Here is a 72,089-nt window from a genome sequence, read left to right as displayed (position 1 = left end):
TTAAGGATTTTAGTGGACATGGGTGAATTTGAGTCATGGGGGAAAAGTCCATGCAAATCAGGTGAAGGAGATCAAATGTCTTCTTTTCCACTTAATAATAATAATAATCTCTAATGTCTTCTCCAGAATTAAAATCTATAGGTAAAACTCTGTGATCTATCAAATCTTTGTAATTCCAACATAATAATGTTGCTTTAATTTATTGACCTTGGGGTCTTTGGATAAAAATGGAATTGATTCTGTTTTCTCCCTATTAAGGATTTCCAGGAAAAATGATTCATATAATCATAGATTTAGACCTGGAAGGGACTTCTGAAATTATTTGTGTTCAAATTCTTTATTTTACAGATTGGAAAACTGAGGCACAAAGCTAGTATTTGAGGCAGGTGTTAAATGAATCCTTCCTAACTCCAATTTCAGCTCTCTATCCACTATGCCTTTCTGTCTCAGAACTCCTAGAAGGAAAATTAATATCTTTTGACAAGTCTGCATGATAGGACACTAGCCACCCCAAAAGTCATATTTTGTGTTCTTTCCTAGGGCTCTCAGTCTCTTGGTCTGTCATATGTTAATCTTCTGATCATAGAGTTCTGGTACCAAAATGTGCTGGATAGGATTGCCCATATGATTGTCTCGGGATTTTTGCCATTAAATCTGATTCAGCTGTGAAAAAGATCATCTCCTAAAAAAACTGGCATTTTCCTCTACCAATAATGTACCACAGCCCAGATAATGTACCACAACAAATTGAAGATGAGATGGAGCAGAGTGCAGTGGGATGAGTCTAGCATTTGGACTCAAAGGACCTTAGTTGGAATTCCAACCCTACCAATGATTATCTATATCTCCTTGGGCAAATCCTTCCATCTCTTTGTGTCTCCTATGAAGGAAATTAGACCAGTTAGGTGAAGCAATGAATAGAGTGCTGGGCCTGGGATCAAGAAGACTCTTCCTGGGTTCAAATTTGATCTCAGACACTTTTCTAGTTGTGTGAACCTGGACAAATTACTTAGCACTGTGTTCCTCAGTTTCTTCTTCTGTCAAATGAGTCAGAGAGAGAAATGACAAGCCACTCCAGTATCTCTGCCATGAAAATTCCAAAATAGGGTCAGGAAAAATCAGACATGACCAAATTGGCTGAATAAGAACAAAAGACTGAGAAATGTCTCAAGTTCCTTTCAGCATCAGATATGGTCCTCTGAAACTGAAATTCTGAAGATGGTTGCTGGCTTGTGTACCTTCACATCAACTATTAAAGATGCTTAAAAATGAATATTAGGGCTAGAAGGGACATGCAAATTTTGTTCACTCCCCAGCCCCATTATACAGATGAGGAATCTGAAACTTAGAGAGAGAAATAACTTGCTCAATGCCCCACAATTGGTGATGTTCTGAGGGTTAGAACCCTTCTGGATTTGGCATTAGAAGGAACTGAGTTCATATCCAGCTTCAGACCCTTACTAGATGAGTGGGGAAGTCACTTACCTTCATTTTGCCTAGGTTTTATCCTCTTCAAAATGAGACTCTATGTGATTTTGAAGTCCATTTCCAGAGCTCTGGATATAAATCTATGATCCTATGACCCCAGACTCCAGGGGGAAAGGCTATCATGTTAGAAGAGTGTTGAGATGTTTTTCTCTTGGTCTCAGGTGAAATAATTAGGAGTAATGTATGATGATTAAAAATGACCAAAAGACTAATTTAGACTCTCTCTCTCTCTCTCTCTCTCTCTCTCTCTCTCTCTCTCTCTCTCTCTCTCTCTCTGTGTGTGTGTGTGTGTGTGTGTGTGTGTGTGTGTGTGTGTGTATACAGGTACTATTTGGGACAATAATGGTTGCCCTAAAGTGGAATGAGGAGGAGGGCAGATAGGGAACAAGAACCTATTGTGTCCTAAGTGCTTAGAGATGCTATATCATTTGAACCCTCTCCATGATGTGAAGTCTACAAGCAGAAGTTAAATGATCATTAGTGAGAAGAAAAGGAAAGGATGTGACAAAATCCCCAAACTAGTGCTGACATAAATCCTTAAGGTTTATGGAAAACGGTACAAGTAATAACACATTTGAAACTCACAAAAATTCTGAGAGGTAAGTATCATTATGATTATGATTATTGTTGTTGTTATTATGGCCATTTTACAGATGAAGAAACTGAGACCAAGAAAAGATTATTTGACCTGAAACCAAAAAGCTAGTAGTAGGTGAGACAGAATTTCAATTTAGGTCTCTCCAACTTCAGGTCCAGGACTCTGTCCATTATCCTAAGTAGCTTCTTTAAAGAGGATCATTTCCCCAGTGTGGGCTGAACTACACTGCCTCTTGCAACCCTAAAATTCTATATAATGATGCCTATGACTCCTGCTCATCACCACGTTTCTCTAAACTGTGCTTCTCTTCTTAATGGAAAAGATATTTCTGATGAGGCTTCCAAATGACTGGTCAGTTTTTCATTCTCTTCCAATGAGCTCACCTGTGTATTGCTCCCTGGAGTTCATTTCTAAAGATGAATAGATCACTAGGTGGACCAATCTCTTTCCTGAAACAGTGTTCTTCAGAAGGATTAAATGGTACTTTAAGAAAGAAACCATCAAGCCGAAGCATTAGCCATTTCACTAATAAGATGACTTCCATAAAGTAAGCACCTGCCTCATGCATCTTGGACAAAGATATTCTGCTCCATCAATGGTGAACAGTTAACATTTCATGGAGAAGTTACCAGCTCCCAAAGGAGTTCTGTCATATTACTGACTATGGCATTCTCTTCTGGTCACCTGCAGGATAAATAGTTGTATTTGTACTGGATTTTCAGCTACTAACTATGTTGGATTGAATACAGAATGTAAATGACCAACAAATACAGAATACAGATGTAAATGACCCACAAATCAAACTGATCAACAAATCTTTAATTTCTAATTGAACTTCTTCCTATAAATCATTCTTCAATAATATGAAGGTTTGATGCAAGGAAAGTATGCATGTTTGAGAATCAAAGGGTTTAGATTTAACTCCCAGCTCTGCCATGGATTACGCGATTCTGTCATGTTACCTGCTAACCTTGCAGCTTCCCTTTAAGTCTATTTTTTTGGCAAGGTATTGTGGGGTTAATTGACTAGCCCAAGGTCACACAGCTAAATAAGTGTTTAGTTTCTGAGGTCATATTTGAACTCCAATCCTCCTAACTCCAGGGCCTGTGTTCTAACCACTGACCAATCTAGCTGCCCCAACTTCTGTTAAGCCTCAACTAGCATCTTGTTGTCAGCAAGGTGCTACTGTGGATAGGATGCAAAGTTTGGAGTCAGGAAGACCTGAGTTCAAATACAGCATCAGACGCTTCCTAGCTGTGTGACCCTGGGCAAGTCACTTAACCCTTTGCCCATGGAAAAGGAAATGGCAAACCATCCCAGTATCTTTGCCAAGAAAATTCGATAGACACAGGTCCATGGGATCATAAAAGATCAAATATGACTAAAATATTGAATAATAACAACAAAAATCCCAGCTCCTACAGAAAGCCTTCCCCAATCCCCCTTTCTTTTGGTGTCTTCCCTCTCGTTAATCAGTTATACTTAGTTTTTTAAACAGGCATTGTTCTAAGTACTTGTAAAAGATATTGTTCTAAGGGCTTTGTAAATGTTATTTTATTTGATCCTCATAACAACCTTTGGATATTGGTGTTATTATGACTTCCATTTAACACTTGAGCAAAGTGAGGCAATCAGAAGTTAAATGTTTTGCCCAGAGTCAACAGTTAGTAAGTTTTTGCCATTATATTTGAACTCAAGTCTACCTAATTCTGGATCCAGGACTACATCAGTTGCACCACCTAATTGCCACAGGAAAATAAACAGAAGAGAACTATCTAAAATTAGATATATTAAAAAACATGGAATGGATTGTCTCAGGAAATGGTGGGCTACCTTTCCTTGGAAGTTTCAGTGAGACGGAATGACCAATTTTCTGTTGTCTTATGGAGGGGATTCTTTATGATGTGGAAGAGGTCTTGGATGGCTACTGAGATCTTTACTCCTTCCCCAAACCCTTGAAGACAGGGCCATCCTTTCATGGACTTGGTGATGGTATCCTCAAGACCTCGTGTAAAGCTTCATGAAGAGTAGTTGCTTTATGCTTTTTGAGTCGGATTTGAACTGAAGGGAAATGACTGACCTTTCAAAAACCCAAGGAGTGAGGTCAGATTCAAGTAGAGCCTATTTCTCCTGCTCCTGGTGCTCTGAATATAAACCCTATATTCTGTCAAGTGGAGATCTCTAGGTAAACCTCGATTCAAAGCTATTAGAGAAATGAGCTGTTTTTGTCCAGCCATGCCAGCTTGCTAGGCAGATTGTCTAAAATCAGCACAGTTCATAAGAAGGGCCCTTTTTTTCTAGAAATACTGACATTTCCTAAAATAGCAGTCTTTATTCAATTGGCAGCAAATTTCAAGAGCTGTTAAAAAAGATTTATGGCTCAGTGTATGGATAGGGAAGAACAGGCCTATTTGGGAATGTGTTGGTGCTTGGCAGAATTGGACTAGATTTTGATCCATAAAATCTCCATTGCATAGAAGGAATCCCGGAAAGGGAGCAAAAAACTGATTGAAGCTATCTAAACAATTGAGGAAGGAGCTCTATGTGCTTGAAAGAACACTTTACTTGATAGACCCAGTCTTCCTTTTAATTTTACTATGGGACTTCCACAATTGTGCTAGTCAATGACTCAGTTTCCTTGGTTTTAGAGCCAGGAGATGAAACAGTCGATCAAAGATTCTTTTCAGTTCTAATGCACAAGGACTCAATGGATGATTGTGTCTTCTGGAGGCTTAAGGACCTGTAGGAGAAGCGTCTATCCTCCTTTATGTCTAACCTATATCTTTTAATTTCCTTTCCTTAGAAAAGAAATGATATTCTTTTATCCATTTGCCTTTCTGGCCTCAAGATGTTCGTCACAGATAAAAGAAGCATTGTAAAAAGAGGGGATTAAAAAATAGATGTTTCCTGTCCCCAGCAGAGGCAGAACAGAATAGAATGTTAAAATATTGGGATTCATATGTCATAGATAAAATGTTTCTGTGTTGGAACTGAAACTATATTGGGTGGGAGGCAGGGCTTGCAAAAACTAGAAACTATTTGGGTGGAGAGGTGTTGGGGAAATGAGAAGACATTAGGAAGGGTGCTATTTTCCATCTAAATTTAGTATTATAGTATCCTAGATTATTATAGTATTAAATTATCACAGACTTGGAGCAGGAAGGAACCCTTGGGATTATGTAGTTCAACACTGCAGTTTTAAATCTGAGGAAACTGAGGTTTAAAGAGGCTGTAAGGGCTCTTAGAGATTGCTTATTCCAACTTCCTCTTTTTATGTATAAGACTCAGAGAAGTGAAATCTAATTCAACAAATATTTATAAAATATTTACTATGAGCTAGGTAATGTACTAAGCACAGGGGTGCAAAAAGAGACAAAAGGTAGTGCCTGACCTTAAGGTGCTTACAACATAATGGGGGACAACATGAGAACAAATACATATACTTCTGATTGCCTCACTTACCTCAAGTGTTAAATGGAGGTCATAATAATACCAATTTCCAAAGGTTGTTAAGAGGATCAAATAAAATAACATTTGCAAAGCCCTTAGAACAATACCTATAACAAGGACTTAGAAAAATACCTTTAAAAAAAACAACAAACTAGCTTAATGCTCTCTTTTGTAACTTATTTTAGTTCAGGTTCTACCCTCTGCAGTCAAACAGAGCAAATCTAATCCCTCTTCCATATGACAGTCTTTCAGATATTTAAATATAGCATCATTCTGCCAGGAAAAATATATTATATAGCAACAAGTCAAAGTGCATGTTTTGGACATGCCAAGAGAGAAAATATATCATTGATTGGGACTCATTATTGACTATTCTTGAGGTCTGGTTATTCAACCAGTTTTGAATCTATCTATCAATTCCATTGTCTAGATCACATCTCCTCATTGGACTTTATTGACTGATTTCCCCATTCTATTTCTTTTAGCCAGGAAGAATGAACTTTGTGCTAGAAAGGACTACACACCCCGCCCCCTCCAAAAAGAAAACCTAGAGAGAGATGATGAGATGCTTCATCAAAATAGAACCAACCCGATCTACGCCATCTCCATGAGTCACTAATCTAACCCAACTGGAAAAAAGAATTTAGTTTAGTCTGGAATAAGCTGTTCTTGATGAAGTCACACTGAATCTTTGTAATCACAGCTTTCTTTTTTCAATGTTTCCTAAGCATCTTATTAGTAATATAATCCAAAGTGTTTCCAGGGAGTTAAGTCAAACTCACTGGACTGTCATTTGTAGACTTTACTCTCTTCTCCCCCTTCTTCTGTGTATGCCTTTCTCCAGTCCCACTGAACCTCTATCATTTTCTGTGATCATTCAAAGATCACTATTAGTGGCTTAATAATCACACCCACCAGTATTCTTGGTCCCCAAGGATGTTGTTCATTAGATTTCTAGAGTGGTTTAGTAATCCCATTATCTCCATACTTATTCTCAATTACAACTCTCTACTAGCCATTTTTTCCAGGGAGAGAGGGGAAGAAGTCCTTTTCAATTCCAAGTTCATTCTCCTTGACAAAGAAAATAGAAGCAAAAAAATTAGAAATTGAGTTTTTCCTTCTCTCTCTAATCTATAAACACAGACCCATTCACCTTGATCATCAATCAATTTACTTTCTCTGATTGACTTTTTCTCCTATTATAGCTTTGTTTACTTTTCTTCTTCACCAGATTCAGCCTATTTACTTACTATAAAATTATAAAGTTCCTACTGTGTACTAGGTCATTGTCTATGATTTTTGAAGAGGGCCAAAATGAAATCACTATATTAAAGTGAAGTTGCAGTATGTCCAACTATGGCTGATCAGATTAATACAAGCTCAGAGTGCTTTGCCCCCAGTCAGACACAAACAGGCCATATGAACATTTGAAGGGATTCTCTAAATTTGCACATATCACGTTTCTTTTGAGCTATTTTAATTCTGCTTTACTCACAGAGTGCATTCTCTGATGAGGGGACACCATGTTGGGCAGTCCTGTGCCAATGTCTCCCTGGCACCATGCAATCAATTCCAGAGTTCTTAGGAGAGACCTTGAGAGTGTTACTTTTATGGCTTTTTCTGACCACCATGTGAGTGCTCACCTTGTATGAGTTCTTTGTAAAACAGTCTTTTAGACAAACATATGTTTGGTCTTCCAACAACATGGCCAGTCCAGTATCAGAGTTGTGCTCTAAGTAGAATTTGGATGCTTAGCAATCTAATTTGAGAAAGGACTTGTGGTGGACACTGTACTTGAGCTAGAACTACAAAGACAAAAACTGAATGGTTGCAGCCCTCTAGGAGCTTGCATTCTTCTGAGTGATGGAAAGCAATATAAAGGTACAAAAAAGTAAGGAAAAGCAAACACAGTGCATTTTCCAGGGAGGAGAGAATACTTTTGGAGTTAGGTGGGGAGAGGGGGTGGTATTCTTAATTTATACTTATAATGCTATGTTTTGCATATCTATTTCTTTTCAACTTCCATAGAAACAGAATATTCCCAACATTCTGATGATTTCTAGAGCAGTCATTTCTTCTGTCTTAGGATGTAAAAAATCAATGTTAAATCTAAATATATTTGAACAAAGACCTGTAAGCGCTAGGAGACTGGGCTGTGTCTGAAGGGAGTCCTTAGAGCAATGCCTTTGTTCCAGGTTCTGTATAAATCTTTCAAAATCACAGTTCATCAGTGCATTTCCTGTGAAGCTACATGATTCTCATTAGATAAGTCCCTGTTTTACCTTCTCAGCCCAAGGGTTCCTCTTTTGTCTTCAGATTTGTATTGAGAATTGTTGAGAATTCCCCATTGCCCCTATAAGCTGACTTCAAACATGGGTCAACCTTCAGCAGAACAAGTCTAAAATATGATAATCCTTCTGAAATTATACAGATTCTGAACTTTTGAAGTCCATATGACCAAAATGTGTTGTGAATGTGAGACTAGACCTGGCTTTCTTCATTCATTCTCCTCACAACTCAAATGGAGTTGTCCCAAAATTCTTATGATTTCTAGAGGAGCCGTTTCCTTTAACTTAAGATAGGGAATGTCATTGTTGAGGCAAGTCAGAATACATTAGCTATGTAAAGACCTGCAACTCCTAGAGGACTAGATGGGGGTGGGGGAAGTTTTCTCAGGGCATTCTTAATATGCCCTCTCAGGGCTCTAGAAGAATCTCTAAATGGTTAATGGTTGTCTTTCCAACCTCCACTAGAGTATGGTTTGTGATGACAATTAGTTGATATCAATTGGTCAAATGATTTCCTTTTAGGAAGGTATATTTACAAAAGAGATGTAGTAACAACAGTTGGTAGAAAACATCACCCCCCCCCAAAAAATTTATGATGATCTTTTTGTCTCCAAAGAGCTCCAGCTCTAGTCTCAAGTATGGGGGAAACCTGAAGAAAGAGGATGAAAAGTTTCTAAGTCTCTGTTGCTACACCTGGGGAAAAAATCCCTAAATAAAATTATAGAGTATTCCAAAAAGGAAGTAACTGGCACCCTTCCAAAAACAGCTAGATGACTAAATTAAGTTAGGTGAAGGAAAACTAATTCTTCATAAGGATATATCAATAAATATTTTAAAATATGAAATAATAACTCATAACCATTATCTGATTCTTAAAATGAGGCTTTTGAGTTACTCAATGGTTAGTGTTGGACCTGATGGCAGAATCTTGCTTCAAACTCTGGATACATCCCTTGACTTCTTTGCCTGGGTTTACTGGAATAGCTATAGCACTTCTCACTTCAGGATAACAAATAAGATATATATACGCAAACTATAGAAATGCTAGTTGGTGCTGTTACCTAAAACAACTGAGACTGCTGAACAGGTATTTTACTTTTACTTCATATACACAATGCCTAAGCAATACATTTAAAGTCTGTAACTTATGCTAGATTTGGTCAAGGTTATGTTTATTCTTTTTCCTTTAAAGTATATTCCTGGCAGGGACCCTAGTCTCTGAGAAGTTGGCATAGAGATCACCTCCCATTGGACAACCAGATTCTGGACACAGAATCTCAACCCGCAGAATTGTGAGTGGTCAATGAAGGCTAGGAACACACATCTCAGGACTACTCTTTGGTCACCTTTGCTCAGAAAAAGGAACAAAGAAAAAGAGGCAACTAGAATACTGAGGCAAAGTCTCATGTTTTCAGCAAGCATGGGTTCTGATTGCTTTAATTAATTAGGCAGTTTCTGTAGCTTTCAAGGATGAAGAGAGAAGACCAAGATTCCTTTCCAAGGGGAATCTCAAATAGCCCTGAACCCAACAAGCACACACATACATACACACACACACACACACACACACACACACACACACACACACACACACATAAACACCAGTGAGAGACAGAGAAACAGAGAGAGGGAGAGAGAGACAGAGAGAGAGAGAGAGAGAAGAAATTTTTAATTTTCTCTTTGTTTAAAGTCAGCTGAGTGACTAGCTTTTCCTGATTAGTGGCCAGTCCAGTTGGAAACACATATTCCTTTCTCCAAACTTCAGTTAGGGGGTCAATTGGACTAATAAGGATATGATATTACTCTGAAGCTTAAATTCAGAGGAATCATAACAATCATAGAATTTTCACTCAGAAATGGTTGTGGGGGCAGCTAGGTGGCAAAGTGGATAGAGCATTAGCCCTGGAATCAAGAGGACCTTACTTCAAATCCAACCTCAGACGCTTAATAATTACCTATCTGTATGATCTTGGGAAAGTCATTTAACTCCATTGTTTTGCAAAAAACAAAACAAAAGTGGTTCTGAGCTCATGATCTGCTCCATGGGAAGTAACCAAGACAAAACACATGGACCACTCAGAAGTAGTTATGGTTTAGGCCTGGTTCCTTGGGAAACCAGTAATTATTTCTGTTTATAAGTACTTTTGTCAAAGGGGACTCTTTCAAGTTTCAATGTAATTAAAGTTTCCCATCACTATTCTCTCATGCTACTAGATTTAAGATATGATTGCACTTTGAAAGTGTTACTGATTTCATCTACCTATACAGGAAGCTCATAGTATAATCCTAAAAAATATCAGTTTCACCTCTTTCTCTCCTCATTTTCACTCCCAGTTTCTTCTCTAAAATTCTATAGTCCTGCATTTCCTCATGAAGTTATATATATATATATATATATATATATATATATACATATACATATATATGTGTATATATATATATATATACTTAGTATATAATACTACTCAATATCTTATTAATTCTGTTTCCTTTGAAGGATTAAGGAAGAAAGAGGACATATTCTATTTGACTCCTAGAGAAAAGCACCAGGAGCAGGGAGAACTCCAAAAAGGCAAGTATAGACAATGCTAGGGAAATCATCTCAATAATTAGAGCTATCAAAAAAGAACATAGGGTTTCACCGGGAAGTGATGGATTTCCCTTTGCTTAAAATGTTTCAGGAGCTGCTGGAGGATCATTTGTCAGATTTCTCTTTTCACATATAGGAAGAAATAGGTAGCTACTCAAGGAATATCCTTCTAATTGTCAAAGTCTGTGATCCTGGTCAAAGGAAAAAGGTAATTGAATGAGCAATCAAAAGATTTCTCTTGCATGATTTTCTACTTGGCCCCTGGATTCCTTTAATACAAGAACCCGTGGGTTCGAATATAGATTGATGCACTTGATCAAAATCAACCCAGTCATTGCATGAGAGTTTTGAGATCAATGATGTTAAAGAAACTTCTCTGCTTTGAATTCTATGAACAAGAAAGATAGTTCATCCTTGAAAAGAGAGTTTATTATGCCACTACCCACATAGCATTTTAGTTTAAAACACATGGCTTTTAAAAGGAATAAGATTGGGCTTTAAAGAATATATATAATCACTAGACACTTGCATTAATTAACCTCTTAGAATGAGGACCTCTGATTTATTTTTCTTTAGGAGTATAGGACATTACTCTACTGGAGTTCAGAAGCATTTGGAGAATTAGAAATAATTTATTCTATTTCCCCATTACAAAATGCCTTGAAATGGATACCAGAACATCTGGTGATACTGTGGTTCAAAATCTGTCTGCTGTGTAGGCAGTGATGTATACCATATCTCCCTTGATTTAAGAAGGAAGACACATAATAATGATACTGTATTCCTGGATCCATAACATGAGTCCTCTAACACAGGTTGCAATAGTCCTTCAGAATGTAGTGCCAAAGAAAACTGGGCACATGTCCAGGTATCTTCCCATGCACAGATGACTCAGTGCCTTTAAGTATCTTCCACCAACACCTTGGAGTATGGATCCCCAGCTTGCTGAAAACTCCCCCTTGTTTAACAAAGGATGACTGTTTGGAGAACAGTACCATTTATGGATGATTCTCCTCTCAACCATGCTACATGAGTGCCCCCACAATGTTCTGGAATCAGCAGGGAAGAAGAGAGAACTGCCTTGGCACACCTACACAGACAATGCTACCTGATGGCATCTCTCAAATGCTGTGTCATTCCAGCCCATTTCAGCCAGTCTGAGCTTCCAGAGATGCAGGCAGAGATGCAAGCTTACTCTGTGGGAGAGAACTACAATGATGGGCAGCCCCTTCTCTGCTTTAAATATCATTCATCCCACAGCCCAAGGAGGAGAAGAGGAAAGCAATGGGATGTGACTGGATTTTATTTGGAATTGCAAGGGAAAGGAATTTTCTAGCTCATGGGTTTGGAATCTTGGAGTCATCTTTGACTTTTCTGAAATTCTTTTTGGAGATAGATGGATGGATGGATGATACGTAGATAGATGATGGAATTTTGGATTGATGTCATAAAGTGATAGAAATGATAGATGAATGGCTAGACAGGCAGACAGATGGACAGAGAGGTGATAGATATATTGATGGATGGATGAAAAGATGAATAGATAATAGGTAGTAGATAGATAATAGAGAAATTTTTATGTATTTAGCTATATTTATTTCTAAAGTTCTCAGTTTCAAAGACAATAACTCCTGAAAAGTCAGTACTCCAGTTCAACACAAGCACAAATGAAGATTTGGAAGACTAAAGATAACTTTTAGATACTATCTCTCTATGAAGTCTTAAAAAAATCTTCCTATTGTCAATCAAAAAGAGTGTTGCAATCTTGTAATTTTCATGTCTTTTTGTTTTTATTCTATAAATTTTCCCATAAATATACTTACTTAATAAAATATGTGTGCATATGCTTGCTATCTTCCCCAATAGAATGTAAGCTTCTCCCACTTCTGTGCTTAGATTCATTTGGAGAATTAAAATAATTTATAGCATTAGCTCCATTACAAAATGCTTTATAATGGATGCTAGCCATCTGGTATCATTATGGTCCAAAATGTGCCTAATCTGGAGACAGTGAGGATTAGTGCATTTCTTTGGATTTAAGAGAGCAGACCTAGCTAGCTATTATTTTTATCTTTCTATCCTTTGCACTTGTCTAGTGCTTGGTCTAGTATTGGTTTAACCAAACTGATTGACAGGATAAGTTGGAGATTGTACAGAGGTTTCCAAGATAGTAGAAGACTCCAAATTCTTATCATGTGAGGACAGTTTGAAGGCAGTATACATGTTAAATCTAGAGAAAAAAAGACTTCAAGTCGTTTTGATAAGGGAACAAGTAACTGAAAGCTCACCATGTGAAGAAAGGCTTACATTTGTTCTCTTTGTCTCCAAGGGCAGAATAAGAAGTCATGATTAGAAGTCACCAAGAAATTGATTTCTAATTCCTGCCAGGAAAAAAAAAAAAACTTCCTCACGGTGAGAACTTACTGAGAAATGAAATGGTCATCCTCCAGAAGTGTGGGGCTTTCCTTCTTCAAGGACTTCAAGAAGAGTCTAGATAGCCTTCAGTAAGGTATAGTGAGACTTCCCTTCAGTTTGTGGTTGGACTAGATGGCCACTGCCATCCCTTGCAATTCTCAAAATCTACAGTGCAGTAATTCACTTGGTGATCTATGGATTCTTTCTTCTGTTTCAGGTACAATCAGTTGCCACAACATCACAATTATGCTTCTGTAATATGTCTTTCATTCATATGCTTTTCTCAACTCACATTGTTGATTTCCTTCGTGCATTTTATTTTTTAATTTTTGATAATTACATTTTTTAACATTTTTAAATTGTGAATTCAAAATTTTCCACCTCTGTCCCCTCCCCTTCTTGATAAGTCAAGCAAATTTAAATATTTATTTTATTTTATTTTCCTTAATTTACTCATTAAGCAAAAAAAAAAGAAATTAATACTGATTTCTAAAAATTATCTCAGAGACAGAGACAAAAATGGTGGAATAAAGCCAGGAACTCACCACACCTTTAAATAATGATTCCAAAGAAATTCTAGAGTAACCGAACCCACAAAAAAGACTAAGTGAAACAATTTTCTAGCCCCAGGCAACTTGGAAGATCAACAGGAAAGATCTGCTGTACGAAGCTAAGATCGGAGCACAGTCCAACACTGCTATAAGCAGCCAGGGCAGTCCTCTGCAGCAACTGAATCAGTAGCAGTAACTACTCCCAGAACTCTCAGACCATGGATGGTAAGGGTATCAGATGGAGAAAACAGAGGTCCCTTTCCTATCACTGAGGCAGGACTCTGCTATTTTGCCAATGCTCATATCTGGTTCACATTCTGGGGAGGAGTAGAAACTCAGCAAAGATTACCATCCCAGAAGAGCAACAACTCACTTCAAAGTTCCAGGACAGAAAGGAGGTGATGATGGTCACCCACAAATCAGAGCACAGACCTTGGAAGAACTGAAAATTTGCAGAATCCTAGAAGTATCTCAGAAAACAGATGCAAAACCCTCAAAAATTTGGGACAATATGTCCTCCATTTTGGAAGCAAAGCCCCACCTTATCAAGGAAATAAAATCAAGTCATTGGGAAAATAAGCAAACAGAAGAAAAACACCTGACCATAGACAGTTACTGTAGTCATATGGAAGAGCAAAATACACACTCAGAAGAAAATAACAAAATCAAAGTTTCTACATTGAGACTCCAAGGAAAAAAAACATAAATTTCTCTAAGGCCAAGAATTTAGATCATTAAAAAAATTATTCTAAATCACTAATAATAGGACAAATGTGTGTTGGAGCAATTCTGAGATACTACCTTATACCTATTGGATTGGCTAATACGACAGAAAAAAAATGACAAATGTTGGAAGAGATTTGGGGAAAATGAGACATTAATGCACTGTTGGAGAAATTGTGAAATGATTCAACAATTCTATAGAACAATTCGGAACTATTCCTTAAGGGCTATAAAACCGTGCCTAAAATTTGACCTAGCAGTGCCGTCACTAGTTCTATATTCCAGAAGAGATGCAAAACAGGAAGGAAATGAACTATATGTATAAAGATAAGCATAGCAGCTCTTTTTTGGTGGCAGGAAACTTGGAATTGAGAGGATGTCCATTGGGTAGGGAATGGATAAACAAATTGTGCTATGTGATTGAGATGAAATGCTGTCTTCATTTTGGGAAATGATGAACAAGATGCTCTCAGTAAAAAATTTATGAGTGGATGCAATGGGAAGTGTGCTATGTTATAATGTGTTATGTTATAGTGTGTTATAGAGTGATCTGCTGTAAATTTGTCTTAGCTTTTCTCAGCAATACTGTGACCCATGAAAACTCTGAAGGACTTATGATGAATACTATCCAACCCAAAGATAGAACTGATGATATCTGATTGAAGTATATTTTTTAACTGTATTTTTCCCGAGGTTTCTCTGTTTTTGAGTGAAAGGTAGGGGAAAGAGTTTTGCAGCATGACTATTATGGTAATGTTTTTCATTATTCCACATTTTTAACCTGTGTCAAATAACATGCTTTCACAATGAGAAGGAGTGCGATGGGAGTAAGGGAGAGAATTTGAAACTCAGAGTTTTAGAGTTTGATATTGAAACTTGTTTTACCATGTAATAAGGAAAAACAAAAGAAAAGAAATAAAAAATTGTCTCAAATTCTCTTTTCCTTACTCCTACCTCCCTCCAAGAAGCCAGCCAATTTAAAATGTTTTCTTTTGATTTTTAATTACATGCAAACAAAAAACTTTAACATTTATTTTTTTTAAATTTTGAATTCCAAATTTCTTCCTGTATTCTAAATTTTCATGAATCTGGATTAACATCTATTCCTTCAATACTTTTGCCCTAATTCATCCACATTCAGTATGATAAGCATGGCTACTATTTATATAGAGGTAGCTAGGCGGTGAAATGGATAGAATGCTGTTTCTGAAGTTAGGAAGACCAGAGTTCAAAAGTGAATTCAGATCCTTACAAGCAGTGTGACCCTGGCCAAGTCACTTAATCCTGTTTGCCTCAGTTTCCACAACTGTAAAAAGAGAAGGAAAGGGCAAACCATCCCCGAATCTTTGACAAGAAAACCTTAAATGTCTTCATCATGAAGTCAGACATGACTGAAAAATGACAGACTAAGAAGAATAAGCTTATATAGCACTTTGAAACATACATAGAACTTTATATATACCATCTAATTTGATCATTGTAGCATCCCTCCCAGATATTATTATTATCACCAAAAGAAGGGAAAGAGAATCTAAGAAATTTGATATAACTAGTAGGCCTCTTCCTACATAATTAGACAACTTTCATCTCAAATCCTTCTGATTCCAGTTCCAACACTCAATTAACTGGGCCCCCTAGCTGTGTTCACATGATATCTGACTATGCCTGGTTATCCCTTTCTAGACATTACTATTGAAAACTGTCTTTTATTTTATTTGAGTTACCTTCACCAAGTGATTATCCATAGTGAATATGATTTTCCCTGCCTCAAATTCTTTCATACTATTATATCTGAATCTCTTCCTTCTTCCTATCTCACATGACTATCAATATATCTATTTATTCCTTTATAATTACCTAATTTTTTAACAGCAACAATAGCATTTATATTACACCTTTAGTTTTACAATCTGTTTTATAAATCTTATCCCATTTATCCTCAGAATAACCTTGAGAATTTATTTCTTTTTTTTTTTATAAATAAGGAAACAGAGATAGACAGAAGTGGATTTATTTTTTCCAGTGACCTGGACATAGTAAGGATCTGAGAACAGATTTGAACTCAGATCTTCCTAATTCCAGGTACAGCAATATTTTTTCACCATTATCACCTAGATCCCGAGGGAATCTTTGTATACATCATGTTTAGCACAGGGTCTGGACTTGCCGAAATGTCTTAAAACATGTTGTTTAAATTGAACAAATTCACTGAATCAGGAGGTGAGGTTGGCATGCGACACAGGTCAATTCAGCCTAAGAAATTATCTAACCCAATTTCCTACTGGGCATAGAAGGCCCAGCTACAGAATCAATTTGTTTTGGTTTGTGGTTCTCTCCAGTTAATATATGCAAGAAATAAGCTTTTGCCATATGGAAGTTACTAAAATTAATACCAGACTGTAGTCACACAAGACAGCTTTAGAAAAGTGATTTCATGATTAAATGAAGAACATTCATTTTCCTCCTAAGGGGATGTGGGGGGATTCTGTGATAGGAGAGAGGAATCATGGCTGTTCACCAAGAAATACCTTTCTACCCCACAAAGTAATAAAGGTGACAGAATCAATTCAACTCAAGGTTTATCTACTAAACTATTCTCTATGCAAAGACCTCAGGGTTTTAAAATATGTAATGATCCCTGCCCTCAAAAAGCTTATGTTATACTAAGGTCAAAGAAAATGTGCCAACCATAGTAAGTAATAAGTCCTTATTCAATAGATACAAAGTAATTTTAGGGAAGAGAGCACTATTTTTGATTGAGGCCTAGTTTATGTTGGAAAATCTTTGGACTAGATGTTGAGCTACAACTTGAACAGGACCTTGAACAAGAGAACTAGGAAATCACACATGATAGAGATGAGGAGTGAGATAATTCCAGGCCTGGAAGATGGATGTCAAGAAAAACCAGGTAGTTAGTTTGACTGGAATGTATACATCCTGAGTACTATGAATTAAGTCTGGAATGGTAGACTGGAGTCATATTATAAAAAAAACCCGTAAATACTAAAATAAAGTTTTATCCAGAAGGAGTATGGCATCACTCAAGTCTCAAAAGCACACCACAACTTCATTGGATTTGCTTTTACAAGCAATAAATATATAGTAATAGCTTATATTCATATACTTCTTTCAGATTTACAAAGTACTATATGTTTGTAACAAGGAGTCCGACCTTCCTTTTCCAGATTAAAGATGGTGACAGTTCCCTTTCCAGGGTTCTAGGGTATCCCTGAGAGGTTGCCATATTCCTTTGCTAATATTATGATCTCAGATTCCATTCTGCTATGTTGTTCACTCTATCAGTCTCCAGTGCTTAGCATCACCATTCTCATTAACCAGTTAGCATCAATTAGACTTTGTAAAGGAATATTTACTTCAAAGGGATAGCAAGAACAAAAGTACAAACATGCCCATATAATACACAGTTGGACATATTCTACCCAATATCCCCTAAGTCCTTAGGGAGAGTTAATTCAGACTTAATATAGTTTTTGCATAAGCACTGTTCCCAAGTTTAGGTCCAACTGTTGACAGATAAATCTTGGATTTTTTTATACATCTAGGCTAGGTTGAAAATATCATTCCTACTCTCTTACTATGTTTATCAAACATTGGCCAGACAGTTGGTTTTGGATTCCCTAAAAACTCAACTCTTAGTTACAAGGTTGTCACACTTCAGATCTTTCAAAACTCAAAGGTCTCCGATGTCCTTCACCTAAAATAAAAGAAGACAAATGGTACAGCAAAGAACTGAGGCACATATTCACAGAGCACATTCAGACCTAAAATAACAGCAGGAGGGACTCAAAATTCAATAAATCTAAAGGTTTTTAAGGGGTGAATTAATTAAATGTTTGATTAAATATAGCAGACTAATTTTTAAGTTAATTTTGTATGGCTCTTGGCAGAATAAAAGGTTCCCCACCCCCTAGTCTAGCTCATGCACTTGAAACAGATACTGATACACTATGACTTGTCTTTTCCATGGGCAAATGTCTTGAGTCTTCATAGACATTTTCAGAGATCTAGATGAGTAACCAGGAGGAAGTTAAGGAGATGACTGAAGACAGTTAATTCTATATTGCTGTTTTCATCTATTTCCTTAATTTTTGCAATGCATGGCAAATATATTTATAAGCATGCTACTTTTACGATTCCACAAATAAAAGAATCTTAAACAGAGAAAGCAAAACACTTTTGAGATCTAATGAGGAATGCATGAACGGTAGACTCCATGTTTTAAGATTTTGAATAGTATTCTCTTTTAGCCTTTAGAATAAGGTTGAACTCAGAAACAGGGTTAAATCCAACTTGCTTGGCACTACCACCATGGGAAATGATGGAAGAATTATGTGGGGGAAGGAAACAGGAAGAAGAAAAAAGGTGGGGTGATGCAAAGTCAATTAGGGAAAAATCACCATTTTCAGAAAGAGCACCATCTGGTGACAAACAGGAATACTGCCTCCCATTATAAAAGTCATCCCACACATTAGCCAGAGAGAAACAAACCAGGTTGCTCTGCCTGAGGCTTAATTATAGAATCACCTATACAGATATTAATTACATTCCCTCTCTGGATAATTAAGCCAGTAAGATTAAAAACAACAACATAGAAGCCACTTGAACCAAGGTTGCCAGGCAAGGGGGTGACGAGGACCATAAGCATCACATTTACATTATCTCGTTAAAGTCACTGTCTCTTATTCAAATGTGTTTCAAAATTGGTTTAAATGTGAGAAGGGGGATGAAGAACCTAAATTCTAAAGGTTTTCATTCTCCAAATGACCATCTCACTAATTTATTTTTGTATCTAGAGAACGTTCAAATGACCTCCACCTCTTCCAGTTCTAAATTTGATAATGCTTTGATTTATTCAAGTCCAATATAGGCATGCAGGATCTTAAAAAGGCAAAACTATCAGAGTGGTGAATGCAAACTTTAAAATAATAGGATAAAACTAGCACATAATGGACCTCTAGCTACAAACAGATCAGGGAATATATTTTTATCACCTTTTTATTGTTCAGAACTGGTTCTTGGGAACAAAATATATTAAATCTTGCTGTCATTGACAGCATCCCTCCATCTCTCCTAGGTAACACAATGCTCTCAGTTTTGTTCAGTGATGGACCATTGTGCAGGGATAAAGAACCTGAGTTGACAGTATCTCTTCAATTGTTTCCCCTTCACTAGTCACAGGGAACAAGTCTTGATGATCTAATCAGTCTCCTGATAATAACTACGAGGATCCATATCATGGGACACCTCAACTCCACAGAGGTTATAGCATCTCTCAGATGTCTTTTTTCTTTCAACATCCATAGGAGCCTTGGTTAAGGATATGTCTCTACAGCAATGCATGAATGAAGATGTGAGATTAGGAAACTTAGGTGACTCATTCCAGAACACATTAGATTCAGGAACCAAGCAAAGAGGTAGAGATTTTCTTCTTGCTTGTAGCCTACTTCTTAACAATAGATATAAATTTATCTTTCTTAAGTTTTTTAGGTCATATAAATAGATAAAACTTCAGAACTAAAGGAGACTTTGGCAAGCAACCTGTCCGACCTTGGCTGGGGTGTGACCAGAACAAATCCCTTAATTTTTGTTTACCTCAGTTTTCTCAACTGTAAAGCAGAAATGATAACATCACCTAGCTCACAGAGTTGCTGTGAGGATCAACTGAGAAGATATTTGTTTAAAAAATTGCTTGGAAGAATTCCTGGAATAGAGTGAATTTATCTAAATGCTTATTATCTTTCTAGATATATCAGTGAGCTTATAAAAATACTATTAATGGGGGAGGCTAGGTGGCTCAGTGGATAGAGCATCAGTCCTAGAGTCAGCAGTACCAGAGTTCAAATCTGACCTCAGACACTTAATAATTGCCTAGCTGTGTGGCCTTGGGCAAGCCACTTAACCACATTTGCCTTACAAAAAAACCCCTAAAAATATCCTATTAATGACTCCCAACAAGGGAAATTATCAAGGTGATTATTATCCAAGGTCAATCTTTTTATTTTTTTGTTTTCTTCCATCTGTTATGTGAAAACCTATGCCTATATCCAAACAAGGCTGGAGGGCAGGGTGTGCATTCAGGAAAACATAAATTATTGAATCATGTTGGATATAAGGCAATGATTTGCATGGGGACCAACACAGCCTCTTCTCCATTCCCCACCTTCTTCCTTTGTGCATAAGGTAACTTTTATTCTACATAAGCTTCCTAAGGTTAAAGATCATTTTGAGTTTTTCTCCATTGATCCACAAAACCTGGCATGGTAATTTTGTATCTACTAAGTGTTTAATGCTTCCTAAATTGAAGTATACTTAATTGTACTTTAGCTTCTTTTCAACCTGGAGTAGCATGGAGGAAACTTCCAAAGTGACCTCTTTTGGGGATTCAGGCAGTCTATTCCAATGACATTCCAATCTTCCCCTTAAACCTAAGCTACATAAAGCTAGATACAGAAATTATCTCTTAGTTAACTTCCTATCTTCCAAATTACCTTATTTCGGGTGAGGACACCCACCACTCAGGTTCACAGGCTTGGAGCAATCCTTAAAAATTCTTTTACTATCTGTTCCTGTTTTCATCCAGTTATCTTGTCTATTTCTAATATAGTTTCCCATTTGTCTTTTCCACTATATTCAAATAATCATGAAATCATACTTTTTGAGTAAAAAGGGACTTCAAAAACTATCTTAACCAACTCTCATTTTTTAAGAATGAAGAAAGTGATTCTCAGAATAGCTAAGGGACTTGTCTAAGGTAATCGGTATCACTGCTGAAATGCATTCCACCATCACCTAGACCTCTTGGAATCCTTGTCTTCAGGACCCAACTTAGATTCTAGAATTCTTGTTGTCCTTCAATACTAAGCTTAAAGTCTATCTCTTTATGAAGCTGTTCTTAATTGTGATCTGGAATGGATAAAGAGAGAAAGGGCTGAAGAGTATATGCACACATACACACAGATGCACACACACATACACACATATTTAAATATTTATGTATCTATGTACAGAAGTGTATATACATACTTATTTACATATGTGCTTATGGCCATTTTATACTCACATGCAAATATATACATGTATGTATGTGTGAGCGTGTGAATTATTTTTATAAGTGTTGATCATATTCATTTGCTTTCCCTATTTGTTTCTAAAGAAAAAAAAGAAAGGAAAACAGTTTCAAGTTTGTTTGTTTTTTCCCCAATCTAATCTTCTGACTTTCTCCTCAATCGTTTTCCCTGATTTCTTAACACTTTTTAAACAAAATTTCCATTTCTGTTTTGTCCTTTCTTTTTACAACACATAACACATCATTCTTTGATTATTGCTCAATAGACTTTACATAAGAGGTTCATCTTTTTGCATAGAAAAGAAACTTTGAAACAAAATGAGAAAATTAATAGTTGGGGAAGTAAAATTTATGGCCACCGATGTTATTAAACATATTCTTAGAATACTCTATAATTACCCCTATGCAGCAGTATGTGGTCTATAATTCATTTGACCATTACAATCAAGTCTCCTTGATATCATCTCATTTAGTAGAGTTTGCTTTTCTATGGCCCCAAATCCTTTGAATGAATTCCATACAATTATGATTATTTAATATTAATTGACAGTAGACCATTTCTCATTGAATGCTAATTGAAAATCACTGATTTCTGCTCCAAATGACTCTGCATGTCAATTATAAAATGTTACATGTGCAGCTTTCCAATTAATGATCATGCATGGCTAGATACTTAATCAAGTTTACCAGTGTGTCTGACCACAGCTCAAGGGAAGCAAGGACCAGTTTGGGGAGATTATTTCTTTTCTTGTTCAGGGAGCTGAGCTGAGCAAGTTTGTAAAAGACCTCTGATTCTAAAATCTACATACAGTCTGGGAAGGTATTATGGCATGAGGAAGGTAATGGGAGCTATGCTATGGCCAGAAGTGGAATGTGAAACATATACTAGTCTCCCTTGCTCCTATCCTAGGACCTTTTTTGTTTTCCCAGATGAGTTTAGCTTCTTTGGATGATTTAGTAATTTCAAATGAGAAACAGATTCTCAGTAATACCAAAATCCTTTAGTTTAGCTGCACTTTTCCCCATTCAAACAAATTATGGCAGCTTAATTTGAGATGCTTGGAGACATAATTCAGAGGCAGTATAAAAAAGTAGAAAGAATGCTGATTTGGACTCAAAGGATCTGGGTTAAAATTATGACACTCTTGCTTTGTGACTTAGTCCAAGTCATTTAATATTCCCAGACCTTGTTTTTTTTCTTTGTTTGCTTGTTTATAAATTGGAAAGATTAAGTCTAAAGATTTCAGAACTTCTTCAAGCTCCAGATTCTATGAATTTCTTATAAAAGGAATATTGTATACATCCAGATAAGAATAAAAGTAGCTCTCTAGAGAAAGAAAAAAAAATCTACACTTCACCAATATGAGAAACATTACCTTGGAGAGGGAAAGGAAATCATGGAACTGTCAGAGTTTTCTTTCTAATTTGACATCAAACTTTTCTTCACTTTTCCTGATTTTTGACCTGAACGTGTATGCTTAGATAGCAACCTACAACAGAAGGCATGTCAACAGTGTTGGGGATGGTCAGAAATTCTATAGGAAGAGAATGGAGTTCCCCTTGTGTTCAGGTCTAATTGATTTCACTCTTCTGGTGTCCCAAGCCCAACACCAACAATTATTGAAACATCATGGGCATAAGGATTTGTAATGTGAAAAAGTTTCCAATCACAGAATAGTTCAAGAAAAAGCCACCAGTCGAGAAGAGAGGTTATATCCAAGCAAAGATGGCATGTAACAATTCATACCAGACTCCATAACCTAGTGAGGTTTATTTGGATTACCTTGCCTGTATATGAGCCTTGAGATGTTTTGGAGCCCTTTTTGGCATGACTATTAGTGTGGTCTTTCTGGCACATGTACCCAAAGAGGTGAAGAAATTAGTTTTCTACGACTATTATTTTTATTATGTGTGCATACATATATCAATTATTTTGCATTGTATTGTATTGTGTACACACACAAACACACACATTTTTGGTTGCTGTCTATCCTTTGTTTTTGAAGAGGATCAGTAACATCACAGGGTGATATCCTGAATCAAACTGAATTGGATTTAAGTGAGGCAGAGCTACCCAATGTCATTAGCCTCATTCTCTTCCAATCATCAACGTCCAATGACAAGACAAAAGTCAAGACAACTGGTTGATTTCTCAAAATGTAGTTGATGACCTTGACACTTGGTGTCAGTCTCCAAACTTTCCACAGCTCCTGCTTCAGTGATCTTCATTGTCATTGAAACAAATTGTTCTCATCCACCCATTCTGCTGAGGGAAGTCTGCATATGCTTGGGTGAGAAATCCTCCTAACTCACTAATGAGCTTGAAGCCTGCCATTTACTCTCAGCCTGGTTTAACCAGTCTATTGAGATGGTTTTACAAGGGTGTGGTTGTTGAACTTGCTACAACTTTTAGGAACCACAGTTGATACTTGGACATCTAAGTATCAAAGTAGATAAAGTACCAGACCAGGAATCAGGAGATCTGAGTTGAAATCCAGTCTCAGAAACTTATTAGTTGTGTGAACCTGGACAAGTCACTTAATCCTGTTTGCCTCAATTTCCTCATCTATAAAATGAACTGGAAAAGAAAATGGTAAACCACTACAGAATCTTTGCCAAGGAAATCATAATTGGGATCATAAAGAGTAAGATATGACTGAACAACAAAAGTTCCCTATTACCCATAGGATCAAATATAGATTCCTTTGTTTGGCATTTAAACCTCTTGACATCATGACTCCAACATTTCTTTCAGGTTTTATTGTACATTACTTCCCTTTATACTCTATAAGTTCTAAATGTGATGGATACATATATATTATATATATGTATATATATATATATAATATATATGTATATACATGTATAAAAACATGTATTTGTGTGTATGTTGTGTGTGTATGTGTATTATTTACATATATTCAATGCTTACAAGAGGGAAAGGTTAGACCTGGAAAGGGAATGAGGTAGCCACCTTTCACTTCTCTGTAGTGAAAGATGTCATCACATTAAATTTTAGAAAATATAGTCATGTAATAAGAAGCAGCATTTAAGAGTGATCAGAGTTGACCTTAGAATGAGAAGGATCTGAGTTCAGATTTTGGCTTTGACCCATAGTGGCCATGTGACCACATCACTTAATTCTCTTTTCACAACACAACTCTCTGGGTATCAGTTGTCCTGAGCTTGCCTTTCAGCACTAGTAAGGAAAGTTTCTTCACTACTACTTACATAAGTACCCCTACATAAACTTCTCTGCCATTCTTTGCAACCTAGTGACACTGGCTTCCTTGTTGACAATTCATCTCTTGACTCTGGAAATTTCCTGACTGTCCCACACACCAGCAAAACTCTCTCTACTCTTCTCTACTCTCAATATTCCTTGGCTTCCTTCAAGTATTAGCTAAAATTCCACTCTCTATAGAAATTCTTTCTCAATTTCCCTTAGTTCCAGTGACTTTCCTCTTGTTGATTACTACCAATTTACTTGCTACATAGATTGTTTTGATCTTAGTTGTTCTCATGTTATCCTGTTCATTAGACAGTGAACTCCTTGAAAATAGATTTGGATTTTTCCTTTTTCTGTATCTTCAATACTTAACACAGATCCTAGTTCATAATAAGTGCCAAATAAAGCCTATTGATTGAATGATTAGAATCAGGAAGATCCAGGTTACAGTCTTGCCTTTGATACCTCATTCAGTTAGCAAATATTTTTAAAATACCTACCATAGATGTAGAAATGATGCTGGAGCTTAGAATAGAAATACAAAGACAAAATTGTTCTTGATTTCAATGACCTCATAGCTCCATAGATTTAGAGCAAGAAAAGACAATTTGGGGGCATTGAGTCCAATCCTTTAATTTTACTCATGAAGAAATGAAATCCAGAAAACAAAAAAAAATCTAGCAAATGTCTAATTGGAATTTGAAACCAGGTATTTCCCAACTCCAAGTTCAGTGCTCTATGCCAATAGATGCAGACATTTTAAACAACTCATTTGTAGATTGGGAAACCATCTATAGGAGACAGTACTTGAGCTAAGTGCATAGGAAGTGAGGTATTTTAAGACCTAGAACGAACATGAGAGCATTCCAGGCATGGGGAAGATAGAAAAGAGGCAGCGTGACCTTGGGTAAGTCACTTCATCAGGCTCAGTCCCAGTTTGCCCACCTGTAAGATGGAGACAAGAAAAAAAGTTCACAATTGTATAGAACTTGAAGACTTGCAAATTCCATTGCTCTAGATAAAACTACTTGATTATCCAATAACCCTAGGAGATAGGTTTTCCTATTGCACCCTTTTGTAGATGAAGAAGAAACTGAAACTTAGAATATTAAGTGATTTGTCCCAGCTCCATCACTAATAAGAGTTGGAGGTAGGATTTGAATTCTTCCTGACTCCAGGTCCTGTGCTTCATTCATTAATTCATACATCCTTTTATATTCTAGCACCTTCTTGAGAGGGTTTCCTGGAAGATCTAGTTAGCTCTTTGAAAAATTGAAAACAATATATAAATATTAGTTGCTGGTCTTATTATTCTTCAAATGAAATATGACATTGATTCTTTTTTCTCCCACCAGTTCCGAGGGCAAGTATTAATGCATCATCAGGATGTATTGCAGGAAGTATTCACTGAGTAAATGCAAAGATCGGTCTCATGTCCTTGCCTTGAATTCATGAGGATGCTATTCTCACCACAGAGGATCTCAGACTCTAATCCAGGTATACCTAACCTGAGACTTCTGGGCTCATATGCCACCCTCAAAACCCATTTATGTGGCCCATGTTGCAAAACCAGACAATAAAGTAAAGAGTGAGCACATGTGCCAGTGTTGCAATATCACAGACCAACTTAACCCTTAACTGACATGGCATGATTTTTTCATGTAACTAATACTGTACAAGCTCACAGATCACCAGAATTTTTTTCCAAAAGATATATGCATATAGATATTAGGATCTTTATTTAAAAATAAATTATGACATCATAATTACAGCAGACAATTTTATTGTTATTATTTTCTTTTATAAACTGAAAAATTAGCATAGCTATATGTGTATATGTATGTATATATACATATGAATTTGTCACTCCATTCTCAGCTGACATCAACATGTCGCTTGCAAACTTGCAAATAGAATTTAGAGTTGCAATCAAATACGCAACCGAAAGAAAAATTTATTCCCAGTGTCTTTATTAGACTTTTATAAATTGAACCTGCCTAAATAAAACTATCCAGCATCTCACAAACATGCCCTGTTCATAATGTCTCTTCTGGGGAGAATATATATTTTTATGAACAACTTTCTTCCCATATGAAGCATGCAAAGGGTAAAAATAGAACCAAAATTTCAGATGAACATCTTGAAAATATTCTTCACATTGCTACAACTTTTATCTAACCAGATATAGATGCTTTAGTATCAAAAAAACAGGCTCGGTGTTCACAATAAAAAATCACATGTTCTTAATTTTTATTTAAAAAAATAAATGTTTATTAATGTACTTCATTAAATTTTGTTTTATTTTTAAAATTTTATTTATTTAAGGCAATGAGGTTAAGTGACTTGTCCAAGGTCACACACCTAAGCAATTATTAAGTGTCTGAGGATGGATTTGAACTAGGGTCTTCCTGAACTCCAGGGCTGGTGCTCTATCCACTGTGTCACTTAGCTATTCCTACTTCATTAAATTTTATTATACTTATATTACATTTTATTATTATTATACTGATTGGTAATATGGGGTTATGTTATATTCATAATTAAATATTAAAATTTACATGCAGTTCTTGACAAGTTTTGGGGGGTGATGCAGTTCAGAAGAGTTAAATGATTTAACACACATGTTCTAGTCCAATCTAAAGCAGAAATTCTTTTTAATTTTCCTAACAATTAGTCAATATAAATTTGTCAAGCATCTACTCAGGCACTGCACTAAGCACTAAAGATACAAAGAAAGGTAAAGGACAGTTGTTGCCCTCAAGGATATGTCCATCTAACAAGGGAAACAACAAGCAAACTAATATTTTATGAATAGATATTTACATGTGTGTATGTGTGTATATGTGTATGTGCGTGTGTATATATATATACATATATATATATATATACATATATGCAAGCTATATACAGGATTAATAAGAATTTAAAAACAGAAGGTACTAGAGTTAAGGACTGAGAAGGGTTTCCTTTAGAAGATGAGATTTTTAATTGGAATTTAAAGGATCATGTATTTAGCCTTTCTTATGGATCTCCATAAGGGTGGTATAATGGAATAAAGACTAAATTTTGGGTCAAAGAACTTGAATTTGAAGTCAGATTTCACAACTAACATGTAGAAAAAGAGAGAAAAATGACAGCCTCAATTTTCTCTTCTTAAAAATGAAGGCATTGGATGAGGACCATTTAAGGATTCTTCAAGCTCAATTAATGGTAACAAAGAACTCAGTATCTCACCTGTCAAACCATTCCAATTTCAGTTTTTTAGATATCCTTTTCCAAATCTCAAGTCAAAACGAATTTGTCTCACTTTGCTTTCTACCCATTGCTTTTAATTCTACCTTATGAGACCAAATAAAAAGTCTCAACCTTCTTGATTCTTATACCCCTCGGATACTTAAAAGCAGCTATCCTCTTGAACAGCTTGGAAACTATTCTCTTCTTAATGCTCTTAACTTAATACCTCTCTGACTTCGCTACTCATCCTTCTGTGACATAGTTTCCAATCTCTTTAGTATCCTGGGGATTGGAGGTCATTCTAACAGCACGATAGCATAAGTTGCTTGAGGGTAGAGACTTTTTTCACTTTCCACTAGCATTGTGTCTTTCTGCAAATAATACATCATCAATAATATTTATTGGTTTGGATTAGGTTAGATTGAATTAAACTGGCTTGTGATGGTTTAGCTTATGTGGCATAGCGTTGAATTGAATTGTTTTCCATCCTCGGGATGCATTCCAGATGATCACTGTCCTTCCCAAAGCAGGGCACTCATCTATTTGCTATCAAAGTATCAAATTGAGAGATGATAGCCTGCTCTGAGTTGCCAGTCTCTCCATCATCATCACCATTATTATGATATGCTAATAACTCCCATTGCAACAGCACTTTGCTGTTTATAAAATGCTTGTCTCACATCAACCCAGTGAAATTGATAATGCAAGCATTATCATAACCATTTTAAAGACAAAGAAAGATTTTGAATGATGTAGCATGATCACAAGTCAAATAACATCAGAACCAAAACTTCAAAGCCAGGCCTTCTGACCCCAAGACCAGAGGTCTTCTCAGTATTCTTTAATGAATTAATTCAGCAACGACTTACTAAACTCTTACTACGAGAAAAAGAATACACCATCTTAGGCAACAGAAAAGCTACAGTTAGTCAACAAACATTTATTAAGAAGCTACTATACACCAGGGACTGTACTGAGCTCTAAGAATATAAAGAAAGGCAAAAGAAGATCCCTGTTCTCAAAAATATCAAAGTCTAATGGGGGATATATGCAAATAACTATGGAGAAGCAAGCTATATGTACAGGATAAAAGGGAAATAATCAGCAGAGGGAACGTATTAGCATTAAGGGGAAAGACTTTTTGTAGAAAGTAGGCTTTATGCTTGAATATGAAGGAAGCCATAAAAGCCAGGAGATAGAGGCATTGAGGGACAGCCAATGAGAATGTCTGGAATCAAGAGACTTGGTATCAGTAAGGAAACTAATGTTACTGAATCACAAAATAAGGAGAGGGGGAGAGGAGAGAACTAGTTCTGAAAAGTTTCAGATACTAAAAAGAGGATTATAATTTTTGTTGGACTAAAATAGTAGAAATGCCAGTTAGAAGGTATAATCTTTTTATTTAATTTTATTTTTCCAATTATATATTATGAAGGTTTTTCAACATTCATCCACTTGCATATTTATAAGTTACACATTTTTCTACCATCCTCCCTCCCCTCAGTGGAGAACAGTCTGGTAAAAGTTGTACATATATATTTGTGTTTAAGATGTTTTTATATTAGACATTTTGTGTATGAGAAATGATGACTAAAGGAAAAGAAAGAAACCATGGGGTAGGAAGGAAAAATATGAGAGCAGTTCCACAAAAGTGAACATGGTTTGGATTCAGTTTCTGTGGTTGTGGATGTGGATGGCTCTGTCCATAACACGGTTTTCCCTAGATCTCTGAACTGCTGAAATGAGTTGCATACATCAAAGTTGATCGACTCGCACTATTTTTGTTAGTGTGTACAATGTTCTCTTGATTCTGCTCTCTTTGCTCAGCATCAGTTCTTGTAATTATTTCCATACTTCTCTAAAGTCTGTCAATTCATGGATTCTTATAGAATAAAATACTCCATAATATTCATATGCCATAACTTTCTCAGTCATTCCCCAATTGATAGGTATCCTCTCAATTTCTAATTCTTCACTTCAAAAATAACTGATTTAAATATTTTTGTGTAAGTGGGACTTTTCCCATATTTTATGAATTCTTCTAGATAAAGGTGTAGTATTGGTATTTCTGATTCAGAAGGTATAAGCAGTTTTATTTCTCTTTGGCCACAGTTCCAGATTGCTCTCCAGAATGGCTGGATTGGTTCACAACTCCACCAATAGTGGAGTTTTTTTTTAATTTAATGCACTAAATGTCACAGCCTTCCCACAGTCTCCCCAACATAGTCATTTTCTCTTTGTGTCATCTAACAAAATCTTATAGGTGTGAGGTATTACCTCATATTTGTTTTTAATTTGTATTTCTTTAATCAATAATAACTTTGAGCATTTTTTCTTATGATCATATGTAGCTTTAATTTCTTTGTTTGAAAACTACAGAAAGCATAATCTTGATTAAGATGCAAGAAAAGATACTTAGAAGGAATGATCTGACTGGCCAGAGGAAAACCAAGATAAAGTTGGGCTATGGAAACCTAGAGAGAGAAGAAGACCAAAATGAGTGTGGTTCACAATATCAACAGCTATAGACAGGTCAAAATTATAAGGACTGGAAGAGGTCATGATATTTGGCCATTAAAAGATCATTAATCACGTTGCAGAGAGCAGTTTCAGTTGAGTGATGAAGCTGAAAATCTGTAGAGGGTTAAGAAGAGAGTAAGAGAAAATAGAATGGAGTCATAAATTATAAACTAAGCAAGGAGTTTAGCCAAAAAAAGGAGGAAAGATGAGAGATGATAGGTAGAGGAGATAGATCAAGCAAAGGATTTTTGAGGATGGCAGGAATGTGGACATGTTTATAAAGAGTAAGGAAGCAGTTGGTTGACAGTGAATGATTGAAGAGAAGAGAAAAAGAGACTGATATAGGAGGTAATCTACAGGATAAGAAAGGATGGCATGGAATCACTTGTGCAGGTAGAAATGTCTACCTTGGCATAAACGTTATCTCATCATGTGAAAAAGGGGTTTAAAAGGAAGTATTGGCAGAAGACATCTAAGCAATTTGAAATGAGGAGGAGGCAGAAAATGGAAGTCCCATAGAATGTGCTTAAATTTTTCAGAGGAAAAAAATTTTTTTTTTCATTTTTCAAGTGAGAGAATGGGGGTAGACATAGCCATAGGAAGCTGGAGAAGAGATGAAAAGATTTAGAAGTGTCTATGTGCTGAGTGAAATTGTGAATTGATTAGGGTGGTATAACAGAGTTTCTTTGCCACATTGAGGAACCAGTTGAAATTTGCTATTGTTGTTTCTTCATTTTCATTTGAATCCTACTGTTTTTGACCCCCCCCCCCATTTGTGGTATCCCTGGCAGAAATACTAGAGTGATTTGACATTTCCTTCTCCAGTTCATTTTACAGATGAATAAACTGAGACAAATAGGGTTAAGTGACTTGGCAAGGGTCACAGAAGTAGTGCCTGTGGAAAAATCTAAACTCAGGAAGATGTGCCTTCCTTACTTTAAGTCCAACACTCTATCCACTGAAGCATCATCTAGTTACCACTTGTTTAGATTGTGTAACATAAATTTGTAGTGGACTCAATCAACCCAATGTTATGATCACTGTCTTTATAAAGGTTATTGCCTTCTATGGCTTACAATTTTGGTACTCAGTCAGTTATGAAGTATTAATTATTACTATTGTTTATTATCATCCATTATTCATCATTTCTTTTGTGCCATTCAAACTAGGGATAAGAAAAAGGGCAAAATCATAGACATTATTCTCATGAATTTCACATTCTCCTGAGAGAAACAATATGAAGATAACTAGGTGCCTATAGGATGTATACAGAGTCCATGAAACATAACATCACAGGAGAAAGGAGCTATCTCTATTTATTAAATTGCATTTATAGCCAGATTACTTTGGTGGCTGAGGAGAGACTTGAGGCTGGGAGACCAACCAGAAACTATCATAAACATTCTGGGGTGGGGAGTAGGGGAAGATGATAAGAACCTGAATTAAGCTGGTGACTATGTAAGTAGACTAGGAAAGATATTATGGGGATCAAAAACACAAGATCTGTCAATGAAACAGATTATGGGATGAAAGTCAGTGGAGATAACACTGAGGTCACCTATCTGGGACCCTGGGAAAAAATATCAGTAACTTTGACAGAAACAGAAAAGTTCAAATGAGGGGATTCTATGGGGATAATAATAATTATCATTTTATTTTCTTTATTTTTTTAGGTTTTTTAGGTTTTTGCAAGGCAATGGGGTTAAGTGGCTTGCCCAAGGCCACACAGCTAGGTCATTATTAAGTGTCTGAGCTCGGATTTGAACCCAGGTACTCCTGACTCCGGGGCCGGTGCTCTATCGACTGTACCACCTAGCCACCCCCAATAAATATCATTTTAATATAGCATCTACTTTGCCCTAGGAATTTTAAGTGCTTTACAAATAGCATCTTATTTTATCCTCCCAATTATTACTCTCATTTTCAATTGTGAGTGAACTGAGGCAGACAAAGACTAAGTGACTTGCCTGCCGTTTTCTCCCTACCAAGCCAATCCATATATGAATGAATGCATACTGTAAGAAGATCCTACTATTTTAAGCTCTCCTTGGTCACTCTTGATCTTTTATGAACCCTCTTTTATGCTCCAGCATGATTTTAATGGATAAAGGAGAAAGAAGTTAACCTTGACTCAAATGTAGTAGTATGATGAATAGTAATAGAAAAAAGTTGGCAAAAAGGTACTACACAGATTTGGGTGAATATTAAATAAAAGATACTGCACAGATACAATGAAGCACACACACACACACACACACAAACACACACACACACACATATATATATATCTATATATATATCTATCTATCTATCTATATATATATATATATATATATATATATATATCAGTTAAAAGTTCTCGTTGTACAAATTTTTGACCACCATCTCAAATTAGTGCATGAGTCATCAATAGGAATATCTTCCATTTTTGAATTTGGGGAAAGAGGATGTGGGTCAGCCAGCTGCGGCACAGAAAAAAACTGCTCCGTTACTGGTCTGGAGGGTCATGAACTCACACAATTGAGCATTGATCCCCAAAATGACAGTTGGCTTATTTTTCACCATCTCCTCCTGAGCCCTGGATCTGCATCAACAGGGCCATTTACATGGCTTTATCTCATTAGCTTCAAATACAGTAGAGTGTCTCCAAAAGGGCAGCAGAAATCCAATCAATCCATAATTCTTTATACTTAGCATGTCACCAGAAGTTTTCTAAATGTAGAGCATGGATTGTTGTCTCCAGGATGCTCTATGAGCCTCCCTTCTCTGATAAAAATCTGATTCATTTGTGAATCTTTTTGAGAATGCCTACAGACAAGAGTGACAACATTGTTATAGAGAGAGATTCAATGTTATGGTCGGTTGAATTACATCCAAGACCTGCTTCTGAATCATTGCATCTGCAAGACCAACTACTGGAAAGTCACAGAAGATCTAAGGGACATTCAAATGACTTTTCTTTTGATAATTTCTTTTATTTATTTATTTTTTACATTACAATAGTCTTACTGCAAAAGTAAACATAATCCCCCTACCCCACAAAGATAGAGAAACCTCAAAAAAATAAAGTGAGAGGGGGGAAAAGTGTATTTCGGTCTGTGTTCAGATACCATCAGCTTTGTCTTTGGGATTGATAGCATCCTTCAACATGAATCCATCAGAGAAGTTACTTCAGTATTTTTTCCCACAGTTGTTATTGCTTGCTCTATGCCATCCTATTCCATCCCTCCCCCATTTATTCTATTCTTCCTCTTCTTTCACCCTGTCCTTCCTCAAGTGTGTTGTATCTGATGAACCTCTCCCATAATCTTCCATCTCTTCTATCACCCACATCCCTCCTTTCCCTCCCCCATCACCTTTCTCCCATCCCTTTCCTCTCCTTTTTTTCCTCTACAAGATAGATTTCTATACCCTTTTGAATGTGTATGTTATTTCCTCTCTGAGCCAGTTCCAATGAGAATTAAGGTTCACTCATTCTACCTGCCCCTTCCATTCCATTTCAATAGCTTTTTCTTGATTCTTTTATGTGAAATATCTTAGCTTATTGCAAAGGGAGTAAGGCTCAATAACTCAGTCTCACCTTCCTCCTTCTATTCCTTTGCAAAAAACTTTTTTTTGTCTCTTTTACATGAAATATCTTGGCCCATTCTACCTCTCCTTTCCTGTTTCTCCCAGTACATTCTTTTCTTGCCCATTAACTCCATCTTTTAACAGATTATACCTTCATATTCAGTTGCCTACTATGCTTTGTCTATAAATACTCCTTCTAAGTGTCCTAATGAATGATAAAGTTCGTATGAGTTATAAATATCATCTTCCCATGCAAGAACACAAGCAATTTAACATCATTAAATCCCTCATAATTTGTTTTCCCCCTTATACCTTCTCTATGCTTCACCTGAATCCTGTACTTGGAGATCAAACTTTCTGTTCAACTATGGTCATTTCAACAGGAAAGTTTGAAGGTCACCTATTTCATTGAATGTCCATCCTTTCCCCTGAAAGATTATGTTCAGTTTTCCTGGGTAGTTAATTCTCGGTTGTAATCCAAGCTCTTGGGGCTTGGAATATATCTTGGAAGGCAAAAGAACTTGGCCTACAATGTCCAAATGACTCTTGAAGATTTTCAGTTTACCTATATGCCTCAAAGAAGGAAGTTCGAACATTAGAAGTTTGCCATACTGATGAAATCACAAACCTGAGCAAAATAAAAATAATAACTCTAACTACATGAATAATAGTAATACCAAAAATGACAATTATAATAATAGAATAATAATAGAAAAATATACTGATATATACTGAATCTCTGAGTGTCTTTCTATTTCTCTTTATCTCTATTTCAAGTGTATCTATCTTTCTCTGTCTCTATTTCTCTCTCATTTTCCTTTTCTCTAGATAACTCTCTCGGTCCCTCTTGATCTCTCTGCCTTTCTCTCACTCTGTTTTTGTTTCTTTCTCTATCTCTGTGTCCCTCTGTCTCTATCTCTGTTTCTCTGTCCCTGTCTCTGTCTGTCTCTATGTCTGTCTATCTCCCTCTCTGTCTCTCTATCTATATCTCTCTGTTTCCCTTTGTCTCTATCGCTGTCTCTGTGTGTCACTCTCTCTCCCTTCCATACTTTATGGATAGTCTTTATGGATACATACTCTGCATCTTTTCCCTCTCACTTTCTATGTGTCTCTTTTTCTTTCCTCTCTGCCTCTCTTTTTTCCTATTACGCTCTGTCTTCCTCTGCTTCTCCAAGGTCTCTATTTTTCAAACTTTTGTTCAACAACTGGCTAGTTGCTGCTTGTAAATGAAGATAGACAAACATTTCTGCCTCTTGGGTTGTTTGAGACAAGTCATCAATGAGAAGTTTAGGCAGGGTAGAGAAACAGCATGAAAAATGGATAATCATTGTCTGATGGAAACATTAGATGAAATTTTAACGTTAATTAGGAAGATTTAAATATTTCTCACTCATTGGTAATAATTTAGGATGCATTCTCTTTTTAAAACTTTGAGTCATCTTAATGGTTCTGTAATTTTTGGATCTTATCATTAAAATTAATAGTAATTGTTCTGTGTGTGCGCAGTCAAGTCTGATCAGTGTGTTTTTTTTCCATTTATAGATCTTCACTAATAGAACATTTTAATGGATCTTATAGCAGGGCACTTTCTCTCTTAATAAATAATATCCTTAGCCAAATATGGAATCCCCCAAATGAGAATAAAGCATAGTTCATCAGAATTGCCAATGCTTGGCCCTAAATAATTCAGGCTTGCCCATTATAATACTTAGTTTCCTGAATGTACTTAATGGGACATAATGAAAAGTCCCCCAGTGTTACTGTCTTAAAATTAACATCTTCTGAAATTCTGAAATCAATCATTGGTAGTAACAAGGGCCAGGCCCAATCTCTTATTGATCCCTGCAGATGAAAAAGAGAGGGAAAAAAAGTGAGGAAGAAGAGGTTGTCATCACTGTTAGCTTACAAGCCAAGTGTCCTTGAGTACAGAGGGTGTTGGCCAGGGAAGGTCATACCAAAGAATACTCATATGCGTTAGGTGAACAGAAGGTAATATTCAGTTCACTATCTGTAGTTCTATGATCCTTTCTATATAATAGAAAATGATGGGGAAAATAAACAAATCAATTAGTTCATCATCAACAAGCATATATTAAGTCCCTCCTCTGAATCTGGCACCATGTTAAGCACTGGGGTTACAAGGTCAAAAAGTCCCTGTCCTCAAGGAGTTTAGACTTTAATGAGGGACCTATGAACAAACATAGGTATATATAAAAAACACCATCAAACTGATAAAAAAAGATAGCCTTGAAGATAAAGGCACTGGTAGCTGGGGGAAACTGGAAAGGCTGAATATGCCACTCTTAACTCCCTCCATTTCAAATCTGGTGCACAAAATTGACAGTAACTCTTTCTCCACTGACAACTGCTGAGTCTAAGGGGAAGCTGGAACTATGTCTATTATTCTAACATATTCAAAGAACATCATGTTCTGAATTGAGCAAAGAATAACCTGAACTGATCATTGACAAAATCCATAGGGAAGTTTTCTGTTATCTTCCAATCCTGGAGGATAGTCCTGTGTACCAAGGAGTCATTATTTTTTTAGAGCTGGAAAATACCACAAATACCAACTAATCCAATCTCTATCATTTTAAAGAGAAGGAAAGCTACTCAAAGTAATGACTTTCCCAAAGTCATCTAAGTAATAGCATTGGTAATTGACCTCAGACCTTATGACTTCAAATTCATTTCATTTCCAAAACTAAATGATAATTCTCTTTCTATTCTGTTCTTTTTTTATGAAGAAAAACTATCTTTTTAAATAATTTCCTATTTACTCAGAATACTTTAAAGTCTGGAAGGTACCTAAAGTGCTATTGAGTCCAATACCTTCACTTGACAGAGATGCAAACTGTTCTCTAATAAAGATAGGTGTCGTGTTCAAGGTCACAGAGTGAGAGATCTAAAACTATAATGCAAGTTTCCTGATTCTGTAGTATCTGGGTATTCCTTCTATATTGGTTCTGCCTGTTTAATTCAGCTGGTTGTATCTGAGTGTGTGTGTGTGTGTGTGTGTGTGTGTGTGTGTGTGTGTGTGTCTATGTGTGTTTGTGTGTGTGTCTATGTGTGTGTATGCAGGTACAAATGTGTGTGTGTGTGTGTGTGTGTGTGTGTGTGTGTGTGTGTGTGTGTGTGTGCATATGTATGTTTAGTCTCAAGGTTTTCAGGTCTGTTCTCATTCTCATCTACATTAAGTTAAAAGACAAACTTACAGTGTCTTGGATCTCTCAACTGGTTCCATTTTATGTAAGGCACAGAATTAATGCTCTTTACTCTTCTTCCTTACTCCTCTTTGAATTCTTACCTTACTTTGAAACATAACTCACTTATCTCTTTGTACTTGCGTATATTTTGTTTTTATTTTTCTTTAAACAAATTACATTCTTTTAGCAGAAAGTGAGAAGTTTCTTAAAGATAGCGAGGTTTCTCCACTGTTTTGTCTTTATGTCTTCAATATCTACACAGTCTTGCAAAAGAACAATGTCCATAGGAAGATAAGCAAGATGGCAAAAAGCCTTGAGTTCATGTTATATGAGGAAAGGCTTAAGGAACTAGGAGCAATTTCAGGAGGGACCTGTGAGCTGAGTATCTGAAAAGCTGCCCTTGGAGAGTGTGAGGGGATCAGATTCATTATGCTTGACTTCAGAGAATAGAACCCAGGGCAAGGGGCTTAGAAAATTACAAAGGAAATTGCTAAGAGGTAAATTTGGCTTTGAAAAGGGAGGGGGACGAAAAGATTGCGTCCTACAGATTGGAGTTGTCCAAAAGTCAAACCAATTGCTCCTGAATTTAGTGGATTCTCTTCAAGCCGGAACTGGAAAACAACACATCTAACATTTTAAAGAATTCATTTTGTGTATGTTAGAGATGAGATATTGACAGAGGTCCGTTCTAGCTCAAAAAACTATGATACCACAAAATAGCAAGTTCTGACTACATTATTGCTGACAAAATGATTTTTTTCCTTCAATTACTTCCTTCCCTCCCTCCTTCCTTCCTTTTCTCCTTCCTTCTTTCTCCTAAGACACTAGATACAATATTAGGTACTGAAGATACAAAGACAAAAAGGAAAAAGTCTCTGCCCTCACAAAGTTTCCATTCTGGTAGTGGAAAACAACAAAGATTTTGACAAGTAGATGAAACATATATATACATATATATGTGTATATATATATATATACACATATATATGTATATATATACACATATACATATATACATATATATATATAATATATAATAATGTGGGAGAGGAGACTCTGGGTGGGGGAGACATCAAAACACGGCTTCTATAGATTACATTTAAGTTGAGCATTAAAACATTCTTTAAGCAATCAAAGCATGACAGCAACAATCATTCATCAGGTATTTTTCTAGGTAATAGAGGAATTAAATAGTAACAATACTCTAAGGGTTTATATTCTGTGGAATATTTTATTATAGTGTGGCTATAAATTATGCATATATGTATATAATTATATATCGTTATATAGAGAGACATAGAACTATATATTATATTATTATATTTACTATGTATGTAATATATTATACTATTATAACATAGGGTCATATATACAATTTATATACATAATTATTTTTAACATGCAACACCATTATAGACATTTTATTATAATATATAGTCATATACACAATACATATCTGAGATAACTTTGGGTAGAATGGCATTAGCAGATTGGGGGGAGGGAAGAGAAAGCCAATAAAGATGAGAGAGGGTGTTTTGAAAATGAGAAACATCGTGAACATCAGTTTGACTGGACTTAGGGCATGCTTGAATATAATTACACATAAGAGTTATATTTTGTGATCCTTTGAAGATATCACAGAATCCCTGAGTTAAAATCAGTTAGTCAGTCAACAATGATTTATTATGCACCCACTGCATTCCAGTTAAAAAGGCAGAAATAAAATAGTTCTTGCCCACAAGAAATTCGTGCTCTATTGATGTAAGTGGCATGCAAATAAATAAGGCAGCATTTATATAAATAGATGATAAATAGACAAATTATATAAATAGACAATAAAAAATAAACATTTGTTGAACTGAACTAGTGCTATTCAAAACTCAAGGAAGTAAAAAAACAGGAAGTTTCAGAAATAAATGAAAGCACAGAAAGATGGAAATTATGGAGATTAGCATTTACCAATGGTAAAAATGGTTCCATGTAGAGGAGGAATAGAGAGGAAATAAGTAAATCCAGCAAGCAAATTGGAATTAGGTCAAAGACACCAGTAAAGAATCATAGCAAAAACACCAGTATGCAAAAAGAAATTTGAAAGATGGTCAAAAATGCTAAGAAAGGCAATTTTATGTTCCCTAGGAAACTCCACTCAGAGCCCATCCTCAACTCTTCCTTAGTGAGCTATCTGGAGCTGACGTAATTCACAGGAATCACTGGACGGGGAAGCCTTGGGCCACAGACCAGCCTCCTGAGTCTTTGAGCAGAGAGAAAAGAGGCTGACCAGTGTGGACAAATGATTTTACCATTGTCCATTGGTAATAAATATCACCTAGAAATCATAACAAACAATTTTCTTGGCATCTGTTCCACTGAAGTCTTATAAAATATTAAAGAAAAGAGTTCTCAGCTACTCTTTGGGGCTTGTTAAAGAGTGACAGTTACTAAGGATTTGGTTTACTGATGGTTTGGACTTTTATCACATCTTTTTCCTAGGGAGACATCATCTATCAATAGATATAGCCTTGAGGCTAGGTTTGAATTCTAACTTTGTCACTTACTACCAGTGTGACCTTGGACAGATCCCTTAACCTTAGTTCTCTCATCAGTCAAATGAGGCAATTGGCACTCAAGAATCTCAATCTCACCTGGATAATGCAGCTAGGTGTGTATCCCAAACTCAATAAGATCAAAGAATTTGAACTGGGAAGATTTAGCAGTCACCAAATTTTAACCCCTAATGTTACAGTTAAGGAAAATGAGGAACAAAGAGATAAAAATGTTTAGGACTGACAACATAAGTTGTAATGTTCTGATTGGGATGTAAACCAGGTCTTACCAATCCAATTCCCTATCCGCTATCCCACCATGCCTTTTTGAGAATGAGAATGTTTCAGCTTTCCCTTTGTATCCCATCCCAATCCAATACTTTGTTAATAGATGACACTTAATAATGTTTGTCACATTAAACTGCTTAGAAAGGCTTTTACGAAATCCATTGGGTGCTAAGGAAAGAGTGGTGTAAAACCAAGTTCCCTATGGATCTGAGAAGGAAGGTCATTAGGAAAAAGAAAAACAAATCAGGCTTATCCTCTTCTAACAACTATGCATTTATGTCTGATTGCAGCAAAAAGAACAATGATTCCATGTAATATTATAACCAACAGCTTGGGGTGTGTGGACATGCTTCCATGTTTATGTGTGTTCAGATGGCAATGTAAGTGGAAACCAATATCGACCTGCAAATGAAAACGAATGGACTTAGCTCCCCGGCTGGGCATCCACGGGGTGCCTCAGCTTCAATGTTCTCAGAACTAACAGAGATGCTAATCCTAAAAGAAAGAGAAAATGTCAGAGAAAAAAAACAGAGTTCACAGCCAGCCTGTGATTGGTTGCAGTTTGGGGGAGTCCCATCCATCTAGTCACTTCGCTTCTGAGTTTTGAGTACTTGCATAGCCCCAGTAGGCTGAAATCTTGCTTCCTGTTTGAGGCATATTTCCCAAATCTGTCAAAGAAAAATGATGTTAGCCCTAGAAGAACACCTTCATCCATCTTGTCGAGATCTCAGAGTTGTGATAATACATCTGTGTCCAGGGAATGCATGGAGCTGGTTCTAAGCCAAAGGGTTTCAGAGAGAATGAGAGTTTGACCTTTTGGGCTATCAAGTCTGAGAATAATGACAGAAGCATACAAACCCAACCTGATGGGGGTAGGCAGAGATTTCATCTATTATGGAGTCATCCCTTCCACATCTTGGAGGTTAGTAGCTTGGCAACCTGGAAAATCCAGGTAAAAATTTTTGGCCCTCTCCTTGCACCTGAGATGTCTGATTTTTTGTTTCTTTAATGGGATGTTAAGAGTACCTTATTATATTATACAATTTTCTTTATATTAATCCATTATAAACTATTCGCATGGTTTATGCATTTCTGAGTTTCTAAACTTTTCATCTTCTGGCCTTTGTGTGTCATCTGCAACTTACACACATCTCCCCAAAAATTCCCATTTAATTTCTTATATTAAACCACAATATATCAAAACGACAATGGAGAAAGCAAAAATGTGGAAGAAATAACTGTACATACCTAGGCTGATTTAGGTAGAGTGCAAGCTCTTTGAAGGCAAGAACTAAAACATTTTTCATCTTTGTAATCTCAGGGTCCAGAACAATGTTTTCTATATTTTTTTCTGGGAGAAATGGGGTAGTTTTAGATACATGCACATAATGATGTAAATGTGAAAACACTTTCTCCCAATGCAAGGTTACATATCTAAAACTTATAGTATAACAGTGTGGCTTCGGAGATTAGGAGGTTATATGCCATTGGTCACATAGGCTATATGTGTCAGAGACAGGGAAAAAAATCCTATATTCCCTCAATTTCCAATTCCAATTTCCACTACCAAAAAGCTGTTATAAATACTTTTGAACATGTGGGGCTTTTCTAATGTTAATGATTTCATTTGGCTATAGGATTTGGATATTAGTATTGTTGTGTGGAAGGCTATGATCAGTTTTATTGTACCTTTCCATATTGTTCTCCAGAATGGTTGGATTAGTTCACAATTCCACTTTTTATAGCCAGTTAAAGAAAGGATAGTAAACTTTCAGTAGCCGAAGGACTGTTGTGTAGGAAAAAAATTAACTTGTTCTCTTTTTCTTCATATACACATGTATATTTTTAAATTACAAAATTTCCATTCACCCTCCTTTCCCATCCCCATCTCCTCAGTGGCAAACAGGTTAATATTATACATACATATTTTTGAAAACCAGTTTTACAGTTTATTCATTTTCAGTATGAGAAATTAGGACTAAGAGAAAGAGATACATGAGACAATTTTTATGAAGTATTCATCAGGTTCTGAAAGGCTTTTTTAATTTGTTTTGGTTTGTTTTTCTTCCTCTTCATGAGGATAACATTGTCCATAGCCAGTCTAATATGGCTGTCCTAGCTCTCTGAACTTCTGAAAGGAGCTGCTTCCATCAAGGCTGATCATCTCACAATGTTGTTGTTGATTTGTACATTGTTCTCTTGGTTCTACTCCCTTCATTCAGCATCAGATCATGTAACTTATTCCATGCTTCTCTAGAATCTGACTATTTATGGTTTCTTCTAGAACAATAATATTCTATAGTATTCATGTATATGGGCAAAAAGTTAACTTATTCTTTCAAATAGAGGTAATTTGAAGAAAGGCAAATTCAATCATATTAGAAGGGAGGAAAAAGAAAAAAAGTTTCCTGACAGAGATGCACAGATCTGCTAGGAAGACTTTTAGGCAGTTTTCCAGAAATAAGGTTTAGATAAGCATCGTACATAATATATCACAATAAGCTCAAAATGAATATGCAACCTGATTATTAAAACTCAATTGATAGCCAGGGCTTGAATTAGGAAGATTTATCTCCCATCTGGCCTCAGAGACTTATAAGCAATGTGGCTCTGGCTTCAGTTTCCTCTTCTGTAAAATGAATTGAAAAAGGAAATGGTAAACCACGTATCTTTTCCAAGAAAACCCCATATGTTCTTGTGGAGATCTGGACATGATTGACACTACTGAACAATAATTACAACAAATATATAAACAACTGAGTAACATAAACAACAAATAGATTAATGACTGACCTATTGTGGGTGTGTGTATGTGTGTGACTTTCCCATTTATTGTATCTTTCACATTTATGTTTAGTGGGAGAGTTATTAACCAAAAGGGCATGGGGAAGATCACAAAAAGAAGCAATTGATAATTTTGATTACATAAAATTGAAAAATTTTTGCCAGAAAAAAAATCAATCGAACTAAGATAAGAAAGGCAGGAGATATGGACCAAGATCTTTGCATCAGATTTATTGGATAATGCTCTAATTATGTGTAGTAAACAAGAATAAATATACATAAGGACCAAAGTGGTCATTTATCAATGAGGAAGAAAGGATAAGAATAGCCAATTGTCAAAAGAAGAATTGCACACTCTGAGCAGGCATATGAAAGATTACTCAAAAGGAACAATGAAAAGAGAAAGAAAAAATAAAACGACTCTGAATTTTCACTTAACATTCAACAAAGGTGATAAAAGATGCCCATACTCAGTGTTAGAGACTTTGAATAGTCAAACTTTATTGGTAGAAGTGTGAATCAGTAAATAAATTATTTTAATAAATAAATAAATTTTTAAATTTAAATTTAAATAAATAAATTATTTTAGAAAAGCATTGAAAATAATGACAAGAAAGTACTAAAATGTCCCATATCTTTGTCCCAGCAATCTAAGAGTGAAGGACTGTTTTCATTTTAAGTTTTTTGACCCTCCCACACCAAACACACAGTAGTCAGTCATAATGTGTACTCAATAGATGGTTGAGGAATTGAATTACTGAATTTTGACATCACCTCCTTTAGGATCAGAGCCTGATACAAAGATTCTCAGTCATAAGAGTCAATCCATGTTGGCTAGGTCCCCCAATCCCCATTAGCTTTGCAGAAGTTCCTAATGATAAACAATCCACCACCACAATTCCATTTAAGGTCTTAACATGTATGATCTGTCCGAGCTTCATTTTTAAACCATACCAAGCAGTTGTTCCAATCTCATAGCTAGGCAAGTCTATAATAAGAATGCAACCTCTGTATTTATCTCTGCAGGGGAGAACACACTTCCAGCTGTTTCTAGACCCAACTTACCCCTAGAAAGTAGTGTCGCCCATCATGCAAAAGTAAATTCTGTACTCTGCCAGAAACGAAGCTGTCAGCTGTCATCCTCATTCCCCATCAAGACGTTGGACACCAGATTGAATTCTGACTGTCCTGCTGCTGTTAGCTCTCCAGAGACACAATTTTAAGAGTCCCCCTGTGGCAGTCTGCAAAGGTATCTGTGGCTAGCTCTGCCAGACCCATTGCTTTTGCAGTAAACATTGGCTGCACTTTCCCTAGAAACTTGCTAGTTTCCCAAGAGAAATACAATTTCTTTAGGTTTTTTCAAGTCCCATAGATCCCAGTTCCCCTTTACTAGATGAAATTAAATATACACTAAGAAGACCTAAGAAAGATGCCAGAAACAACTCTTTTCAGTTTTCACATTAATCCCACCCTTTCTTCTTTAGGGACAATTCAATTTTTTGACTCTAGTCTTAAAGTACCCCCCCAAAAAAAAACAAAAGAAAAAATAGGTTTTCAATATGTAAATATAAATGGGAAATTAATTTGATTTTTTTATTCCTTTGAAGAATAGGGAATGCTAAGCATGTGTGGGTGCACATACATACACACACAATACAGTATTCATTATAGAAAGATTAGAACAAAATTCAACAATTTGGATTTATCAATATAATCAGTTTGCAGGCTAGCAGTCAAGTCTCTTTGGGATATGAAAAGATTTCGCAAGGCTGCTCATTAGCAATTTCACATTTCATCTCTACTGAGCATCTTAATAGACAGCTACACATGGTCGATTCAAATGCCTCCCAAGAACTTCTCTATGTTTCCTTTCTCTCCAATGATGACTCTTCACTTGGTGCTATACTATTCTTTCTTTTGCTTTTTTTCCTTGTTTTTTTTTCCTTGTAGGCATTTCTCCCTTTTATCAACCTCCAGAGGATCCCATTGCTTGAATTTTTTGGTGGAAGATGCCTCTGCAATCTTAGTCCTTCAGGCTTTTGGAGTACTCTCAAGTTCTTGTGCCCAAGGGAAAAAGGTTCAAAAGGCAAACAACCCCATTACAGGGAAAAATTTGTTTTGGAAAGATATGTATACATAACTTGTGGGCTGGTACAGGAAAGTGCAGCAATCCTGGCCTGATTCTCTGGACATCTTAGAGAGTTTTGGTTATTGTTCAAAGCTGGAAGGAGAGAAGAATCTCCTTTTGAGTACATACAAAGAATTCCAGCTCACTATTCAATTAAGCATCTCAGCCTGTCAAAGAGTCATCCATAACTGGAAGCTTCTACTTGGTCACCAAGAATATTGATTGAGCAAATACCACAGGAAAACTGCTATAAAGGCAAAATTCTCAAATAAACATATGGTACAGTCACAAGGAAATTAAAATGGGGGTTAGGTATCACTTTCTACTATTGTACTAGTTCTATGACTAACTTTCTCTGTGATCCTTGAGAAGTCACTTCTTTTGTCTGCAAAATACCTTTCTTAGTCCTTCTTAATCCTACTTCCTTCTGGAGACTACCACAAATTTATTCATCTCTAATGTGCTTGAACACAGCTGTTTGACTGTTGTCTCCTACATTAGATTTTTTTCAAATATATTTATTTATTTCCATCCATTTGTGCATGAACATTTCCAAGTTACAGAATTTCCCTCCACCTTCCCTTCCCACCCCACCTCCCCTCAGAAGGGAACAGTCACATTAACATTTTATATACATATTTTGTTAAACATATTTACAAATTAGTAATTTTTGGCATGAAGAATTAGGATTAAGGGAAAGAGATATATAAGAGATAATTTTTATAATGTGTTCATCAAATTCTGATGGGTTGGTTTATCTTTTTTCTTTTTCGTTTGATTTTTCTTCCTCTGGATGGGGATGACATTGACCATAGCTGGTCTAATATGATTGTCCTAGCTCTCTGAATTGCTGAGAGGAGCTGCTTCCATTGAAGTTGATAATCTCATAATGTTGTTGTTAATGTGTACTTTGTTCTCTAGGTTCTGTTACCTTTGCTCAGCATCAGATCCTGTAAGTCGTTCCACGGTTCCCTAGAATCTGACCATTAATGGTTTCTTATAGAACAATAATAACCTGTTAGTTTTAATGTACCATAACTTGGTTAGCCATTCCCCAATTGATGGGCATCCCCTCAATTTCCAATTCTTTTCCACTACAAAAAAGATCTGCTATGAATATTTTGAAACATGTAGGATTTTCCTATTTTTTATAATTTCTTCTGGATAGAAACCTAGAATTGTAATTGCTGGGTCAAAGAGTATGAATAGTTTTATTGCACTTTGGCCATAATTCCATATTGCTTTCCAGAATGGTTGGACCATTTCACAACTCCACCAACAATTCCTCAATGTCCCAATCCTCCCACAACCTATCCAACTTTGATCGTTTTCCCTTTTTCTCATCTTGGTCAATCAGATAGGTGTGAGGTGATTCTTCATTGTTGTTTTAATTTTCATTTCTCTAATAAATAATAATATGGAGCATTTATTCACATGATTATAAATAGTTTTAATTTCTTCATTTGAAAACTGTGTATTTATATCCTTTGATGATTTATCAATTGGGTAATGACTTGTGACCTTATAAATTTGATGCAATCCTTTTAGAAATGAGACTTTTATAAGATTGTTTCTCAGGTTTCTGTTTTCCTTCTAATTTTGGGATCATTGGTTTTATTAGTGCAAAAGCTTTTGAATTTAATATTGTCATAATCATTCTTTGTGAAATTTATAATGTACTCTAATTCTTGTGTGGTCATAAATTTATCACCTTTCCATAGATCAGATAGATATTTCTTGGTCCATTAATTTATCTATTGTGTCTCCCTTTTTGTCTAAATCCTTTACCTATTTTGACCTTATTTTGGTATAGGGTGTGAGATGAAGGTCTATGCCTAGATTTTGCTTTACTGTTTTCTAGTTTTCCCCAATAATTTTTCTTAAATTGTGAGTTCTTATTCCAGGGACTGATGTCTTTCGGTTTCTCAAATTCCTATTTGATTGCTACAGTTATTTACTGCAGTTTCTTTTGAACCTATCTTAATCCACTGATCCATTACTCTATTTCTTTTCTTTTTAATTTATGGGGTTAAGAGTGACTTGCCCAAGGTCACACAGCTAGGCAATTATTAAATGTCTGAAGCCAGATTTGAACTCAGGTAGTCCAGACTCCAGGGCTGGTGCTCCATCTACTACATTACTCTATTTCTTAACTGGTACCATGCAGTTTTGATTACTGATGTTTTATGGTCTAGTTTTAGACCTGATAGAGCTAGGCTACTTTCCTTTACATTTTTTTCATCAGTTCCCTTGCTATTCTTGCCCTTTTGTTGCTCCAGATCAATTTGTTACTATTTTTTTCTATTTCAGTAAAATAGTTATTTATTAGTTTGATTGGTATGGCACTGAATAAGTAATTTAATTTGGTTAGAATTGTCATTTTTATTATATTAGTTCGACCTAACCATGAGCATTTTACATTTTTCCAATAATTTAGTTTGGGTGAGAAGTACTTAATAATTCTGTTCATACAGTTTCTTGGTTTGTCTTGGGAGGTAGATTCCTAAATATTTAAGGTTGTCTACAGTTATTTTAAATAGAATTTCTCTTTCTATCTCTTATTCTTGGACTTTATTGTTCATATATAGAAATGCTGATAGTTTTGTGGGGTTTTTTGTATCCTGCTACTTCACTGGATTTGTTAATTGTTTCAAGGAGTTTTTTAGATGATTTTCTCAGATTCTTGAAGTATAAGATCATATCATCTGCAAAGAATGAAAGTTTTGCTTCCCCATTGCCATTGATCCCCATTGATTCATTTAATTTCTTTTTCTTCTCTTATTGGTACTGCTAGCATTTCTAATACTACATTGAATAATAATGGTGATAATGGGCATCCTTGTTTCACCCCTGAATTTATTGGAAATGCTTTCCATAAAATATAATATTTGTTGATGGTTTTAGATACTATTTATTATTTTTAAAGAAAATTCCATTTATTCCTAAATTTTCTAGTGTTTTTAATAGGAATATATTCTGTATTTTGCCAAAGGCTATTTTAACATCTATTGAGATAATCATGAGATTTCTATTGGTTTTGCTCTTGATATGTTTAATTATATTGGGAGTTTTCCTAATGTTAAACCATCCCTGCCTGCCTGGTATAAATCCAACCTGATCGTGGTGTATTATCCTGGTAATAACTTGATGTAGTCTCATTGCTAAAATTTCATTTAATAATTTTGCAACCAATATTCATTAGGAAGATTGGTCTATAACTTTATTTTAGTTCTTCTTGGTTTAGATATCAGCACCATGTTGGTGTCATAAAAGCAGTTTGACAGAACTCCTTCTTCTCCTATTTTTAAATAGTTTATGTAGAATAGGAATTAATTTCCTTGAGTGTTTGGTAGAATTCACTTGTAAACCAATCTGTCCCTGGAGACTTTTTTCTTAGGGAATTTATTGATGGTTTTTTCAATTTCTTTTCTTTTGAAATGGAGTTATTTAAGTAATTTATTATCTCTTCTATTAATCTGGGCAGTTTGTACTTTTGTAAGTATGCATCCATTTCACTCAAGTTGTCCAATCTATTGGCGTATAGTTCAGCAAAGTAGCTCTAAATTATCCCTTTAATTTCCTCCTCATTGGTGATTAGTTCACCTGTTTCATTTTTAATGCTGCTAATTTGGTTATTTTCTTCCTTTTTTTAAATCAGATTAACCAGAGGTTTGTCTATTTTATTGTTTTTTTCATAAAACTAATGCTTTTTTATTTTTTGTTTTATTTATGGGATCAATGACTTTCTTACTTTCTATTTTATTAGGCTCTCCCTTGATTTTCAGAATTTCTAATTTGGTATTTATCCTCCATTAGATTGTAAGCTCAAGAGCAAGGACAGGTTTTTATCTTTTTTTTTGCAAGGCAATAGGGTTAAGTGACTTGTCCAAGATTACACAGCTAGGTACTTTGTCTTTTTGTTTGTATCTACATGCTTAACTAGTAAGTGCCACTTTAATAAACAACAATTGACTGACTGATAGCAGGTTAAATGAAATAATGAGAGGCAGAATTAGATACTAGAAGAAAACCGACTGAGTCAGGAAGAACTGGATTCCATTACTATCTCTGGTACAGACTAGCTTTTTGACCCTAGGCAAGTCATTTAAGTTCACAGTGCTCCAGGAAACATTCTGAGACTATCAGTCACAAAGTAATTGCCCAATCTACCCAGATAGATGAGTTCTTTTCTGGGGACTCTCTAACTGAAATCATTATAAGCACAATTTAAAAAAAAAACATCCCTTCTCTTTCAAATATGTATTGTCAAATATCCTACACTGACACATTCTTTGTTCTAGAGTTCCTTCCAGTTTTGACATGCCAATAAAAAAATTCTTGGAAATGTTGCTTAAGACCCTGGTTTTACTACTATTGTTGTTGAAGGGAACTCTGACAAGCAGTAAATTCTTTTGGACTTAGGTTCTTCATCTGTAAAATTATCTGTCGATCTCTAAGTGCAGTGAAAGAATCCAAGAATTAGAAATTTTAAGGTAAAAGAGATTTCAAATGTCACTGAGCCCAATTCCCCAATTTTGTAGTTGAGGTATACTAAGGGAGGTCTAATGAAGTTCCACAGTTCATTAGAACAGCAAGTTAGTGTCTGAGATGAGATTCGAACTCCAAGAGCTCCTCCACTGCTTTCTATTGTTCTAAAATCTTCTGATCCTTTAATTTCCTACTGAATGCAGAATGCTAAAGAAACTGCAAGACTCACCTGAGCCCAAGTCACTTACCCCACTCACTGACACCTGTCCTCCTCTAAAATAACATAGGCATTTTAATTATACAGTATCAAATTGTAAAAAATACCCCAGTTTTATTGTCTAAACCCAAAGAGACACTGTCTAATGTTGGAAGTTTGTGGACAGGGAGAAGGAAGGACTAATACCCTGGTGGGTAAGTGAAATGTAAACACACCAGGACATTTGAATGTGCTTTCTCAGTTGAGATACCCAAGTCCCATCTGCAAATTCTCTGCCCATTGATTTCTGAGGTTACCAGGGAAAACATCAAACAGTAGACTAAAGGGTCAAGTTTATCTATAGCAACTTTGATATTTTCAAAATGTCAACTCATGCTTTGCATCCTCTTGGCACTGCCCAAGAACCTTTCCCCTACCTCATGTTGAATCAATAAAAAGGGTAAAATGGAGGATGCATACAGCCTCCTTCAGTCTTACATGCTTGGCTGTTGGCTGCCTGAGGCATTAATCCTCATCTGGCCATCTCAGGATAGTGTAACATACCAAAAATGATGTTCATTGGCTGCCTCGATAGTGATTGATTGATTGTTCAGCTAACCAGTGGCACTGGGATAGTATATGCCTCTTGTCTTTGAATGTGTTTCATGGTTATATAAATGAGACTTACCTATGTGAGATGGATGCTACATGAATTTATATCCACATATATATATGTAAACATATACATATGCATTTATGAACATATATAAACTATATATACATGCCTATCAAAAGATAAAAGAGATATTGATAAATAGTTAGATGATAGATAGATAGGTGTAGGGAAGATATTGTAGTTAAAATATGGAATAGAAAGAGAGAAGGAAGGAGGGAGGGAGAGAAGAAGAGAGATAGGGGAAGGGAAGTAGCAAGGAACAAGTATTTATTAAGCTTCCATTATGTGTATGTACACACAACATATAGAACGAGGGTGTCGAGTTTTTTAGTACTTCCATTTTGCTCTTCTTTTTTAGCTGCATTGCCTCACAATATCTTGTCAAAAGACATTCTGTATATAAATTCTATATTCTATATTATAGTAATGCTATATAGAATATGGAATATCCAAAAGTCTAGATGCATATATATATATATATATTATATGAAATACTAATAATACTGAGAGAGAGAGAGAGAGAGAGAGAGAGAGAGAGAGAGAGAGAGAGAGAGAGTCCTAAAAGTCTTGGTGTTATGCCTTAATAGCTTAAACTACACCAAGATTCTTAAAACCCTAGGTATATATTACTCAACTCCCACACATACTCTGCATCAGTAATGGAGTTAATGCTGCCCAGGAGAACTCTGCACCCATAAGTCAGTGGGGATTCTGTGCCACATGCCAGCTTGGTTTTGGTCCTATCTATTTTCAGGTTTACAGTTTGCAAAGCACTTTGCATCCCTCCTCTGATTTGAACCTTACAACAGTTCTATACGGTAGGTGTAGTTAGTATTTTATAGATGAGAAAACTGCCTCTGACAGAAGTGAATCATACTAGTTCTCATAGCTAGCATTTATATAGTGCTTTAAGGTTCAGAAAACAGTTTGACAAGTATTACGTCACAACAATCCTTTGCGGTATCTACAAATTAATATCACCATTTTACAATTTAAGAAACTGAGGCAGACAGAAGTTAAATGATTTACCCAGGACCACATTTCCAGTAAGCTTGTAAGGCCAGATTTAAATTTAGATCTTTCTGAAATCAAGTCCAGTATGCTGTCCATTTTAACAATGAACCATTTAGGTTGAAATACCTAGGTTAAGTGACTTGCTTTTGATCCTACAACTAGAATCTCAAGCAAAATTGAACTCAGATCTTCCTTAATTCTATTCAGTATTCTATGAATTATGTAGCATTGCCTCTCAATTATATCTGACAAGTGTCAGATATAATTACATACTGTGTTCAATCCAACATTATACCTAAAGAAGTCTTCAGATAACTTAAGACATGGGAGTAATAACCACACTCTCAAGTCTCCTACTCTTTAAACATTAGTGCAAATAATTGCTTCAGGAGTCAGCTTGATGGCTAAAGTGCTGACTCTGGAGTTAGGAAGACCTGAGTTCAGACCTGACCTCAGTCACTTAATACTTTCTTGCCCAAATAACCATAATAATAATAATAGTAATAAATTGTTTCAGGATGGTAAAAAAGAAGGAAAGTCAGAATGATCAATGAATAAAGCATAAAATTAAAGTCCAAATCCCAATGAACCCATTTCTGAGCACAAGATATGTGGTATATTGGGAAAGAATAATGGATATGGAATTATAAGAACTGGATTTAAATTCTAATTTAAATACTGCTTTTAATTATTACTTTGAACTTGGGAAAATCACATATTCAGACTTTCTCTCATGCTGTTTCAAAATCTGTAAAATGAAGAGGTAGTCAAAATGGACCCTAATGGTCGCAAAATTGAAGAATTCTATAATTAGAAGGGACCTCAATGATAATCTAGGTACACTCACGCTTGAAAGACTCCCTCTATTTCTAAACCTCTTCAAACTCTAAATACTAAACATACCTTGAGGTTTTCTTCTATTTATATACTAATAGAATCTTGAGAGTTAGGAGTTAGCGTTTAAACATTAATTCAATCCAATCCCCTCCTCCATTTTATGCTTGAAGAAGACAAACTGATGAAACTACTTGTCCGAGGTCACACTCAGATTCAAACATAGGTTCCCCAGCTCAGTATCCAATTAATGCCATTTCCCAATATTATTATTATCTACTTTAAGGAGATGTCTGTTACTCTTCTATGGTATTTCTGGTATTCGCTAATACATCATTCTGATTTTCTATTTCTAAATAGCAGTTGGTAACAAAGAAAACCTCCAGTTGCTTGATTCTCAGTTCAGTTATTTCTCTCCCAGATTGATTTTTAAAGGTTGATTGATTGTGAAATTGGCATTGGGTTTTTTTTTGGGGGGGGGGGCTGTAGGCAGGTGTATGTAGGGGAGATAGGTAGGAAAAAAAGATAATATTTTAGACAGAAAACCTCCTAAATGTGGCCTTCTCCCCAGGATCTAGAGACCTAGTTCTAATGAGATAAATGAGAATTGGAAAGGGAGAGAAGACGGGACATAATTTATGGGCAGATGGTGGGCCTTCGATGGTAAAACAATGTCAGGGCTAATGATGTAGCTTAGAAAAGAGCTCTATGCAAATTCAGGTTATTAAATTCTTCTCATTAATCACAGTTCCATGTGCACAATTTTCCACCAATGCATGTGTACTCAATTGAAAATCTGCTTGCTGAAGCTTCCCTGTCTCTTTTGGGAATTCCTTCAATGGGGAGAGGTCCATTTCAAAATGTGGCAGGATGCAGGGTTTTGGACATCTGTATCTTTTCTCATGGATTATAATCATGATACTTCACTTGCAGGACATTTTTAAGATATGTTTGGATCTATTGCCTCCTTTGAGTTATACATTGTTGAGTCCCGATAGTGTTGTTTATCCTTTATTCTTGAAGAAGAGTATGGCACCAGGGAGGTGATGCCATGGCATGAAAGTGAATTTGAATTTAAGTGGGCAGGAGGAATATAAGTAAAGGACTGAAATTCCCAAATTCTATTTGGGGAAGCTGAACTGAGGAGAGAACTGTATCATAGAGTTGGGGGGAGAAGGGAAGTCAACTGAATCTTGATGGGGTTTTTTGTTTGCTTTAGTTTTTTAATGGAGATCTTTTTAACCTTTATTAATCATCTTGGGAAGTAGCATTTATGAAACTTTTAAATGTAATAAAAACTCCATCATCAGCTGGGTTTCAGCTGAGAAGCCTGATATTATTGTTGCTTCTCCTTTGTTTTTGAAGAACAGTGGAATCACTGGGTGATGTTTTGACTTGCTCATGAATGGAATTTAAATGAGGCAGAACAGCATAAAGTTGTGAGACTTGGGGATAAGTATTTTGACTTTTTACATTATTCCTTTCACTAAATTGAGGTAACAGTGTCCTAGAAAAAAAGAGCTGGGTGTGACTTTTAAGGGAGCATCTAGTCTCCTCACCCCCCCCACCCAGTGTCCTTCTCTATCAACAAGACATATCACAGGATCCTCTCTCTAGAGGTGGAAGAGAGCTAGAGGACCATTTACTCTAATCCACTTTTTTTTCCTGAGACCATGAGACCAAGGTCTAAGGAGTTTAAGAGGTTTTCCCAGGGTCACATAGCTAGTAACTATCAGAGCTCATATTCAAACCTAGATATTTGTAAATGCAATTCTAGGTAGTCTGAGTTATAGGAGAATGCAATGTGAGAGAGACAGCAAGACAGTTGCAAAAGGATAGAGAGTGAGAGAGAGAGAAACAGAAAGAGAGAGAGCATCTGCCACTTAACTCTGGAATCTCCAATGTCTCATTTGTAAAATGAAGTCAGCCTACATGAACTCTTAAGGTCCTTCCAACTTTCAGTATGTGACTCTATGCTTCTATGAGCTTCCTACTAAAGCCAGAAATTAATGAGTTACCTAGCTACCACATAGGTTTGCCCTGTAGCAAATGACTCTTTGCCTGGCCAAGATTCAAAGAAGCATCCCTTCATTTTCTTCCTTCTCAATCTTGACCCTGATGCCCTGCTGTGGGAGGGAACTTGACTTTATTTGTGTACCTAGTAAACTGCTAGTGGCCAAGTCAGAAGACATGGACATGAACTGATATATGAGGGCTGAAGTGTGGTCCTGGAAGTGACAGCTCCCAGGAAGCAGCAACTGTTTCCACTCCAGTTTTTCAAATCAGTTAAAAGTTTTCTTTGTTCTCATGTCACCCCCCCCCCCAATTCTATAGATAAAAACCAAAAGAAGGAAAAAAAAACAACAAAAATCCCAAGTCTGTTATTCTATTTCCTCACTAACCATAGCAGCAGGTGTTAGAAATCTGCATCCAGACTATGCAAAGGATCAGGAAATAAAAGGCAGAAGGGAATTGAATGAATCCAACAGTTGAGCATCACTTACTAGTATCTGCTATAAGATTCAGAGAACTCTTGCTAGAGTGAGAGAAATGATGTGATTATGATATGGAAGAAGTAAAGTGTCTGCAATCTTTGAGACTACTCTGAAAATCTTGAGTTTCTTTCTCATTGGGAGTGAGACTGCCTGCCTGCATCTCCATTCGCCATTCTGGCAGGGATTTAATAAACAACTCTAAGAGTCAAAAATCTAAATGGAGTTCAAATCTGACCTTAGATATTTACTACCTGTGTGACCCTGGGCAAGTCACTTGACTCTCTTTCTTTTCGTTTGCTCATTTGTAAAATGAGATGGAAAAGGAAATGATAAACCCACTCCATTATCTGCCAAGAACACCCCAAAAGGGATGATGTAAGGTCTGACAATAACTGAAAAACAATTGAATAATAACCAAAAATCAAACAATAGAAAAAAGGAACTTTGTTACTGTTCAGTCATTTTCAGTCATATCAGACTCTTCATGATACTATTTGGGATTTTCTTAGCAGAAAAACTGGGGGAACTTTCCATTTCCTTGTCTAGTCCATTATACAGATGGGGAAACCGAAGTGAACAGAATCAAGTGGCTTTCCCAGGGTCACACAGCTAGTAAGTATTTGAGTAAGTATCTGCTGCTACATCATCTAGCTTCCCAAAAATGAACTGTATATTTCAAGAATAATAAAAACATGGCTTCAGACATTTCGCCATCCCAATGCTGAAACTCTTAAAATTTTTAAATAGTAAAGGCTATTACATTTGGGATGTCTGGGGATATGGAACATCACTGGGCCAGAAAGCTGAAAAAATTTGACTTCAAATTCAGCATTAAACACTTAGCAGCTGTATAACCATGGGAAAAACCTTCATTGAATCTGTCTGTTTCTTTAACTATGAAATGGAAATGATAATATCACAACCGCCAAGAGTTGTGTGAAGATCAGACAAAATATTTGCAAAAATAATGTGCCTGACACATAGTAGGTGCAATAGAAATGCTTCTCTTCCTCTTCCCCCTATTCATACCAATTTGAATCTAGCAATAGTTGAATAATTGGAAAACCCAAAGAGAAACATAGAGAAGGGGAAGTATAAGATTATCACTTCTACTTGTCTGCAATCCAGGAATGTTTCTGGAATTTTTAAGTTAGGTAGAATAATCATATCAATCTAACAAATTATATTAGTAGTATGCTATATTGATGTAATATCTTATTACTATATCTTTTATGTATACAACCATGTTATATTAAATTATTATTATAATAACTCAAAGTTTGTAAACTGCTTTACAAATATTATCTCATTTGATTCTCACATCACCTGTGGTAAATAGATGTTTATATTACCCTCATTTTACAGATGAAAAACTGAGGCAAACTGAGGTGAAGTGACTTGTCCAGAGTCACACAGCCAGTAACTGAAACTAGATTTGAACTCTTCTTGATTCCATGACCAGCTTTCTCTCCACCATGCCACTTTTTTTTGTCTTTTAAGGTAAGGAGATACTGATTTATTACTCAAAGTCTTACACCTTTAAACAGATTTTCTTTGTAAGATGACTTCAATAGATTTACCTGTGAAGGGGCTTCAGAATCCATTTTTTCCCCAGTCTTCACTTATGACAAATGGGAAAACTGAGACCCAACATTTTAAGTGTCCTAATCAAGATCACATGGTTAGTAAACTATTTTGCTGGGATTTGAACTTGGATTTTTTTTTTTACTGCTAGAACTAGTAATCTGTCCATTCAAACTGAAGAAAGTACTTAGGACTTATGAAGTGTGGGGTTTTCCCTCAGTTTTCCCCCTCACTTGGGTTTTTAATTTTTTGCCTTCGCCTGATCTAGGAGTCTGTGGGAAATCAGTCCTGGCAAAATTAGGTTCTATCTGCATTTTTCTCATACACATCACCCATCCTCTCTCTTGGTCTCTCTGTATCTGTCTTTCTTTCTCATATGCCTGTCTCTCTCACATACACATACGTTCACCCACATACATACACCCATTTTCTCTGTCTCTAGTCCCCTGTCTATTTCTTTGTCTTTCTGTCTCTCTGAATCTGTTTCTCTGTTTCTCTGTCTCTCTCTCTGTCTCTGTCTGTCTCTCTCTGTCTCTCTGTCTCTCTGTCTCTCTCTCTCTCTCTCTCTCTCTCTCTCACACACACACACACACACACACACACACAAACACATACACAGCTCTTCCTGTGCTATGATTGTATTGGTGCCTTGTCATTTTTCTACTACCTTAGAGTGTGATATGAAAATACCTTAGATTCCATCTCTAAGAGTATGTCTGAGAACCCCAGGTGTTCCCCACCTGCGATTACCAATTTTAGCCTTAGCTGAGCAGTAGGAAATAAGAAGACCTTAATCCCCTCCTTTGATCAATGTCAACTGCCCACCACACACACACACACACACACACACACACACACACACACACAAACACAAACAGAGCTTAGTGAGATCAGCCCCAGAAGCATTAGTACCATCCAATACTGGATATATGGAAATACCATAGCTTATGTCACAAAGACAATCCTTTCTCCCCTTTCTGTCTTGTATTCAAGTCAATACACAATAAATCTCCTTTTCAAATCAATCATTGTAGATGAATGTGAAGAAGACATGCTTTTCCATTTTGCTAATTCCTATATTTCAGTTGCATCCAAATCACCTGGTAGTTCTACCTTGCCAAGTGCTGGTAATGCCTTCAGAGCCATCATTTCAAAGCATCTTTAAACTATAGGTGAAACATTCCCTGTGTCAATTACAAGGGCTAATGGTGCACCTAAATTACCTTAAGCGCAATCCACTACAAAGCTGCAACTATTCACACAGGAAATGATAGAAAACCAATATGCAGTGCTAGGGGATGACAACAGACCATCAATGACTTATGATTAGGCATTTTCTTTTACCTATTGATTCTAGAAAACTGGCAAGGCTGGTTCGGGTTAATTTGGGGTATAGTTTGACAACTCAAGTTGCATAAAATTCTATGGTGGAGATCTCAATGCCAACTTTCATTCTTTAGCTCATGGAAAATACCCATACTATGATATCCAAATCCCTTGTTTTAGGAATGATGATGTTGAGGTTGAAGAAGGAGAAATAAATGCCAACAGGTATGGTTTAGTGAAGACATGACTCGTGGAAATACTTAGACCAACAGAATGACTATGAAGTGAATCATCCAAATCCATAGGCTGTTATTAAATTTACATGTTATAAGACAGACACTATTCTAAGTAAGAATGGTGAAGATGATGTACAACTAATAATAATACAACTTTTAGGGGCACCTAGGTGGTGCAGTGGTGTACCAGCCCTGGAGTCAGGAGTACCTGAGTTCAAATCCGGCCTCAGACACTTAATAATTATTTAGCTGTATGGCCTCATTATTTGCCAAAATAATCAAGATTATCTACTGAGAACTCTTTCTTCTCATCTCCTCTTTGCCCAGTGCCCCTCACTTGCATTTATCGTTGTGATGTTTACAAAGTCCAAGAGACATAATTTCTAGATAATTTAATCATTTTATTCATAATGCCAGCATTTTTAACAAAAGGTCAGTGACACTCTCAAATGATAAAGATAATAATGACAGTTATTAGTTCACTGTTTATATGCCATTAGAAAGATGGGTTTTCCCAAGAATAACAATTAACTTTGGTTAACAAGTAAAGAGAAGGGTACAGCTAGGTGGCGTATTGGATAAAGCACCAGCCTTGGAGTCAGGAGTACCTGGGTTCAAATCCAACCTCAGACACTTAATAATTACCTAGCTATGTGGCCTTGGGGAAGCCACTTAACCCCATTTGTCTTGCAAAAACCTAAAAAAAAACAAGTAAAGAGAAAATGAATATTACAATAAGGGAGTTCTATTTTTAATATTACAAAATAAGAAAAAATATTGTCATGTGTGCTGTAAAATATCACCTTGACTCTGTTCTGATACTTCTTTCTGTCTACACACACTTGGTGACTTTATCTACCCCCGTGGGTTTCATTATTATGATGAAGCAAATGATGTCTATAACTAATATCTTTTTTGGCAAGGCAATCAAGCTTAAGTGACTTGCCCAGGGTCACACAGCTACTAAGGGTCAAGTGTCTGACATCAGATTTGAACTTGGGTCCTCCTGACTCTATTCCACCTTGGAATCCCCTAAATAACTCTTGTGAATGTCATTATTTGATTATTAACAGCCTGTTGAGACATTTCAAACTTTATGTTCCTTAGGCATCTCAAAATCAAAATGTCCAAAAATAGAACTCAAATTCATCCTTCTTCCAAACTTCCCTATTACTATCTTGGGAACTATAATCCTTCCCAGGCCCACAATCTCAGTGTCCTCATTTTTAATCATTTCATTTATACAATCCATTGCCAAGCCTTGCCATTTCTATTTCCACAACATCTCTTCCTTATATCTTCTCCTCTCCACTCAAACAGACAACACCATGTTTCAGTATCTGAACTTCCCTTAGGAGAGCTAAGTTCCAATTAGTACAAATAATGAATCCAATCAAATAGTCATATTATTCAAATTTGCAGTGATATTTCTTAACTGGAATCAATTATCATATAATTTTGTATAAGTATCATATTATATATCATATCATTTATATATCATATAATTATATGTATAATTATATTATACATATATATATAATTTTATATAATTAGGATTTTGAACAATTTGAATTCAAATGTATGTAATGACTTCATAGATGATGTTTTTGTCATTTATTCTCAAAGAAGACCATGAAATCAGGGAGGTGATACCATATGTAAATTGGATTTAAGTGAGGAGATATTTTGCTAAGTCACCAGCCTCACGTTCTCCTCAGAAACATTTAGGTCCACTGGCCAGATATGACTCTTGATGACTGGAGATGACCCTGAGTGCCTCACTTTGAGATTTTGAACAAGTCATTAAATCCTGAATGTCTCAGTGGATTGGTGATCTATTGATGCACTATCTAGCTGACTCTGAACATTTCATGGGATTTGCACAAATCAGGACCTTGCTATTTGAAAGTATCCTCCTAGTTGGACTCTCTTCATCAAGTTTCTACCAAATTCAATCCATTCATCCAAATGACATAACAGCTAGATTAATAGACCTGGCATCAGGAAGAATCAAAACATATATTGATCCTGTGACCTGGGCAAATCACTTAATTTTTGTTTGTTTCAGCTTTCTAATTTGTAAAATGGAGATAATTCCACCTGCCATTGAGATTTGTTGGGATCAAAGGTGATACTATTTGTAAAGTGCATGGCACAGTTTTGGGATCATAATAGGGGCTTAATAAATGAATGCTCTGTTCCTTTTTTCCCTTCAAACTCAAGAAAGTTCAGTGGCTCCCTATTGTCTCAAGGTAAAAATATAAACTCCTATTTGATAGTGAAAGCTTTTCACTATAGGACCTTTCCTACCCATGCATAAAATTCCTTGAGACCTAAAATATCATGTATAATGATCTCAATGAGTTCACAGAATTGTAGGTAATATGTTATTTGTCCCTAAACCCTCAATATTCCATACGGAGGGAAATATTTATTATCATTTCCTTACTAGACAGGAAAAAGTGGAAGCCAAAGAGATTTGTCCCAAGTCTTCTGGGGCTAGTGCTAGGATTGTGAAAATAATAATGACAATTAGAAGAGGGATTAATAAAAATGTTAGACATTCCATCCCAATGGTACTATGAAAAGATTAATATTTCTCATTGCAAAGAGGGAAAGCAGGTGTTCTTGGATTGTGAGACAGCCTTAACATGTAGAGAAATGCTTCCTGAAGATCGTGGGAGACAGTAGTCAGATAAAGCACAATTTTGAGGAGGGACAGGGTGAAAGAAGACAGAAAATAGAATAAAGGGGGGTGAGGAGGAATAGGATGGAGGGAAATAAAACTACCAATAGCAACTGTGGGAAAAATATTGAAGCAGTTTCTCTGATGGACTTATGATAAAGAGAAGCACGCTTTTTTCTCTCATTTTATTTTTATTGAGGGTTCTCTTTCTTTGTGGGGGGGATTATGTTTCATTTTACAACACGACTATTACAGCAATGTGAAAAAAAGTGTTTTTAAGAAAATAAATAAAAAACAAATTTAAAAAAATGCTTCCTGATTAAATAGATATCACTTAACAGAGAAATAATAAAAGTTGATCATCTAATGTAGTTTCTATTGTTTTACTCTCAAACTTTGAAACTAATGGACACACAAATGAAACTCCAAAGTCCTCCATGGGCAATGACCATATGAACTCAGTCTATTGGTATGTCAAAAAATACTTATCAAAAAATTGTGAATCAAGTAGATATACCTTTGAGAGTTCAAGAAATTATCAGTGCTACTCCAAATAGTCTCATCACAGAAAGAATGGTTGACCTCATTCTATTAGATGCAGCATTAACCAATGCAAATTAAATGATGTTTTCAAAAGATATCACTATGCAACAACTAAAAATTGGACTTGCTGTCAGAAAGACCTGGATTCTACTCCTATATCATTCACTTCCAAATTGTGTCACGCAAGACAAGGCACTTAGCCTTGGTATTTCCTCATATGTAATTTGAAAGGATTAGATTTTATGGTCTCTTAAATCTATGATTCAATTATACCTAACCTTCAAATTAGGGAATAAAAATGATCAAAATATTCAGACATAATAGAAAACATCAAAACTATGTGAGAATTAAATTTTAAAAATTTTGATCTAATAAAATCAATGCTCCCAAAATTAGAAGGAAAGAAGAAAGCTGAGAAACAATCTTCACAACTAGGAGTTCTGATAAAGGTCTCATTTCTAAACTATAGAGAGAATTTCATCAAATTTATAAGGTTACAAGTAATTCCACAATTGATAAATGATCAAAGGATATGAATAGGCAGTTTCAAATGAAGAAATTAAAGCTATATATATGATCATATAAAAATGCTCCAAATCATTATTGATTAGAGAAATGCAAATTAAAACAACTATGAAATATCACCTCACACCTAGCAGACTGGTCAAGATGAGGAAAAGGGAAAAATGATCAATGTTGGAAAGGTTATGGGGGGATTGGGACATTGATGCAATGCTGGTGGAGTTATGAATGGATCCAACCATTCTTGGAGAGCAATATGGAACTATACCCAAAGAGCAATTAAAATGTCATTCGCTTTGACCCAGCAATTCCATTTCTAGGCTTACATCCAGGAGAAATAATAAACAATGGGGAAAGTCCTACATGTTCCAAAATATTCATAGCAGTCCTTTTTTATTGCCAAAGAATTGGAAATTAAGGAGATGTCCATCAGTTGGGGAAATAGTCAAACTAGTTATGGTACGTGAATACTATGGAATATTACTGCTCTATAAGAAACCATAAATGATTGGAAAAGCATGGAATAACTTAGAGGATCTGATGCTGAGAGAAGGGAAAAGAACTAAGGGAATCTTTTACAAATTAGCAACAACATTGTAAGATGATCAACCTTAATGGAAGCAGCTCCTCTCAGCAGTTTAGACAGCTAAGACAACCCTAGGAGTCTGGTTTCACCTATCCAGCAGAAGAAAAACAAAACAAAACATAACAAAAACCCCTTCAGAATCTGATGAACACTAAAAAAATGATCTCTTATGTATCTCTTTCCCTTAATCCTAATTCCTCATACCAAAAACGACTAATCTTTGAACATATTTATCAAAAATATGTATGCTAACTTGACTGTTCACTGCTGAAGGGAAGGAAGTAGGAAGGGAGGGTGGAAGGAAATTTTATCATTTAAAATATATTTGTGCACATGGATAAAAAATAAAGATGCTATTCAAAAAGGTATTAAAAAACTATGTGGGAACAGAATGAGAAGTAGATAATTTTCCTCAATTTTCTATCTGAGAAATAGAGTTATCTGAAATATTCTTTCAGTGAATCAACAAATTGTATATACCAATACTCTCATTTACTTTAAAAAAAACAATTATTTTATCTGTATGTTTTCCAGATACTAAACATAAAATAACAATTGTGAGATAGCAAGGTGACCTAGGACAACTTCTTTTTTAAGTCCTAACAAATATGAACATTGCAGAAATGAAATAATATTAGCTGACTTTATAGAGAACATTGAGGTTAATAATTTGTTTGTTATACATTATGCCATCTTAACATTACAACAAACCTGTGAGAAATGGATGAAGTTAATAATATCCCCCAATTTACAAGTCAAGAAAACGAGGCCAAGGAAGTTAAAAAATCTTGTTTTGAATAGAAATGTCAGAAACCCAAGTCTGGATCTTCTGGCTTTAAACCCAGTATTCCTTCTACTCTATCATTTTAATGCAATACAATCAAATAAACTCTTCTTGGGACAGTTGGATAGTATAGTAGATAGGGTGCCAGGCCTGGAGTCAGGAAGATTCATCTCCATGAAGTTAAATTGCCTTTAGTAATATGAACCTGGGTAAGTAACTTAACTCAGTTTGCCTCAGTTTCCTCATCCATAAAATGATCTGGACAAGGAAATGGCTAATCACTTCTGTATCTTTGTCAAAAAAGCCCAAATAGTGTCAAGAAGTATCAGGCATGACTGAAAATGGTTCAATAACAAAGACCTCTTTGTAAGCATTGTGCTATGTTCTAGGCTTGCAATGACAGAAATAAAATAGCCCCTACCCTCAAGGGATATCCATTTTATTGGAGGAATAAACATATTTCACAGTGATTCTCAGGTGACTGGTATTCAGATCTCTTGAAGGTTACTGTATTACCATATGATCTCATCTTCTGCCCTTAGACACATAGGATTTTGAAGATACTAGAGCTCTGTACATATTTACCTTGATTATTTTGTATTTACTGATTTATTCTTTTTTATTTTATTTATTTATTTAAGACAATGGGATTAAGTGACTTGCCCAAGGTCACACAGCTAGATAATTATTAAGTGTTTGAGGCCAGATTTGAACTCAAGTCCACCTGACTACAGGGCCAGTGCTCTATCCACTGCAGCACCTCCTGTTTTATTCTTGACAGCCACAGTTAACATTGATTAGGTTGTGTGTGTAGGGGATGAAGATGGGGAAGTGTTCTAGCTAAGGTAAAAACTGGAATTGGTGATCTCAGAGGTCCCTTCCTACTTTGTGATTCATTGGTTCTGTGAATCTTACCCAGTTCTTGATTCTAACTCCTTACCTTCAGTTTGGTTTTCCCTACCTCTTTATTTTGTATGATGCTATTATTAAAGAGCAGTTCAAGATGGAAAGATTGAGGTGGTTTAGGATAGAAGAGAGAATGTCTCTTGTTCCTCTGCCTACCAGAGTCACTTTGTGAGACAAAAAAACATGGACTGAGGAAGAATTATTGCCATTTTGATAGTATAGCTATGAATCAACCCCCTTTTTACTCTCCAAGTAACATTCATTGTGAGCCCATAAGCAAGATATGGGCCAAGAATTCCTGCCTGACATCTTGATTCTGCTGACACCAGATGTTCATGACCAAAGGTCCTGACCCCACTCTGATTGACAGACTCAAGATACTCAACTGTGAGACCTTTGAGAATCTGCCCTGGAAAAAGAGACTCTGGCCACACTTCCCATGGGCAACCTGCTAATCACAAAGAGAGATAGTTTAATAAAGCAGGAATACATTGTTCAGAATAAAGTAATTGGATTTGGAGACAGTAGCTTTGATCAATTCATGACTGCCATTTATTCTCTGTATGAGACTTTGGCAAGTCACTTAATATCTCTGTGCTTCAATTTACTCACATGTATTTTTGAAGAGTGGACTAGATGAATTCTGTAATCCTATCCCATTCTCAATCTATTATCCTAGAATCCTATGACCTTTGAAAGCCAATAATTGGTACTCATAACACCAGTCTTCAGAGACCTCCACCCACAGAAATATTACCTGGTTCAATCAAAGTTTCTGGGTTCTTGATTTGAAATCATGCTATCTTTCCATTCAAGAACAAAGGTATTAGATGGGGACTGTGCTACCCAATTCAGTCTGTCCCTCTCTATTAGCATCATTCCTGTGACCAGTCACTGCAATGAGTAAGTCTTATAGTGTTATAGTTAGGAAAAACCTGAAAGTTCTCCAGATTCTGAAGTATTAAATTTACAACAGATATAATTGGGGATTTTTTTTAGCTAGCTAAAATAAAATAAAATAGATATTGTCAATTTGTGATTTTCTAAATAAATCTGTGCCTTCCCACTCCCCACCCTGATCTGTTCTATTTGAGTTTGAATCTATTGATCTAGTTTAATTCATTTACTTTAGAGATGAGGACCTGAGACCTAGAAACATGATAGCAAACCCAAACATCACATAATTACTTCAAAATGAGAGACTGAATTGCAATCCAAGTCTTCTGACTTCAGTCTAAGAGCTTTTTACATCCTACTGTCTGTATTCCCTGGAGCTAATGAAAACAGTTCTGTGACATATGAACAAATATACATATAAAATCACTATATACATTTTATAGGGTAATGTAAGTAAGTAGCTTTTGTTGCCATTGATACCTCAGGCATGATTAGTACAGGTTACTCTTGGTTACAAGAAGTCCCTGAGAGAGTATAAATGGCTAAGTCCAAACCCATTCTTGAACATTGGGGTTCTTTATGTTTGATCCTTAAGACAATGATGAGAAATACAAGTTTGATGAGGACAGTCAATCACTTGACATGAATTTATTGACCTTAATATTGGGGTCCTTGCCTTCAGGGAGCTTACATTCTAATAGGAAGGACGTCCTGTAATTAATTACTTACATAGAAGATATAAGCAAAATAAAGATTATCTCAGAGGACAGGAACTAGCACAAGGCGGGATTTAGAAAGGCCTCACAAGGAAAGTTTTGAGTAGAGTCTTAAAGGAGAGAAGGAAAGTCAGAGGGAGAGGTGAGTGGGAGGCTCAAGAATACCAGATTGTTGTCCAGTTCTTCATTTTCAAAGAAGACAATTGACATCAGGAGGGTGACATCTTGACTTGCAAGTGGGGAACAACCATTTATTTACACAGCAGAATCCAGAGTACTGAGTGTGAAGAAGATTCAATCAGTTAAAAAATATTAAATCCTGACTAGTGTCAGATACATGTCTAAGCACTGGGGATATCAAAAATGGTAAAAAATAGTCTCTGCAATTCAGAAAATCCCATTTTAATGCATAAGAAAACAGAAGCAATTAGCCACACATAAGATATAGTAAAATTGAAAAAGATTGAAAAAAAATGATCTATGGTAGGGATAGGGGGTCGTCCAGGAAAGTCTTCATATGGAAGGTGATTTAAGTTATGTATTAAAGGAAGCAAGTGAGGTCAGGAATCAGAGGGGGGAAGAGAAAAGCATTCCAGGAATAGGGGATAGTGACCGAAAATGCTCTGAGTCAGAAGATGGAATATTTTTTATGACAAATAGCCTGGATACAAGTGTCACTGGATTGTGAAATACATGGAGGAGTATAAGGAGTTAGAAGACTAAAAAAGGAGGAGGGATCAAATAAAGAAAGGCTTTGAATGTTAAACAGAAAGCTTTTTTAAAAAATCATTTTTATTTCATTTATTAATGTCAATGGGCTTAAGAGTGACTTGCCCAAGATCACACTGCCAGGCAATTATTAATTGTCTGATATCAGATTTGAAGTCCTGACTCTAGGGCCAGTGCTCTACCCACTCTATCCATTAAACAGAAGATTTTACAGTGGATTCTGAAATGGGATTCTGATATGTAAATCTGTGCTTTTGGAAGATAATTTTGGTAGCTAAATGGAAGAAGGGCTGGAATGGGGATAGACTTGAGGCAGAGAGACTAACCAGAAGACTGTTTGATGTTTAACCTTCATTTTTGTAATAGAGGAACAATAACATCATAGGTAACATGTTAAGCTTCAATTGTATTGGCTTTAAGTAATAGAGCTGCAGAAAATTGTTTAAGAAATTTGTCAAAGACTCTAAGAGTGAGGTTATGAAAGCTTGTACTTGGACAGTAGCTATCTGAGTAGAAAGAAGAGAACAAATCTGAGAAATACAATGAGGATAGAAACAAGACTTGGCAACAGATTGGATATGGTGAGGTAATAGTGAGCCATCAAGGATAATAGCCAGATTTCAATCCTGGGTACCTGGAAGAATGATGCTGTTCTCTATAGTAATAGAAAAGATGAAAAGAGAGGTAGAAATGGTGGGAGAAGGAAGGGAAACAGACAGACAAAGAGGTAATGAGTTCTGTTTGGGACATAGTGAGTTTGAAATTTGACCAGAAGGTAGTTGTTGATAGAGCACTGAATCTCAGAAGGGACACTAGGCTTTGATATATAGATCTGAGAATCATTTGTATAGAGATGATAATTGAACCTATAGGACCCGATGAGCTCACCAAGGAAGCCAATCTAGAAAAAGAAAGCATTGTTTAGACTGACCATTGGGGGAACTCCCATGTTTAGTGGTCACTGCCTTGAGCAAGAAGATACAAGGAGGGGCAGTTAGGTGGCATAGTGGATAAAGCACTGGCCTTGGAGTCAGGGGTAGCTGGGTTCAAATCCGGTCTCAGACACTTAATAATTACCTAGCTGTGTGGCTTTGGGCAAGCCACATAACCCCACTTGCTTGCAAAAACCTAAAAAAAATTTTAAAAAAAAGGAGAAGGAGATCGACTTCATTGAAGACAGCAAAGAGATCAACAAAGGATGAAGATTAAGAAAGCAAAAAGAGACAGAATCCACTTTGAGGACACAGGGAGAATGATTCTAAAAGTCAATGGACCAGAGACCTGTTTGTTTTGATGGTTGTTTCTCTGCTGCCCTGATATTTTACCTTTGGAGTTACACACACACACACACACACACACACACACACAGAGCTATGAGAGTGATTATAATTGCCCTATAGTCCCAGCTTCCACTACTAGGTCTCCAAACCATGGTGCCCCAGCCCTTCTTTTTCTGTATCCTTCACCCTTCCCTTTCTCAAGGCTCAAGCTAAGAATTAGTGAGGATCAGATATTCAGAATACTCAAGGCTCAGGTCTTAGAAGGGTTTATGGATTCAGTTCAGCACTAAGGGTCTGGGAATCCCTGAGCTTCCAAGGAACTTAGAGATAAGATACAGGGCTCAGGACTCAGGCCTGTTTGGGACTCATTGGGTGCCAGAGATCAAGTCCAGGGCTCAAAATAGGGCTTAGGGTCTTTTGGAGTTCAGCTTCTATTACTATCAATCCTTACTTTCATATGGTTTAAAGATACTTTTGTGGGTTGCTCTAGGGTTTGGGTGAAAATTTATAACATTATTTGCATGGGAAATTACCTTCCAATCAAACAAATTATAAGTTACCTTTAGGTAATTCATGTGTAAATTGGGAAGTGGAGGCCAAGGCAAATACAGATTTAAAAAATAAATTATTAGGGAATTGTTATTTCTTTTACAAGTCTTTCACCTTGCATTTCCATTAACACATTCTGCTGATTCATTTGAAACAGATTTTGATTAATCAGGCCCTTATCCTCATGCAAACCTTCTAAAGAAGGTAAATTGGTCAAAATGAGGCATACTCACAATGATACAAGTTTGTGCATTTGTGTATAGGGGTTTATGTTACAAGCAGACATAGGACAAAGGACTTACCCTTGGCACACTTGTCAGATTCAGTTGCAAAAGTCAAAAATATCTATGTCAGAGAAACTATTTCTGACTTTGTCCAAATTGCCTGGCCTGCATTATCAGAAGAGGTCACATCTCTGACTTTGGCCTTCACACAGCTACTATTTGTGTCCATTTCTGTGCCCTCTGGCACACCCTCTCCCCATTGCCCTGATATGCCTCTTGCCCTCTCTCCATGGCAACTAGTTCACTTTGGGAAAAATAGCAGCTATCCCTTTTTGTTCTCATTTAAAGAAGAGATAAAGCTCTGTCTTTTGACTTCCACAGGCGATTTCTCAAACTGTGGCCCTCTATGACTACAGGAGTGTCCTGACAGGTCTCTAGCACGAATGACTATTTTGCTTTAGTCTCTGGTCAGGCTTTGTTATTTTTTTCTTCTTTCTGAGAGACCAGGCATACTGCTAATGAACCTTAGCTCAAGAGAAAACTGGAGAGAGAGAGAGAGAGAGAGAGAGAGAGAGAGAGAGAGAGAGAGAGAGAGAGAGAGAGAGAGAGAGAGAGAGAGAGAGAAAGTACTGGAGGGTTGGAGGGTCACTGGGGAAGCAATCATTTGCATTTCAAAAAACAAATCAGATGCCTTAACAAATGGGCAGTCTAGAACCACCACTTTCTCCTCTCTTCCTGGAATGAGATTCTTATTTTCAAAATCTGGAGAAGGAATTTGGGGAGTGAAGGAATAACAGATTCAACAGAAAACTCAAAGACCATCAATTCCAACCCATTTCTGAACAAGGATCCTCTTTTAATAAACCTGACAAATGATCATCTGGCTTTTGATTGAAGACTTCCAGTAATAGAGAAGCTACTACTGCCTCCAGAAGACCATGCAACTTGGGAATAGGCCAAATTGTTGGGAAGTTTTTCTTTACACAAAGCCTAAATGTTTCTCCTCAATGCCCCATCACTTTTTTTTCAAGACAATGGGGCTAAGTGACTTGCCCAAGGCCACACAGCTAGGGAATTATTAAGTGTCTGAGGCCAGATTTGAACTCAGGTACTCCTGACTCCAGGGCTGGTGCTCTATCCACTGTGCCACCTAGCCACCCCACCCCATCACTTCTTGTTCCACACTGAGCTCAAACAAGAAAAACCTAATCACTTCCCTATAATATTCTTCCCAATATTTGAAGCTAGTTATTATGTATGACCTGTTCTAAGGACTTTCCTCTTAAGGCCCCACATGCCAAGTTCCTTGTTCGTATGTTGATCTAGTATGTATGATTTTAAGGCCCTTTGCTATTTTTCTCAGTCTCCTTTGTTAACCCTTTAGTTATCAGTTGCCTTAAAAGGTGGTACACAGACCTGAATATCAGATCCTATACATGGTTAGACCAGAGTAGAATACAACATGAAGTTTAATAGACCTAGAATCTCTAGGTCTCTTAATGTTGCCTAAAGCCACATTCAGTGTCTTGTTTGCAATATTGCTGATTTGTACCAACTTGCAGTCCACTAAAATCTTGAGATATTTTATAAAATAAGCTACTATCTAAGCAGGACTTCCCTATTTTATACTTAGGAATTTTAAATGCACATTAGCATATTTATATCACCTCATTGTATTTGGCCCAATTTTCTAATCTAGCAAGATGTCTTTTTGGTCTTTTTTTGGTGGGGACATGGATTGTAGCCTCAGAATTTTATCAAATGTGTTCACTCAAGATTTCTAATTTGGTACCAGCTATACATTTGTTTAGGAGACCTCTTACATTTTTTCCAAATCATTCATGAAAATTTTAAATTACAAAAGACTAATCAAGCACAGATCCCTGGTATTCTACAGAAGATATCTGTTCAAGTTAACATTAAAATATTAATAGCTTTTCTTCAACTCTATCCATCAACTCTTCCCAAATCCATGTAACCATGCTTCAGTCTAGCCAATATATCTCCATGTTTTCCACAAGAAAAGTATATAAGAACTGTAATTCTCATGAGATTATAGGATTCCTGAGGGCTGTGTACCCAAATATTTAGTACAGTGTCTGATACACAGAAAACACTTACTGAAGGTTTATTGAATGATTATTTATTAATTGATTTTATTTTACTCTGGTAACCATACATGGAACCATAGATCTGCTCATTTCACTCAGCGTCAGTTCATACAAATCTTTCCAGACTTTTCTAAAGTCCAGTCACTCATGATATTTTATATAACAATAGTACTCCATAACATTCATATTTTATAACTTGTTCATTCATTCCTCAATTGATGAGCAATTCCTCAATTTCTGACTTTTTGCCATTACAAAAAGAGCTGCTATAACTATTTTTGTACATATGAGTTTTTCCAGTTTATAATACATAGTCCTTCCCTCAATTAAATCCAGTTCACTTATATACCATAGAATCATGACATCATTTTTCTTCTTAAAGAACAAAAGAGAAAAACAACAACATATTTTACTAAAATTTGGTAAATTATTATTACAGCATCTCACGGCAGTGACTCAAAATGAAGGAAGGAAGGAAGGGAGGAAAGAAGGAAGGAAGGAAGGAAGGGAAAGGAAGGAAGGAAGGAAGGAAGGAAGGAAGGAAGGAAGGAAGGAAGGAAGGAAGGAAGGAAGGAAGGAAGGAAGGAAGGAAGGAAGGAAGGGAGGGAGGGAGGAAGGAAGGAAGGGAGGAAGGAAGGGAGGAAGGGAGGGAGGGAGGGAGGAAGGGAGGGAAGAAGGAAGGAAAAGAAAGAGTGAGATAGGGAGGAACGAAGGGAGGAAAAACAGAAGGAAAAAAGAAAAAGAAAGAAAACGAGAGAGTTAATCTAGTACAGCATGACTTATTCTTTTTTATATCTTCTTTATTAAGAAGCTTTATTCACTTTTTTTTTGTTTCTGCATTGCAGTAATTTTGGAATGTACTCTTCCCACCCAAACTGTCACTGGCCCACTCAGGGTAACATCAAAAACAGTTATACTCTATATGTACAACAGTTATATCATTTATAAAAAAAGAAATACAATTAAACAAGGTTAAGCAACATAGTGTCCAAGTAGGAAGTGGTATATGCAGCACTGCACTTTCAGACTCCTTATTTTCCAACCAAAATAAGACAGATATGTTTCCTTATCTGTATGGGACTGATATTAGTTACTAGGATCATACATAGTTTGGTTGTGTTTTAGTCTTCTTTCATGGTATTCTAATGACTATATATCTCATCCTCTTTCTTACTATTTTATGCTATATCAGTTTCCTAAGTTTTCTCATGTTTCTCTGGTTGCTAATTTGTATAATTTCCCCTAGCCCAAAGATATACCATACCATTCAAATAACACATTTTTTCCTGTCTTTCTCTAGTTAATGAGCACTCACTTGGGTCTAAGATATTTATTACCACAAAAGGAATTCCTACAGATGTGTTGGTGCATAAGGGTCCTATCTTGTCCTTTTTTAATTTAATTTTTTTCAATTATATGAAAATTTCATTTTCAAGTTTATGAGTTTCACATTTTTCTATCACTTCTCCCTTCTTCCCTCCTTCCCATGGCAGCTAACAACTTGGTAAAAGTTGTATGTGAACAGTTGTGTTTAACATATTTCCATATTAGTCATGTTGTGAAAGAAGAACTAAAGTTAAGGGGAAAAATCCATGACAAAGAAGAAAGCATAAAATATTTTAAAAAGTAAACATCGTATGCTTTTCTCTACATTAAGATTCTATGGTTGGTTTGTTTGTTTTATGCTTTTCTGGATGTGGACGTCATTTTCCATAACAGCTCCCTCAGGATTGTCTTTGATCACTGTGTTGAGAGGAGTTGTATCCATCAGAGTTAACCCATCTCACAATGTTACTGTAAATGTGGACAATGTTCTCCTTGATATGCTCATTTCACTCAGTGTCAGTTCACACAAATCTTTCTAGACTTTTCTAAAGTCCAGTTACTCAATATTTGGGGTACAAAAAGGCAAAAGACAGGCCCTGCCCTCAGGAATCCTATAATCTCATGAGGATTACAGTTCATATATAATTTTCTTGTGGAAAATATGGAGATATATTGGCTAGACTGAAGCA

Source organism: Macrotis lagotis, chromosome 1 (assembly GCF_037893015.1).
Source record: "Macrotis lagotis isolate mMagLag1 chromosome 1, bilby.v1.9.chrom.fasta, whole genome shotgun sequence".
NCBI lineage: Eukaryota > Metazoa > Chordata > Mammalia > Peramelemorphia > Peramelidae > Macrotis > Macrotis lagotis.
Note: the sequence above shows the minus strand (reverse complement) of the source record.